General features: G+C 38.0%; 1 protein-coding gene and 2 pseudogenes across 1 annotated transcript; 2 read left to right on the top strand and 1 right to left on the bottom strand.

Annotated features, from left to right (window-relative positions):
• The first annotated feature begins 6,019 nt into the window (after positions 1-6,019).
• Positions 6,020-6,971, top strand: LOC100475021 (annotated as a pseudogene).
• Positions 6,972-28,489: 21,518 nt separating this feature from the next.
• Positions 28,490-29,431, bottom strand: LOC117800764 (olfactory receptor 14A2-like). Its single transcript, XM_034653325.1, has one exon. The coding sequence runs from the start codon at positions 29,429-29,431 to the stop codon at positions 28,490-28,492; it is 942 nt and encodes a 313-aa protein (XP_034509216.1).
• Positions 29,432-66,271: 36,840 nt separating this feature from the next.
• LOC109488416 lies at positions 66,272-67,208 on the top strand (annotated as a pseudogene).
• The last annotated feature ends 4,881 nt before the right edge of the window (positions 67,209-72,089 follow it).

The following is a 72,089-nucleotide window of genomic DNA, read 5'->3' on the forward strand; positions in this document are numbered from 1 at the left end:
AACAGGGGAGCAGCAAGATACACAAGCCAACTCTTAACCAAAATAAAGAGACATATAGATAAGAACACAGTAATAGTAGGGGACCTCAACACCCCACTATCAGAAATAGACAGAACACCCTGGCAAAAACTAAGCAAAGAATCAAAGGCTTTGAATGCCATACTCGACGAGTTGGACCTCATAGATATATATAGAACACTACACCCCAGAACCAAAGAATACTCATTCTATTCAAATGCCCATGGAACATTCTCAAGAATAGATCATGCTCTGGGACACAAAACAGGTCTCAGCCAATACCAAAAGATTGAAATTATCCCCTGCATATTCTCAGACCACAACGCTCTGAAATTGGAACTCAACCACAAGGAAAAACCTGGAAGAAACTCAAACACTTGGAGGCTAAGAACCATCCTGCTCAAGAATGACTCGATAAACCAGGAAATCAAAAAACAAATTAAACAATTTATGGAGACCAACGAGAATGAATACACAACGGTCCAAAACCTATGGGATACTGCAAAGGCAGTCCTAAGGGGGAAATACATAGCCATCCAAGCCTCACTCAAAAGAATAGAAAAATCTAAAATGCAGTTTCTATATTCTCACCTCAAGAAACTGGAACAGCAACAGAGGGACAGGCCTAACCCACTGACAAGGAAGGAGTTGACCAAGATTAGAGCAGAAATCAATGAATTAGAGACCAGAACCACAGTAGAGCAGATCAACAGGACTAGAAGCTGGTTCTTTGAGAGAATCCATAAAATTGATAGACCACTGGCAAAACTTGTCCAAAAACAAAGAGAAAGGACTGAGATTATTAAAATTATGACTGAAAAGGGAGAGGTCACGACCAGCACCATTGAAATTGCAAGGATTATTAGAAACTTTTATCAACAGCTATATGCCAAAAAACTAAACAATCTGGAAGAGATGGAGGCCTTCCTGGAAACCTATAAACTACCAAGACTGAAACAGGAAGAAATAGATTTCTTAAATAGGCCAATTAACTATGAAGAAATTGAGTCAGTGATAAACAACCTTCCAAATAATAAAACTCCAGGCCCAGACGGTTTTCCTGGGGAATTCTACCAAACATTCAAAGAAGAAATAATACCTATTCTCCTAAAGCTATTTCAAAAAATAGAAACAGAAGGAAAGCTACCAAACTCATTCTATGAGGCTAATATTACCTTGATCCCCAAACCAGGCAAAGACCCCCTCAAAAAGGAGAATTACAGACCGATTTCTCTAATGAATATGGATGCCAAAATCCTCAACAAGATCCTTGCTAATAGAATCCAACAGTACATTAAAAGGATTATCCATCATGACCAAGTGGGATTCATACCTGGGATGCAAGCATGGTTCAACACTCGCAAATCAATCAATGTGATACATCATATCAACAAGAAAAGACTCAAGAACCATATGATCCTCTCAATTGATGCAGAAAAAGCATTTGACAAAATACAGCATCCTTTCCTGATTAAAACCCTTCAGAGTGTAGGAATAGAGGGTACATTTCTCAATCTCATAAAAGCCATCTATGAAAAGCCTACTGCAAGCATTATTCTCAATGGGGAAAAGCTGGAAGCCTTTCCCTTAAGATCAGGAACACGACAAGGATGCCCACTCTCGCCACTATTATTCAACATAGTACTAGAAGTCCTTGCAACAGCAATCAGAAGACAAAAAGGGATCAAAGGTATCCAAATCGGCAAAGAAGAAGTCAAACTGTCTCTCTTTGCAGATGACATGATACTCTATATGGAAAACCCAAAGGAATCCACTCCCAAACTATTAGAAGTTATAGAACAATTCAGTAAGGTGGCAGGATACAAAATCAATGCCCAGAAATCAGTTGCATTTCTATACACGAATAACGAGACTGAAGAAAGAGAAATTAGGGAATCCATCCCATTTACAATAACACCAAAAACCATGCGTTACCTTGGAATTAACTTAACCAGAGACGTAAAGGACCTATATGCTAGAAACTATAGATCACTTTTGAAAGATATTGAGGAAGACATAAAAAGATGGAAAAATATTCCATGCTCATGGATTGGAAGAATTAACATAGTTAAAATGTCCATACTACCCAGAGCAATCTACACTTTCAATGCTATCCCGATCAAAATACCGAGGACATTTTTCAAAGAACTGGAACAAATAGTCCTTAAATTTGTATGGAACCAGAAAAGGCCCCGAATCTCCAAGGAACTGTTGAAAAGGAAAAACAAAGCTGGGGGCATCACAATGCCGGATTTCGAGCTGTACTACAAAGCTGTGATCACAAAGACAGCATGGTACTGGCACAAAAACAGACACATCGACCAATGGAACAGAATAGAGAACCCAGAAATGGACCCTCGGCTCTTTGGGCAACTAATCTTTGATAAAGCAGGAAAAAACATCCGGTGGAAAAAAGACAGTCTCTTCAATAAATGGTGCTGGGAAAATTGGACAGCTACATGCAAAAGAATGAAACTTGACCACTCTCTCACACCATACACAAAAATAAACTCCAAATGGATGAAAGACCTCAATGTGAGACAGGAATCCATCAAAATTCTAGAGGAGAACATAGGCAACAACTTCTATGACATCGGCCAGAGCAACCTTTTTCACGACACATCTCCAAAGGCAAGAGAAATAAAAGATAAAATGAACTTATGGGACTTTATCAGGATAAAGAGCTTCTGCACAGCCAAGGAAACAGTCAAAAAAACTAAGAGACAGCCCACGGAATGGGAGAATATATTTGCAAAGGACACCACAGATAAAGGACTGGTATCCAAGATCTACAAAGAACTTCTCAAACTCAATACACGAGAAACAAATAAACAAATCATAAAATGGGCAGAAGATATGAACAGACACTTTTCCAATGAAGACATACAAATGGCTAACAGACACATGAAAAAATGTTCAAAATCATTAGCCATCAGGGAAATTCAAATCAAAACCACACTGAGATACCACCTTACGCCAGTTAGAATGGCAAAGATAGACAAGGCAAGAAACAACAATTGTTGGAGAGGATGTGGAGAAAGGGGATCCCTCCTACATTGTTGGTGGGAATGCAAGTTGGTACAGCCACTCTGGAAAACAGTGTGGAGGTCCCTTAAAAAGTTAAAAATTGAACTACCCTATGACCCAGCCATTGCACTACTGGGTGTTTACCCCAAAGATACAGACGTAGTAAAGAGAAGGGCCATATGCACCCCAATGTTCATAGCTGCATTGTCCACAATAGCCAAATCATGGAAGGAGCCGAGATGCCCTTCAACAGATGACTGGATTAAGAAGCTGTGGTCCATATATACAATGGAATATTACTCAGCTATCAGAAAGAACGAATTCTCAACATTTGCTGCAACATGGACGGCACTGGAGGAGATAATGCTAAGTGAAATAAGTCAAGCAGAGAAAGACAATTATCATATGATTTCTCTCATCTATGGAACATAAGAACTAGGATGATCGGTAGGGGAAGAAAGGGATAAAGAAAAGGGGGGTAATCAGAAGGGGGAATGAAACATGAGAGACTATGGACTATGAGAAACAAACTGAAGACTTCAGAGGGGAGGGGGTGGGGGAAGGGGATAGACTGGTGATGGGTAGTAAGGAGGGCACGTATTGCATGGTGCACTGGGTGTTATACGCAACTAATGAAGCATCAAACTTTACATCGGAATCTGGGGATGTACTGTGTGGTGATTAACATAATATAATAAAATAAAATAAAAAAAAACAAAAAAAAACAAGAAAAACAAAAATAAATAAATAAATAAATAAATAAATAAATATCTTCATTCCAACCTCAAATATGACAAGGATTTTATGCTTAATTGAATGTACTCTTGATAAAAAGAAGTTGCAAAAAGCTGATATTAAAAAATAAATATATACGGGTTGCAAAAAAAAAATGAATGGGTAAATTTGTTATCACAGATTTGTTACATAATATGTAGACATCATAGCATTTAATTAATACTTGAAATTTCCAGTAATTCAGAAACAATATAAATATAGTAATTTTGCCAAAAAAATGTATGTTTGTACGAAAAGCAGTTGTTTTTTATGTATTCAAAATCACTTTCCAAATGTAAGAAATTAAAATTAGCTATTAAACTCCATCAGCAAATTGTTAAAAACTCAAATGTGTACATGTTTTTATTTAAATTCCAGTTAGTTAGGAGATGGGAATTAAGGAGCGCACTTGTCATGAGCACCAGATGTTGTATGTAAGTATGGAATCACTAAACGGTACACCTGAAACTAATATTACACTCTATGTTAACTAACTGTAATTTAAAGAATTCTTTTTCAGAGAATAACTAGTTTCAAAGTGATTTTCTGCTTTTAGCCTGTTCTCAATGTAATCACTCCAAATGAGTATTAAGGTGTCTTAGATGCAGGAAGCAGTTGCCTTTTTCAAAAAAGGAAATAGTTCTTGGTTTAAAGAATGTATCGCATTAATAAGTTTAAACAAAATTTTCAAGGTAAAAGAAGACAAAAATAAGTGTACTCTAATTAAATTTTTTTTAATGTTTACTTCTGAACATTATTTTTGAGGTCAGAGCTCATAAATTAGAAGACCAATTCAAAAGCTGTTAAGTGTCAAACATGAAAGTGTCTAGATCCTACATTTGAGACACAAAGACAAAAAGAAAAAAAATACCTATTTTCATTTTAGGACCAGAAAGAAAGTCTAGTTACAAAGTAGTGAATTGTGTTAACATGAAACATCCCTTTGTGTGTTTAGATGTAATCTATGGCTGTGGTTGGGCATGCCCAGAATAAGGGGATGTAGGTCCTAAGATTGGGTTTGACTCTTCTATCTAAGTGTAACCATGGGTGCAATCTTTGCAAAAATGCTAAAATGCTTCACACATAAGTCTCTTCAACCACTAATTGGTGATTAAAGCACATATCTCTCCATAATATTAAATTGCTTGATATTAACCATATGCAGCTCCAAATACAGAGCAGGCAGTCAACATATGTTAGACTGTCAGTCTGTATTCAGTTACTGAAGCACACTCATGAAATCCTTTTCTTTTCTTTTTTCTAGGAAGGCATGATTGGATCAAAAGCCTCAGTGTGTGGCCTCTATTTACCAGGATATCTCAATACTTATTCAATGGGCACAGGCAATGCAACTCTCCCCCAGGATTTTCTCCTGCTGGGCTTTCCTGGGTCCCAGGTCCTTCAGCTCTCTCTCTTTATGCTTTTTCTGGTGATGTACATCCTCATAGTGAGTGGTAACATGGCTATCTTGATGTTGGTGAGAACCTCCCACCAGCTACATACCCCTATGTACTTCTTTTTGAGCAACCTCTCTTTCTTGGAAATTTGGTATACCAAATTTGCAACCCCTGTGCAAGAGCAGCCCAGAAAATATCAGCTCCTTATCTGTCTCCACTCCAGCCGCACTGCCAGGGGGCCCTCTGCACATAAAGCCCTGTGAACCAGCTTTTATCCACCTCTGCTTCAGCTACCATGCCTGGGTGCCTTCAGTGTGAAGACGCATGCACTTGTATGTTTCCTGTAGCATGATGTACAATAGCAAGTGTATGAAAACTACCCAGGTATCCACCAGAGATGAATGGAAAAGGACGGCTCTTCAGCCGAACCACCACCTCTCTGCTTGCCTAGCCTGGATTCTCTGCCTGCTCCCCTAGATCTCCCACTATATCTGCACCATCTTGAGGGTCCTAACCCAAACCTGGTGTCTGTGAATCCCATGTCTTCTCCAGAACCTCCATGTTCACACACTCTGCCGGCACCCCCACAAATCACCACCACCCTCAGGTCCCTGCACTCCACCTGCACCCCAGAGAGTCCTAGCCCACACCGTGGTGTCCCTGTACCCCTGGACAGAGAAGCACCCAGAAGTACCTGCAGATCCTGATCCTCCTCTTCCTTGGTAGCAGCAGGCTGGAGCCCCAGGACCAGAAAGGCAGCATGTGGGAGAAATTCTAGGTGAAAGTTAAGCACAAGACTCAGAATGTGGGTTTTCATGCACTTCATGGGATCACACAAGGACCACCACCTCTTTCCAACTCTTCAAAGCATGTTGTTGCTGATACTACATTACAAGTTAGAAAGGATTTTGTGCCTTAGCAGCCAATGGTGTTCCAGCAGTGCCACTGCGGGAGAGGACACAACAAAGTTCTATAGGAATGCCAAAAAATACAGAGTTCCTAAATACACCACAGAGATGGTATAAGTCAACCCTGGTACAGATTTATGAATTAGAGGCACATAAGATTGAAACGGGGGGAGCTTCATCCCCAAGACACACGTAAGCCTTCAGGGACTATAGCTCCAGATACAAATGTCTTCCATGCTATACTCACTGATCACAAATAAAATCCACTCATTGCCAATTATTGATCCTATCAGTGGACGGCAGTTTATACATGTACCCACAAAAGAATCCTCACATTCCTCCAGCATTTTATGTCTGGTCTTCCAAAGCCTGCCTTCATGAAGCAGAACCTGGAGGTTCTTGTATTTGGGACCCACCACAACATCCCTTCATCCACCAGGAGACTCCCATCAGTACAGCCTTGAATGTGTTTGTAGAAAGACAGTTGCTGGTCTTCCCTTTGGTGCACTAGTCAGGGGAAGTTGTGGATATTTATTCCAAGTCTGATGTAATTAAGCTTGCTGCTGAGAAAATGTTCAGTAACCTAGATATCACAGTGACCCAGGCCCTCAGCACCACTCACAGTGTCTTGAGGGTGTTGTGAAGTATGGTAAGATGGAAATCCTGGACAGATTAGTGTGGGCTGACCTCTGGGCTGCTGGTCACAAGTGAAGCAGATAGCATCATGGGTGTCATTTCCCTGTCAGACGTGTGGTAAGCCCTGATACTCATGCCTGCAGGTGCCAAACAGAAGAAGACAGAAGCAGAGTGGCCACTGTGCATGGAGAAGCCCTTGGAGAAAATGTGAACAAGGATTCTGGGTCAGGCTTTGCCTCCTGAACACTGACTGTGATAAAAGATGGTGAAATGGCTATGAATGTGTATCAGGGATTAGTGATGGGTATTTTTCCCAGTGATGTTGAAACTGAGCATAGGAAACAGATTTTATGTGTTTGAAGATTCAGGCTTGTGTTAAAATACTATTTGCAGACTTTTGAACAATTTCAGATGCTATATGTTATCAAAGTGCACCGTGCCCTGAATTTTTTAATTATTTTTCATCTCAACGAATTCACTGGTGGGTAACAGGTAATACAACATAAGTGGAAAGCATGGCCTATTCTGACCTTGTGCCTTCTCTTAACACAAGGGGTATTTCTTCATTATGACCCGTGGCAGCTGGAACCACATAGGGCTGCAGTGTGAGCACCTTTGAACCTTTCTCCAACCACTTTCTTTTCCCTAAATTTGTGGAACTGCTGTAATTTGAATATAAATAATTATTTTGCAAAACTTAACGACTTTTTATATTAAGTGTCTGTTCTGTTCTATAATGTAAGCATGACTGCTTTACAACAGCATTATATATTTTTACCCACAGCAATATTTTACACACCTTGGCAGGTAAACATCGTACCCATTAATAAACCTTTGGTTGTTATTGTCAATGGCAACTTCTTCATTTAACTTTGGATCTAGAAAGGATAAAACTTCTTTTTTAATGAAATATTTTATTTATTTATTTGAGGGAGAGACAGCCAGCGAGAGAGGGAACACAAGCAGGGGGGTGGGAGGGAGAAGCAGGCTCCTTGAGCCAGATGCAGGACTCAATTCCAGGCCCCTGGTAACTTGTCTTGAGCCGAAGGCAGACGCTTAATGGCTGAGCCACCCACGTGCCCCTGGAAAGGATAAAACTTCTAATGTAGCCACTGTTAGAGATTAAAAGCTCAGGTTTCCAAAAGCATGAGTGGAGACCTGCTCTGCTAGACTGGAAACAGACAAACATTATGAGGAAAGAAATTGCTGTGAAAATGCCAACTTTTTTCTCATGTATAGAACTGTAAAATCATAATGACTGTGTGACTGCTGATGGATTGTTGTTGTAAAGTGTTATTGTGGCATATGCAGTGTTGTCATGTAGTTGAAGAGAAACAATGATTCTTAGTGTAAGTCCTTAGGAAATGTCGATACTATGCATATGTATATGTATACTGTGATTTATTTTTTTGGCACATTGAAAAATTAAAATAAATCTTACTGTCTAAAGGGCACTTGGGTGGCTTAGTCATTTAAGTGTCTCCCTTTGGCTCAGATCATGACCTGAAGGTCCTGCGATCAAAAACAGTGTCAGGCTCCCTGCTCAGTGGGGGAACCTAAACAATCTTCCTTCTACCCCTACTCCATTCATGATCTCTCTCTCAAATAAATAAATAAATAATTTTAAAATAATCTTACAATCTATTAAAAAACAGATGAATGGATAAAGAACGGGGGGTATATATACAAGGTGGAAAATTACTCAGCCATAAAAAAAGGATGAGATCTTGTCATTTGGCACAACGTGGATAGACCCAGATGGCATAAACCTAAGCGGAATATGTCAGATAGAGAAAGACAAATAGAGTATGAATTCAGTCTTATGTGGAATCTGAACAGCAAAACAAATGAATAAACAACCAAACAAAAAGCAGAATTGGACCTATAAATACAGGAAACAAACAGATGTTTGCCAGAGTAGAGGCGAGGGGGGCATGGGAGAAATGGGTGCAGGGGAGTGGGAGACACAGGCTTCCCAATATGAGATGAATTATCACGTGGATGAAAGGCACAACAAAGGGAATATAGTCAATTGTATTGTAATAATGTCTCTGGTGACACATGGGAGCTACACTTGTGGTCAGTATAGCACAAGGTAAAAACTTGTCCAATCACTGTAATGTCCACCTGAAGCTACCATGATATTTTGTCAACTATGCTTCAATTAAAAAAGAGTCAGAAAGTATTTATGTATACATACTTATATATAACAGAATTGGGTTGCCTGAGAGTGACAAAAACCAAAAGCAATCCAGCTGGATCAGCCTCACTCACACTGTCTAGGGGCCACAGGTAACTCTGGACTCTTGGGACACCCATGCTCTTCACTTCTATGACAATTTTACTTCCAGTTCCCTTCTTTGCTCATTTCTGCTTCAGTTTCCTTTGCCAGCTTTTTCTGTGCTCCTTTGGTTGGTGTTCAGTCCTAGGCCACATGCTCTTCTTCTCTTCATGGTCCTCACGGGGAAACCCATCTATCCCCCAGCTTCAGAGAGCACCTCTCTGCTCTTACTCTTCTCCCCCCTGAGTTCCAGACCATGTGTATCTGCTCCATGATGAGATAGCTCCATCTGGCAGCTCACTCTTTCAACAAGTAATTAATGAGAACTTCATGTGTGCCAGTGGGGAACAAATACAGGAAAAAAATATAAATTAGTTTTAGGGGTAGAAGCAGACCTTTCACCTCTTACCTTCCAAATGGTGGTCGTTTTTCTACTTGTAGACTTGCAGCATTTATATTTTCAAATCTGTGATTGATTTCTTGGGTGTTCAGAACGATTTGTGACTTGAGACGTATATAGTTGTATTTGAGAGAGGAGAAAACCTAACTCCTCCCTCCAGTACTTTCTGATTGGAACCTTGGCATGAAGACTGTGAACCTGGTGACAGGCTGGAATTCATTGCCCCCCTTCTATGAGGCTGAATGTGGTTGTGGCAACAGGTAATGACACAGCTTCATACTTCCAGGTTTAGGTTTATTGTTGGAAGATGTACCAAACATAATGTCTGCCACTTTCTGGACATATTTTTGAGCATTTATGGATGAGTTGAGAGTAGAATTTTGGTCTAGCACCATGTTGTCCACTTACCCCTGAAGTGTGGCCTTTCATGGTGTCTAATGGCCCATGTCTTCGTTAACATCGGTGTCAGTGTTTTAGGGAATGGTGACTCTGAGTGACACATTTAACTTTGTACTGGTTGAGTCTTTCAGCTTCTCCATGAACTTAACTATAAATGCAAGATAAATATTAATTTTTCATCCTGATGGAAATTTAACTTGTTTTCTTTAAAACATGGTTTCCAGGGCACCTGGGTAGTGCAGTTATTAAGCGTCTGCCCTCGGCTCAGGGCATGATCCTAGCATTTGGTATCGAGTCCCACATCAGGTTCCTCCACTGGGAGCCTGCTTCTTCCTCTCCCACTCCCCTGCTGTGTGCCCTGTGTCGCTGGCTGTCTCTGTCACATAAATAAATAAAATCTTTAAAAAAAATTAAAAAAATATAAAAAAATAAAACATGGTTTCCAGGCAATGCTGTCAGGAGGGTCATTGAAAAAGCCATCAGTCATTGGCCAGCTAAACTGCCTGGTGATTGGCCACCCAAATGGGGCCAACTTAACAGTGCCCTGGTGATAGGCCAGGGCATGGTGGTGACATCACAAGAAGGCATTATGATGCCCCAAGGCTGTTATAAAGCACGGCAACAGCCCAGGCTGCACTGAGAGAGAGATGGCGCTTCAGCCACAGCTCTTCCTGCCGCTATTCCTCACCTTCTCTGCGCTGTTCTCTGCCCCTGCCCATGGCAAGCCCCCTACCCACTCCACTCACCCTGGGCCTCTCACCAACACTCTGGACTCTACTGTCATGTTTGTGCCTACTTTTGTGTTCCTCTGTGATCCTGAGAGTCCACAAACCTGCTCTTGGTGACTGATGGACATTTTCCCCACTATGAAGATGCCCCTGCTCCTCAGGTACACATTTCCATTTGGCATGTGGGAGTGGGACACTAGCAATCAGAGTGCCATGGATTCTCAGCTGGGCCCCACATCTCTGGGGTCACAACTGGGCTCAGTACAGGAAAACTCAGTCTGTGCACTGAGGGAGGACTGGGCACCCTACAACTCTGGAGCCCTCCAGCCCGGCTCAGCACAAGGGCCCTCAACATCAAGCCGCCCCAGATATACAAAATGTGTACAATGCCTCCAGACACCTGGCAGAGGGGAATTTTAGGAAACAAGTAAGTACTGGGAGAAGGAATCACCACATCATTGGACACAGTGAGAGTCCTTGCAACATAGGTCTTCAGATCACAAGCTCTCTGACCCAGGTCAGCAGTGGACAAACTAATCCCCCAGACACCTGGCCAACTAGGGGCGAAGAGACCACCATCCCTCAAACATAGCAGAACACAGAGCAATTCAGTTCCCAGAACAGAGCACCCAACAGGAGCCCTCAGACTTGGAGACTTCTGAACTCATTTGACACTGGCCAGATGAGTCACACAGACACTGGGTGGACCATCAGCCCTCATACCACAAGCTGGCCAGCCAAGTACAGCACAAGGCAAGTGAGTCCAGAGAACGCTGGGCTTGCCAAGTGCCAAGAGACCATGAGTCCTATATCCCAGGTCAGCAATGGGAAAAGGAGTCACCTGCACAGCAGGATCACCATGTGTCCTTGGACCTGGAGACCAACAACTCAGCTCTGTGCTAGTCCAAACAGGCAACTTGACAGCAGGCTCTCCATGAGCCATGGACCTAGAGACCCTAATCACAGCTCTCTGCTAGGCAAAGCAGGCACCTGCACAGATGGCTCACCATGAGCCCTTGGTCCTCCAGACCAACAACTCAACTCTGTGCTAGGCAAACCAGACACCTTGAGAGTGGGCTATCCGTGTGTCCTTGGACTTGGCATCCAAGAACTCAGCTCTGTCCTAGGCCAAGCAGGCACCTGGAAAGCAAGCTCACAATGTGCCTTTCAACCTGGAGACCAAAATACAGCTCCGCACTAGGCCAAACAGGCACCTGGACTCTGGTCTCCCCACGTGACTTTAGACGTGGAACCAGAACACAGGACCCTCAAACACTGGGCTTGCCAGTTGGTCTCATGCTGTGAGAACTCCAAACCTGCACTGCATTGCACCCATGAGTCCACTGGACCCATGGCTACCTGGGAGACTTCAAACCAGGAGCACTGCAACCCAGCTAAGCACTGGGCTAAAAAGCCAATGGAACACCAGCTTGACCCAAAAACCTCTGACTGGGTGCCTTCGAACTCTGCATGGAAGTGATCATCCAGTCCCCTTTTCCCTGGGATTGACTTCAGACTGATGAACTTATGCCCTGTTACCTGTGCAGTATTCATCTTTTGGGGAGTTCTCCTCCTCAGAAGAAAACAATGCTAAGTCCTAGAAGGTGAAACAGACAAGTGGTTTGAAGACCACATTAAAACTCAGAGCAGAAAATGAGGAAGGGGGCTGGAGGAGGAGACCCAGGTCCTGAGCACAGAGGAATCATTGACTGAGATCCTCCAGTTGAACAAGAGATCCTCTATCCTGTAGAGAGCAGTGGTGGCCTTAAAATAAGAGGCCAAGGAATGAAGTGATAGGCAGGCTCAGGTCCATGAGGTGGAGAGGTTCTTCCTTCAAATGAAGGCCTTCCTGGAAGTTTCTGCCTCCCACGCAGTGTCCAAGGGGTGACATCTGTGCACCTACCCATGATGGCATGGAAGGGGAGTTGGGAAAAATGTGGTCATCTCCAGGAGTAGGGGTGTGGTATGAATTTGAATGTTAGGTTAAGTAAACAATTTAAATGATCATTTCTGAATGAGGAATTTATGAGAAAAAACTCTTGGGTGATTGTGATGTGCAGCCTGTCTTTCAGTCACTACTGCCCTTATGAGTCATCACATTCTCCTGATGCTGGGAAGGAGTCCCCATGGCTTTGAAAAATATTGGTGAAGCCTACAAATCTGACCCTGAGCACAACCTGTCTCTCCCCATCAACGCTTTCAGACATACTGATCTCTACAAACAAAGAACAGCTGCTGAGATCAGCACCATTCTGTTTGGAAGGAAAAGAGAAGCAGTATGTCTGCATACAGGTATTTCTGCATAAAGCATTTCTGGCTGAGACCTCCCAGCAGATTGTTGCTAAACATGGGATTGGACCCTGATGTTATTATGGCTTCAGACTTTGGCAAGTGTTTCTCCATGACATGGTCTTGTGTAATGCAGTCCTTTGAAGAGCAATTGTGACAAGACCAGGAAACCATGGAGGAATGAGTCCAGATGCATGCGAAATTCCCTGTCTCTGAACGAAGAAGTGTGTGGTCAGGAAGATAGGCAGAGTGGTGTGAGGGGCAAGATGATGGGCTCTGTTCTGACCAAAGTGGCACTGCAGAAATTGGGGGAGACATGGATTCACATTGTGTACTTTAAGTGTCTGGATGTTTGCACAGAGTAAGGCACAGTGCAAGAGAGCTGGGGACAAGTGCACCTTGGAGACTGTAGTCTGGGTATGAAGGAAAGGGTCCAATTCCAGCAGACAGAGCCAAGATTCTGTGATAAACTGGACACTGGGTGTCAGAAGACAGTTGGAAAGTGAAGTTCCAGGTTCATCCCCTCCTGGGAAATGGGCCCTCTTAGCCCCAGGAAAGTGGGCTGGGGAAGCTCAGGTGAGGTACAGATTTCAGAGAGCTGGTGTCCACCTGTGGCTCCAGCTGAGGTGGTAGGGGAAGGGCCTAGAGCTGTGGCTCCTGGGCTGAGCTCAGTCAAGGCAGTATGCTAATAGCACCTTGGCATACAGAGATGGGAGCCCTGAGGATGCTTCAGCTGGGGGTGGGAAGTGAACTTCAGGGGGACTTAGGTAGTGGGAGGCTTGCATCCCTAAGATGGATGGTGTCTGAGCTGATTTGAGGGCGCAGGTTTCAGGAGCCAGTGTAGAGGTTGGTGGAGTCCAGGTCACTTAGATGTTAGGGGGATGTGTGTTGCTTATGTGATCCCAACATTTAGAACCTCCTGTGCTTAGCTGTTCAGGCCCTGCTCACCATACCCTGGGTTCCACAAACATCAGGCTCCTGGATGGGGTGGCACCCCGAGCTGCTCACCCCTTGAGTCCCCACTCCTTCATCTGTAAAATGAGGGCAACTTTGTTGGCAGGTAGTTGTGTGAGCAGGAGGCAGGAGATGGCAGGATTGGGGAGGAGTCTACAAGGGCAGGGGACAGATGTAGTCCAGAGGAGGGAGGAAGAAAGGAGGGTAGACTGTGAGCCAGGTCCTTGTCCTGACCTTTCCTCCCCAAAGGGAAAACATCAGCTCTGGGAGGACAGCAGTTGGGGCGCTGCCTCTGTCCCACATCTGGACTTCTCTGCCTCTTAGGGTTACATTTTGTCACAGACCAGCACCTGCCCACTCACGGACCAGTACCAGACCCCTCCTGCCTCCTTCACTGCTGCTTGATACCCACACCTTAGGATCCTGGGGCCTTTAGGGAAGCTTGGAGCTCCAGTGACCAGGGTGGGACTGCTAGTCTTAGGGAATATTCCTAGGTTTGCTGACAGAACACTGCTACAGATAGGCCAGGAGGTAGAGAGGTAGGTTTATAGGTTCACAGGTAGCTGCAGGCTATTCAGAAAGGTCCCTTCAGAGGGGCACCCTTTACCCATTTTGGTTGTTATCAGTATTTCAGCTATTATGAATAAACCCAGAGTGAACATTTATGTACAGTGTTTCATGGGATCTTAAGTTTTCATTCTTTGTGATAAAGGTCCAGGAGAGTGCTTGCTAGGTTGTAGGATTTATGTTTTGCTTTTGTAGAACCTATCAATCTGAATAACCAGAGGGCTGTTCCATTTACATTCCTACCAGCAATGTACGAGAGCTGGCTCTTTCCAACACTGATGTTTTTACTGTGTTTTATACTAACCAGGTGTCCTAAGATGTGGGTAGTAGTGATAACTCAGTCAGGTTTTCATAAGCATTTCCCTCATGGCTAAAGATGTTGAAATTTTTTTTTCTTGTGCTTATTTGCCATCAGCATATTCTTTTTGATATAATGTCTGTTCATGTCTTTTTGCCCATTTTCTGTTTGGATAGTTTTTTTGTTTCGTTTTGTTTTCTGTGCAGTGTTCGGAGTTCTTTGCATATTCTAGATAGAAGCTCTTTGTCAGATATGTGGATTGCAAATATCTTCACCCAGCCTACAGCTTGTCTTTTCATGTTCCTAATAGAAACAAAAGTTCTTATTACAGCAAAAGTTCTCAATTTTGGTAAAGTCCTGTTTATGAATTGTTTTCTTTAATGCAATATGCTTTTAGTTCTCCCCATTGAGAATGATATACACCCTTACATATGTGATATTTAGGATATTGAGGTATGTTCCCTCTATCCCTACATGGTGGAGGAATTTTTTCAAGAATGGATGCTGTATTTTGTCATATTTTTTTCTTCCTCTCTTGAGAGGATCATATTGTTCTTGCCCTTATATTAATGTGTTATATCACACTGATGAATTTATCATTGTTGTACCATTTCTGCAGCCCATGAATTAAGCCTGTTGGTCATGGTGAATAATCTTTTTAATGTGCTGTTGGATCATATTGGCTAGTACCTTGCTGAGAATTTTTGCATCCGTATTCATTAGGGATACTGGACTATAATTCCCATTTTTTATAATAATTTTTATTATGTTAGTCACCATACAGTACATCCCTAGATTTTGATGTAAAGTTCCATGATTCATTACTATTTTCACTGTTCTGTCCTACTGTTTTGATTTGTTTTGTTTTCTAGTTCATCAATTTCTTCTCTAATCTTTTTTATTTCTCTTCTCCTGCTGGATTTTGACATTCTTTGCTGTTCTTTTTCCAGCTCTTTAGGTTACGTTGTGTATTTCAGACTTTTCTTGTATCTTGAGGAAAGCCTGTACTGCTTTATACTTTCCTCTTAGGACTTCTTTTGTTGCAGCCCAAAGCTTTGGACTGTTGTGTTTTCCTTATCATTTGCTTCCAAGTATTTTTAATATTCTTCTTTAATTTCCTGTTTGACCCATTCATTCTAGTAAGATGTTCTTTGACCTGCACGTATTTGTGGTCCTTCCAAATGTTCCCTTGTGGCTGACTTCAAGTTTTTAAGCATTGTGGCCTGAAAAGATGCGTGATATGATCTCAATCTCTTTGTACTGGTTGAGACCTGATTTGTGACCCAGTATGTGATCTATTCAGGAAAATGTTTGATGTGCACTTGAGAAGAGTGTGTTCTTTGTTGCTTTAGGATGAAATGTTCTGAAAATATCTGTTGAGTCCATTGAGTCCAGTGTGTCATTCACAGTCCTCGTTTCCTTTTATGATCTGGTTAGATGATCTGTCCTTTCCTGTGAGAGGGGTGTTAAGGTCCCCTACTGTTATTGTTATTATGAAAGTGTATCTATAATTTTGTTATTTATCATTCTGTATATTTGGCTTCTCCCAAGTTAGGGGCATCAATATTTATAATTCTTAGATCTTCTGTTGCATACACCCCTTACTTATGATATAGTGTCCTTCTTTACCTCTTACTACACTCTTCTTCTTCTTCTTCTTCTTCTTTTTTTTTTTTTTTTTTTTTTTTTTTTTTTTGGTGTCCACTACCATGGTAAATTGTTCTCCACCCATGACACCTTATGTGTTTTGATTGGAGCATTTTGTCCATTTACATTTAGAGTAATTATTGAAAGATATGAAGTTAGTGCCATTGTATTACTTGTAAAGTCACTGTTTCTGTAGATCCTCTCTGTTCCTTTTTTGTCTCTCTCCACTCAAAGGATCTCCTTCAATATTTCTTGCAGGACTGGTTTAGTGTTCACAAATTATTTTTTCTTTGTCCTGGAAGCTCTTTATCTCTTCTTCTATTCTGAATGGCAGCCTTACTGGATACAATATTCATGGATGCATATTTTTTTCTCATTTTTCATTTAGCACGTTGACCTGCTAGGTTTCTGCGAATAGGTCTGCTGCCGACTTCATGTATTTACCCTTGGAGGCAAAGGACCTCTTGTCCTGAGCTGCTTTCAGGATTTTCTCTTTACCTTTGAAATTTGTGAGTCTCAGTATTATATGTCAAGGTGTTCACCTGCTTGTATTCATTTTGAGCCTGGTTCTCTATGCCTCCTGGACTTGAAAGCCCATCTCCTTCCCCAGATTAGGGAAGTTCTCAGCTACATTCTACCCCATCCTACAGGTCCTCATCAGAAGTGACCCGTATAATACAGATATCATTTCAATTTATGGAATCACAGAGTTCTCAAAGTCCCCCACCATGATCTAATAGTTTTCTTTCTCTCTTTTTTTCAGCTTTGTTATTTCCCATCATTTTATCTTCCATATCACTGATTTGTTCTTCTGCCTCATTCATTCACTTTGTATAGCCTCCACTTGGGCTGCATGTCAGTTATAACAGTTTTAATGTTGGTCTGAGTAGATTTTAGTTCTTTATTTCTAGTAAGGGATCCTCTAGTGCCTTCTATGCTGGTTTCAAGCCAAGCTAGTGTCTTTATAATCATTGTTTTCAATTCTAGTTCAGACATCTTACTTATATCCATATTGACTAAATCCCTGGCAGTGAGTACTACCTCCTGTTTTTTCTTTTGGGATGAATTTTTCCATCTCTTCACGTTGTCCAGAAAAGAAAATAAGACAAAAAGACAAAAAATAGCAATAACAACAACAGCATGAAAAACAACAAAAACAACAACAAAAACAAAACAGAACAAGCAAACAACAAAACAAAAAACTAGATCCTGGTTGTGTTTTGGTGTGCTTGTTTAAAGAAACTAGATATATATAAGAACAAAATTTTTTACATAGTCATATTATATATTATTATAAAATATATATTATTATAAAATATATTTTATATTATATGCATTATATATTACACATTTATGTATTTATATGTTATTATATTCATATATATGAATAAAAAGAATTGAAAAATAAGAAAATAACTAGAAAAATAAAGAAAGAAAGAATAAAAATGCAAATATTGCTATATACTGTTCTCCACAACAGCGGAAAATGTGTAGCCCTCTGTGATCAGTAAACTCGGCATCATCACAAGATTTTTGTGCTGAACTTTTGATGGGGGTGGACATTGAACTGATTTTCAGGTGGGCCTGACCTAGGGGAAGAGTTCCTCAAGGGCACAGGGAGGCAAAGTTTGGTGTAAGCTTTCCAGCCTCTGGTAGGTGTCACTGTTTCACTCCATGAATGATTTCAGAGCTGATGTGTGGGAGGAATATGGCAGGGCCCCCTTCTGTAGCCTTGGAGCTGAAAATTCATGCCCTCCACTCTCCAGAGAGTCCTAACTGAAAAGTACTCAATCAGTCTTCCCTCCCTAGTTTCTGGCAGAACACTGTGTTCACCCTGCATGTGTCTGAGGTTTGTTTTTTTGGTTTTTCGTTTGTTTTTAAAAACTCCAAATTTGACAAGCTCCTAAGGTGTGGACCCAGTCTGTTCCTTTTAGGGAAGTGAGGGGTGTCTCGCTGTGGTTCTGCCTTTTGCTGAGTCCCTGCCAAATGAATACTTGACCCTACAGAAGTTCCCAGTTTATGGCAACACAGAACAGAAAACAGACCCCTAGGTCTCTGGTTCAGCCAGCTGCCTGACTCCTGTGCTGGGAACTCTGCTGCACCAAGGCACCACCTGTTCCTCCTTCTTGTGACCCCAAGGATCCTCAGAGCATGCTGTCACACCTGAGATTGCACCTTGTTTTGCCACCTGAGCACCTTTAAGTGAGGTATGTCCCCCATGTAGCAGTCTTCTACAAGTTCTGATTTTGTGCTCTGCTGCTTATAATACTTGCAGTAGCCTCCTTGAGCAGATTCCCTCCCCTCCACCATATCCTCAGCTGTATCACACTGGATTCAAGTGTCCCCACCTCTACCTTCCAAACAATGGTTGAGTTTCTCCTTTGAGACTCGCAGCATTTGTTTTCTCAGAGCTATGATTGATTTCTCAGGTGTTCAAAATGATTTGATAACCTCCTAGTTGTATTCAAGGGAGGAGACAAGCTCAGGGATCCCTATTCCTCCACCATTTTAATATAGCACATACATTTAAACCACCGGATTTCTGATTTCTACTAGAGGGAAAGATGTTGGGCCTGGCAGCAAAGAACTCCATATTCTTAACGCAAGATCCATTACAGAGACCCTGCAGACATGCACAGGCGCCCCACAAACCCAGGGTGCTCTGCCTTCTTGAACTCAGGCCATGTCACCTGCTCCAGTACCCTGCCAGGCCCCACAGACACTGAGGTGCCTGACCCTGGAAGCCTGCCAGGAGCCAGCCTCAACAACACCCTAGGGTTTGCTCAGCATCCCTACCAGGCACTCTCTGCTTGTGGTGGGGTACAAGGTTCAGGAAAGGACAGGCCTAGATTTTCACCTCAAATTAGCTTCTAACTCACTTTTCTTATTGGTTTCAAATCTAACTGGTTTCTAGATGTAATCTGCCTAGATGTAAATACAGCCACATGAAATCTCTGAATGTTTTAATTACACTTAAACCAACCCTTGAAAACAAAAGGGAAGCAGTGCCACCAATCTATGTAACGGGCTCCTTTTGTGACAGGTGTTTCCCTGCATGGAAATGTCAGCCATAGGCTTTCTTTCCTGTGCATTTGTTGAAATACTGTTAATTTACAGTGTTATATTACATTCAGGGGTACAATACAGTGATTCCACAATTCTGTACCTTACTCAGTGCTCCTCATGATAAGTGTGCTCTTCATCCCTTTGTCTCTTTCTCTCATCCCCCACCCACCTGCCCCCTGGGAACCACCTGTGTAAATCTGATTCTTGATTTCTCTCTCTCTTTTCTCCTTTGCTTGTTTTTTTCTTAATATGCCATATATGAGTGAAATCATGGGATATGTGCCTTTCTCCTACTAGCATTATATACTCCAGCTCCATCATGTCATTGCAAATGGCTAGATTCCATCCTTGATGGCTAAGTAATATTCCATATCCCACCGCTTTTGTATTCATTCAACACTCCATGGATACAGTAGGTGCTTTCATGATTTGGCTATTGTAGTTGATGCCACTACAAATATGGGGGTGGATGTAACCATTTATTTTGGTATTTTTTAGGTAAATACCCAGTAGTTGGATTACTGGGTTGTATGGTACTTCTATTATTAACATTTTGATGAACCTCCAAACCATTTTCCAGAGTGGCTACACTGGTTTGTGATCCCAGCGGGATTGTAAGAGGATTCCCCTTCTCTGTATCCTTGCCAACATCTGTTGTTTCCTGTGTTTATTTTTGCCTTTCTGAGAATTGTGAGCTGGTTACTCATTGTGGTTCTGATATGCATTGTCCTGATGATGAATGATGGTGAGAATCTTTTCGTGTGTCTGTTGGACATCTGGATGGCTTCTTTGGAAAATGTTTGTTCATGTCCTCTGCCCAACTTTTGATGGGGTTGAATATTTGGTTTATGGGTGTTGAGTTGTATAAGCTATTTAAATATTCTGGATATTAACAAAATAATTTAAAGATGGAGAGTAAATTAAGTAATTCTCAAAATAATTTAGAAGCTATATCTATTAATTTTTGTTGTTGACTAACTGTGGTCACATAAACAACATGGAAATAACACAACCCTGAAGTCATTGGTCATCCCACAAGGGGTTGATTAAAACTTGGCATTTCTTCTCTCTGCAACACCAAGTGTTTGGAAGGGAATGTTATATAATCCAGCTGACAATGACTAGAACTGTTTGAGTGTAAGTCGGCCCTTAACTCTGTGACAGTCCATGGTCAACACCTATATATCATCCATGGAACAGAACAATAACACTCCTCAGTTATGGGATTGACTAACATATTCTCAGTCCTGCTAACTGTTAGAAGCACGGCCACTCCTTTATCAGCATAGGCACTCATATTATCATGCCTCTCTTGTCGCACCTGATGGCTCACTCAGCAGCACACACTGTACCCTCCAAGACTCATGACTAAAAGGACAGAACACACACTGCCAATGCCTGTTGTGCAACAGGTATTCAAAACTGCTGGGACAAGAAAAGATACAAGAATAAACCACTGATTTTCTCTAAAGTGATACAGGTCTGCCTTGAATTTGAATCTGCGTCCCTGATTGAAATGATCTTGTGGGCAGAACCAGCATGCCAGCATCTGGATCCTCATCCTGTCCCTTATATCCCACAGCTTAGCACATCCTCAGCCAAAGTAGACAGCATTAAACTAACACTTATGCAATGAGTGAGCATACTCTTTCTTTGCTGACTTCATAATTCCCAGCTATGCAAACATACCAATGATTGATTATCAGTCTAGAATAAACTTTGCCAAAGAGCCCAGGCTCCTTCTGCCTCCTTGATCAGACTCACAGCCTCCCCAGCAGTGGTGCTCAGTTCTCCCTCTTTCTCACAGTAAGAACTCCAGGACTTTCCAGGTGCAAATCCTCCTTCACAATTAGGGTGATCATTGTGCCAGAGCTTTTATCACCCCATGCCTCCACTCACCAGCTGCCTGCTTCAACAGGGACCCAGCCCTGCCAGTATCTTCTGACTATACCCTTCACCACTTGTCAAGGACCATGCTAGGCACCAGAGGGTCATTGTCATTGAAGATAAAAAGCTATGACCACAGGGAAAATCTATTATGAATGAAAAGAGAACCAAGGACCTGCTTCTGCCCTTAATTCTTAATTCTACCCTTATGTCCCTTAAAGACAAAGGCTAATTTATGAAAAATGGATAAATTGGTTTTATGAGGACTGCAGTTAATCGTGACTATGGTTGCTACAAAAGATATCTAAAAAGTTTTTTTTTTCACAAGAAAATGTGTAACTCTGAGCAGAGATGTTAACCAGAATTGTGGTGATTATTTCACAATATATATGTATATCACTCTGTTGTACCCCCAAATGTAATAGAATGTTATATGTTAATTTTATCTCAATTTTTAAAAATAAATGATCAGATAGGAATTGGCAAAATGTAATGTCTCTGCCACCTGAAATAACTGCTTTTACACATGCACTTGTAGGTGAACCAGGAAAAGTGGAAGTCAAAGGAAAGAACTCTGGTCATGAAAATCAGGGAGGGCTTCACAGAGGAGGAATTCTACTGAATTAAGAACAAAAGTTCTCCAGTGTGAGAGGTTAGGTCCTGGTGGGAAAGCATGTACAGCCACGTGTCTCAATGTGGACACTGCAAATAATCTTCCTTCACTTTAAATGAATCATAATCATTCCCTGAGAGGCATGAAAGCCTCTTCTCCCTCCTAACCTCCTCAATCTCTTCTTCTTTCTCCCAATCAATCTCTGCAATATCCACTCCTCAAGACTCAGCCTAAGACCCAACTCCCTGTATGTCCTCTTCTGGTCACTCCACACCCCGACCAGTGTCTGCTTCACATGGCTGGCCTTTTAATGTAGATTGCTGTATTATCCAATCCCATTTATTAGTTCCTTGTCATATCACTGTGTTCAGTTTGCTTTGTGAGTTTCATCTCCCTAATGCACTGAAACCTTAAGTTCTTAGTGGTTTGTCTAGGAAGGTATGAACATACACAGTAGATCATTTATTATACAAATGACAATTTTCTAAAAAAAAGTAAAGATGAATTGCAAGTGTAATCTAAGCTACAAATCACACAGGTATTGCAATGAAATACACAGGTGGTAGCGCTCAACTCGGATTCTTCCCATGAACTTCAAGGTACACTTATTTCTCCTGAAAGTGGAAATTGTCAGTTCCTCAACTTTCTTTCATTGTGTCTTCCCACCAATACCATTTCTCAGAGAACAGATTGAGAGGTCACTGCCAAAGTAGAACAATATTGTCCAGCAACATGTTAATATCTCCACAGTTGATGGATGCTTGCATTACAAGCTCCCCAATATACCTCAAATCTGAGAGAAAACTCAATAGCAGGGTATTTTTAAACTTTTTATTTAAAATCTATTTAATTAACATATGCTGTAATATTAATTTCAGGGGTAGAATTTAGTGACACATCAGTTTTTTTATCACACCTAGTTCTCATTACATCACATGCCCTCCTCACTGCCCATCACCCAATTACTCCATCTGCCCCACACACCTCCCATCTAGCAATCTTGTTTGTTTCCCACTGTTAAGAGTCTCTTATTGTTTTCCTCCCTCACTATATCCCTCTTGTTTTCTTTTCCTTCCTTTCCCCATGTTCATCTGTTTTATTTTCTAAATTCCACATGTGAGTGAAATCATATGGTATTTGTCTTTCTCTGACTGACTGACTTCACTTAACATAACACTGTTAGTTCCTTCCAAGTGGTTGCAAATGGCAAGATGCCATTCTTTTTGATGTCTGAGTAATATTCCATTGTGTATATATATACAAATGGCCAACTGACAGATGAAAAAATGCTCAACAACACTCAGTATCACGGAAATAAATTTAAAACCACAATGCGTTACCACCTCGCACCTGTCAGAATGGTTAAGATTTACATCTCAGGAAACAACAGATGTTGGCAAGGAAGGGGAGAAAGGGGAACCCTCTTACACTATTGGTAAGAATGAAAGCTGGTACAGCCACTCAGGAAAATTGTATGAAGGCTCCTTAAGAAGTAAAAAAAATAGAGCTACACTAGGACCCAGCAATTACACTACTATGTGTTTACCCCAAATATACAAATTTAGTGATCAAAGGGATACCTGCACCCCAATGTTCATAGAAGCAATGTCCACAAGGCCAAACTGTGGAAGGGGCCAAGATGTCCTTCAACAGATGAATGGATAAAGAATTATAATATATATAATATATAGTAATAACTCAACAACTTGAAAGGATGAATACCATTTGCACCAACATGGATGGAACTGGAGGGTATAATGTTGAGCGAAAGAAGTCCATCAGAGAAAGACTATTATCATATGGTTTCACTCATATGTGGAATATAAGGAGTAGTGCAGAGGACCATAAGGGAAGGGAGGGAAAACTGAATGGGAAGTTATCAGGGAGGGAAGAAAACCATGAGAGACTGTTAACAATAGGATACAAACTGAGGGCTGCTGGAGGGGAGGTAGTTGGGGGATGGGGTAAATGGGTGATGGTCATTGAGGAAGGCACATGATGTGATGAGTGCTGGGTGTTATTCGCAATTGATAAATTATTGAACCTTATATCTGAAAATAATGTTGTAATGTATGTTGGCTAATTGAATTTAAGAAATAAAAGAAAAGAAAATGAGGGGAGTTTGGTACATTTACCATGCAGATTGATGTGAAAAGAAAGCATGCACAGCAATACATATATCATAAAAAATATACTTCAAAAAAGGAAACTTAAAGAAATAGATTTTAAAACAGAATATAACAAGATACAAAAAGGACTGAATCTAATATCACACTGTATGTTAACTAACTGGGATTTAAATACAAACAAAAAGAAAGACATTACATAATAACAAAGGAAACAATCCATAACGAAGATAGGACAAATGTAAGTATTTATACACCCAACATGGGAGCACCCAAATATGTGAGAGTGCTAATAATGAACATAAGAAACCGTACACTTACGAGAACTAGAAAAAGTACAAACTGAACCCAAAACTAGTGGAAGGTAATAATAAAGATTAGACCAAGAATAAATAATATAGAATATAAAAAGGAAAAAATGAAATAAAAACAAAACAAAAAAAGACAGTAGACGAATTAAATGAAACCAGGAGCTTGTTCTTTGAAAAGACTGGCAAATTTGGTAAAACTCTAGCCAGATTCAATGATGACAACAACAACAACAACAAAGAACAAAGAGAGAGAAAGAGGGAGAGAAAACTCAAAGGAAAAAAATCATTGCAAATGATAGTGGAGGATTAAAATACATCACCACAGAAATATAAACAATCATAAGAGAATATTATGAAAAATTATATGCCAAAAATTGGACAATATAGACAAAAATGGATAAATTTGTAGGAACATACCAAAACTAACAAAATTCAAGCAGGAAGAAATTTTTTAAAATGAGCAGACCAATTAATAGCAAGTAATTGAATCAGTAATCAAAACAAAAGCAAAAGCAAAACAAAACAAAACAAACAACAACAACAAAACAAGCAAACTAAAAAACCTCACAAGACTCTGGATAAACAAAAGTCCCGGACCAGATAGCTTCATGGGCAAATTCTACCAAACATTTAATAAAGAATTAATGAACATCCTTTCTAAACTATTCCAAAACAAAGAGGAGAAAAGAAAACTTCCAAATTGATTCTAGGGGTCCAACATGACCTCAATATCAAAACCGGATAGACAACACAAAAAAGAGAACCACAGGGAAATAACTATAATGAACATAAATGCAAAAATCTTCAACAAAATACTAGCAATATGATTTAAAAAGATTAAAAAATCTTCACCATAATCATGGGGGATTTATTCCCATGAAGCAAGGGTGGTGAAATTTTTGCAAATCATTCAACATGATGTATAACTTCAATAAGATAAAGGATAAAAACAATATAATCATTTCAATAGATGAAGAAAAGGCATTTGCCAAGATTACTCCATTTATGATAAAAACCTTCAATAAAGTAGGCTTAAAGAAACATATCTCAATATATTAAAGGACTTACATGAAAAACCACACAGTGAACAAAATACACATACACAAATCAACAACACCACCACCAACAACATGAGAACATTCCCTAGGATCAGGAACAAGACAAAGATGTGTAATTTCACCACCTTTATTTAACATAGTACTGGAAATGCTAGCCACAGAAATAATACCAAAACAAAATAAATTCATAAGGAAGAATTAAAATTTTCACTATTTGCAGATGGCATAATATATACATAGAAAACGCTAAAGACTGCACCAAAAAGCTGTTAGAACTGATGCATGAATTAAGTAAAATCACAGGATACAAAGTCAATGTAAATAAATCTGTTGCAGTCTTATACACTAATAATGAAGGATGAGAAAGTAAAATTAAGAAAAAAATTCTAGTTTTAACTAGACTTTATGTTTTTTTTTGGGGGGTTGAATTGTTAGGTTCTTTATATATTTTGGATACTAACCCTTTATCAAAGATGTCAGTTACAAATATCTATCCCCATTATGAAGGCTGCTTTTTAGTTTTGTTGATTATTTCCATTGCTGGCTTTTCAATTTGATGAATTCCCAATAGTGTATATTTTTACAACTGCACCAAAGCAATGAAATATCTAGAAATAAACATAAGAGAAGAGGTGAAAGACATGTAATCTGAAAACTATAAAAGACTGATGAAAGAAATGGAAGAAAACACAAAGAAATGGAAAGATATTCCATGCTCATTGGTTGGAAAAACACAAATTCTTAAATTTTTACCCTACCCAAAGCAACCTACAGATGTAATGCAATCCCTGTCAAAATACTTACAGCCTTTTCTCACAGAACTAGAACAAACACTCTTAAAATGTTTATGGAACAACAACAACAAACAACAACAACAACAACAAATCTGAAGAGCCAAAGCAATCTTAAAAAGAAAAGAAAAGCTGGAAGCATCACAATTTCAGATTTCAACTTATATTACAAAGTTGCATCAATCAAAACAGTATGGTACTGGTACAAAAGAAAAAAAAAGACATATAGATCATTGGAACAGAAGAGAAAACCCAGAAATAAACCCACAGCTATATGGTCATAATAGATAAGGGAGGAAAGAAGACACAATGAGAAAAAGCCAGTCTCTTCAACAAAAGGTTATGGGAAAACTAGACAGCTATATGCAAAGGAATGAAACTGGACCACTTCTTTATGTCATACTAAAAAATAAGTTCAAATGGATTAAAAACTTAAATGCGTTACCTGAAATCATACAAGAAAAAAAATAGAAGAGAACCCTGGAAGTAATGTTTCTGACCTTGACTATAACAACATTTTTCTAGATAAGTCTCTTGAGGCAAGGGAAACAAAAGTAAAAAAAAAAAAAAACCAAAAAAAACCTACTGGGACCACATAAAAATAAAAAGCTCCTGCAAAGAAAAGGAAACAATCAACAAAAGTAAAAGTCAAACTACTGATTGGGAGAAGGTATTTGCAAATGACATATCTGATAAAAGGTTAGTGCAAAATATATAAAGAACCGATGTAACTCAACAACAAACAAAACAATTTAAAAATAAGTGGAAGACATGAACAGACTTTTTTCCAAAGAAGATATCCAGATGGTCAAGAGACCCATAAAGCGATGCTCAACTTCACTCATTACCAGGGAGATGCAAATCAAAACTATAATGACATATCACTTCACACCTATTAAAATGGCTAACCCCCCCCAAAAAAAAAAACACAAAGAAAGAATAAGTATTAGTGAGGATTTGGAGAGAAAGAACCCTCAAGCTCTGTTGGTGGGAATGCAAACTGGTGCATTGGTAAAAAGGTACAAATCAAGCAAATATAATGAACTTCAGCATATCTCTTTAATAGAAAATAGTTTAACAATTTGGAGACTTTCATATGGATCCTATGGGAAAACAATGATAAATTTATGTGTAAGAGATGCAAAGTTTTCTTTTATCACACTCATTTATTTACTTTTACAATTTGTTATTACTATGGTCAAAATCCAAAGTTGTTAAAGAATATTTGGGTACCTGATTAAACAAGATCACATGTGACTGAGAAACAATACCAGCTATTTAATCCAAGTGACAATAAAACAATATCATGGTTTAAAAAGAACAGAACATGATTGAAAATATCTAAGGAATTGTATTCTTTTCAAATAATTAAATACTAAAATAAGTCATTACAAAGACAAAAAAAGTTACTTTGATAAAACATAGCATCTCAAAGGAGATTTATATACAAAGAAACGGAAAAATATCTAGTGCTTTTTTTTTTTTTACGTGAACATTATAGGCTCCAGAGAATAAGCCAAAGACGGTTCATCCCAAAATTGGCTACTTCTTCTATAATTGTAACATATTTCAAAGCTTTTCTGAGCAAATTTTACAGAATTTCACTCTGACACAAACGGAGGTAAAAACAGGTAGACATGCAGGCACTCATGTTTTATAGTTCCAGACCTCTGTCTGATTTCTCTCTGGACATACTATTTACCCAGTTGAGCACTACTTATCTTTAGAAACTGTGCTGGGATGCATCTCCCTCCAGGATTCTGTGTCTGTTTTAGGTGTCTCTCCTGAGTATTGCTTACAGATGTAGGCACACCTCTAGAATGCCCCTTAGCCTACTCTATTATTTTTGTTCACTTTTTGTTCTGATTCAGCATTAGACAGTCTGATCCTTTGTGAAAGTATTGTGTAAAATTTATCATGGTAGCTCACATGGTCCTTATGGTACTATACCTATTGAAGTGCCTCATTTTTGTTTTAATTTCCAGGGAATAAAATAGAGAAAATGAATTATTCAATGGCCAAATTTACAAACCTGTGAAAAACAGGAGCATTTTTTTTTCAGAAAGTTATACCACAGATTTTGAGATTCTTTGTCATAGAAGATCTCTGAATGAGAAACATGACACCTATCTGTTAGCTGGGTATAATGCTATTATCCAACCTTGGAATCAGTCAATTCAGCACTTGAGCATTTATTTCCTTAGGTGTATGTGAGTACATTACCTTCTTCATCTTAAGTCTTGCAGTTAAGAATGAGGTAACTGATGAGAAAGTTTACTGCAATCAGTAAGGCACTAGAGAACTGACCTTAGTGTTAAACAGAGTGTGACTCTTGGCCACAGGTTTTGTGCAGCAATCTCATAAGAGCCCGTTTCATGTCCTTTTTCCTCAGGCTGTAGATTACAGGGTTGAGTATTGGAGGTACCACAGTGTAGATGACAGAAAGCAGCCTGTCAATAACTGTGGGTGGATTTGAAGATGGTTTGAGATAAACAAAACAAGCAGTGATAATGAAAAGAGTAAAAATAATGAGATGGGGAAAGCATGTGGAGAAAGCTTTTGACTGGCCTTTTGTGATTGAAATTTTCAGCATGGTGGAGAAAATACACACATAAGAGATAACAATGCAGATGAAACACGACATGCCTAAACACAAGCCTATGCCAATGTTTGTGTAAACTATCAGGAGTGTTTCAGAACAGGAATTCCTTAGCAATGAATAAACATCACAGAAAAACTGTGGAATCACATTGGAGCCACTGAATGGCATAAAAAATGTGCCAGCAGTGTACAGAGCTCCTAAGAGTCCCCCAACAGCCCAGGAAAAACCTGCCATCAGTACACAGGCATCACCATTCATGATGACCTCATAGTGCAGGGGACAACATATGGCTACATAGCAATCATAGGACATGGCAGGGAGGACAAATACCTCACCTTCTGAGAAGGAAGTCATTAAAAGTAGCTGGAAGGCACAACCTAAAGTGGTAATGGAATTGCTGTCATCTATGTTGTTGACAATGAAATTGGGGATTGGGGCAGACACAAGGAAGACATCCAGGAAAGACAAGTTCTTCGGGAAAAAGTACATTGTTGTTTGTTGCTGCAGGTCTAGGGTAGTGAGAATAATGATGAGATTACTCATTAGGATAGCCAGATAAATCACTAGGAAGAGCACCCCATATACTATCTGAAGCTCTTGGATGTCAGAAAACCCCACAAGGAGAAATCCTGCCACCAAGGTGACATTGGTCATGCTCGAGTCCCTTCACTGCCTGTCAGCATAAGGAAAAATACCAAATAATTAAAAATAATAATAATAATAATAATAAAATAAATTTACACATCTAAGAAGAACAGTGGTGATATACATTATTATTTTGGTTTTTTAAAAATATTTTTGTATTTGTTCTATGTACTTTATTTATTTATTTAAACTCTATTAGTCAAATTATTTAAATGGAAAAGGGCCGTGTATCTACCATAATATGTCTTCTGTAGTTCAATCTTTATTTAAGGTGAAGGGATTCTATAAGTAGTATGTGAATTCAATTAATCTTCATATAAATTACATAAGATCCTGTAACTTCAACTTTAACTTGCTATCAGATCTGTATAAATTGAAGAAGCATGGACATTTTTCCAACACGTTAGGTATTTACATCAGATTATTATTGTGTCGTGCATAATAAATTCTTCTGATTTCTGTAAAACAATGCAGATTATGTCTTCATAATATGTTAGTATTACTAATAATCTAACGAGCAAATTATCAATTCTCATTTGTTGGTGAAGATACTGACTTCACATTTACAATGTATTAAATATACCAGCAAAAGCAGCTAACTTTTTTCTAACTCATGGACATAAAAAAAGGAATAAAAATAAGGATCATTTGTTCAATGTTTGTGTTATCTTGAGGTCATGGAATTCACATATGTTGAATGTTTCATTCATGTATGAGGGAAATAAATTATTTAGCAAACTTCATTTCCATTGAATACACATATGTATAGAAAACCATGTTACTGTGTTATTGTGGGGTCTTTCTAGTAGTTGAATTTTTTATATTTTTCTCTAAAGTTTTATTTAAATTCCAGTTACTTAACATATAGTGTAATATTAGTTCCAAGTGTGCAAGATAGTGATTCAACAATTCCATACAACATCTGGTGCTCATCACAACAAATGCACTCTTTAATCCCTGTCACCTAATGAGGTATCATCTCACCCGAGTCAGAAAGACTAAAGTCACCTATACAAGAGCCAACAGGTTTTGTGGGGATGCAGAGAAAGGGGAATCCTCTGGCACTATTAGTGGGAATGCAAACTGGTGCAGCCACTTTAGAAAACAATATAGTGGTTCCTCAGAAATTTTAAAATAGAAGTACCTTATGATCCAGAAATATTACTGCTAGGTATTTACCCAAAGGATACAAAAATACTAATCCAAAGAGATGAATGCTATTCAATGTTTAGAGCAGCATTGTCTACAATAACTAAATCATGGAAACAGACCAAGTGTCCATTGACTGATGAATGGATAAAGATGTGATACATATGCATATATACTTTATGTCCATACATATTATTTACATTAGGGAAGACACCAAGACATAATATATATGTTATGTATAATATATACATATATAATATGAATATGTAACATATATTATATGAATATATATAATCTCTCTCTCTTATATTAGAGTATTATTCAGCCATCAAAAAGAATGAAATCTTACCATATACAATGATGCGGATGGAGCTAGAGGGTATTATGTTGAGCAAAATAAGCCAGTCAGAGAAAGAAAAATACCACATGATTTCACTCATATGTGGAATTTAAAAAAAATGAACGAATAGGCAAAGAGAAATAAAAAACAGTGAATTTTTAATAAAATTTACTTCAAGTCACATTAAAATGTTCTCCCCATTCTTCCTGTCTGACTAAATAGGTTTTCTTCTTCATATGATGTTGTCTATAATTTATTTGGTAACTGTCAGATATCTTCTCTCAAAGTTCAAAATATTTCCCTAGATTATTACTTACTCTTGTTTAATTATTTATTTAATGATTTGTTTTTCATTGAAAAGATCAGGAAGTGTTTCATTAATGACACCAAAGTTGATGGCAGAGATTTAAAAAAAAAAAAGATTGTTTTCCAGGAGCTTTCTGTCAATGTTAGGAGGCACACAATGAGATATAAATAAACCTTAAATGAGGGAAAGAGTCATATGCTGTTGAGTGCCATTAAAAAAAATTTTAAAGAGTATTATCTTAAAAATTATCCAGGTGTCTGCTTAAGATTGCAGGTTGGGAAGAACTTTCTTTCACAGTTTCCTAGAACCTAAAGCCTAAATGAAGAGAAGGAGATCATGCCACAAGAACCAGTGGAGGGAACACTTTAGGAAGCACAGATAACACAAGAAAGTGAAGGCAGTTGACCTCTGAATTGTATGTGCAGAAGCTGTATGTGGTGAAATTGAATAACGCATAGGAGAGCAATAAAATAATTTTGAAAACATTAATCAGCTTATTCCAATTATCAGCCTAGAGAAATACAGAAAGGCACCAAAAGAGAAGAAGCATGGGTAAATTGGCTGTTGAATTTCATTGTTTTTGGTGTCTGTCCTAAATTATTTTAATATCTGCAATATTTGGATGTTGTTTTAAAAACAATATTTATTTCCCCTTCTGATTACCCCCCCTTTCTTTATCCCTTTCTTCTCCTACCGATCTTCCTAGTTCTTATGAGAGAAACCATAATGAAGCTTGAGAGACTATGGACTCTGAGAAACAAACTGAGGGCTTCAGAGGGGAGGGGAATGCGGGAATGGGATAGGCTGGTGATTGGTAGTAAGGAGGGCATGTATTGCATGGTGCACCGTGTGTTATATGCAACTAATGAATCATCAAACTTTACATCAAAAAAATTAAAATTAAAATTAAAAATAAAAAAATAAAAACAATATTTAATATTTTACCAATAGAAACTTAACATAATTCCAGTTCCTCAACAGCTTGGACAAAGGATTACTTATCAGATAATTCTCACAAGTACTCATCAGACTGGGAATCCCCCCCAATAAAGAAAACTTTAGCTTACCAGTTTCTATGCCTGAAATTAATACAAAATTATATTCCTTTGGTAAGTCTCTGTCATTATAACATAACAGTTTTTCTAGTCTTCTGCTGAAGGACTAAAATTTTTCTGAGATGTGACACTTTCTTAATGTGGAAGGATGAATATTAAACACAACCAGGAAAGTCATTTGCCCTTTATTTCATATTTGACGTCATTTGATCATTCTGTAGTCAGTCTCCACAGCAAATTATTTTTAAGGTGTGTGACTAATAACTTTGAATTCCCAAAAGAAGAGACTCTTAAATGTTTTCTGAAAAGCCTTATTGAGTATCTCTTAAGGACTTTTGTATTGTAATCACTGGTATTCACTATAGACAGAATTGTTCATTTCCCAGAAAACTTTGGGTAATACCTCATAGAGAATGTGATTCAGAGTCCTACTGGAATAAAAATAAAGTACTTAAATATATCCTTAATTCCCTTAGTAATAAACTATAAGCTTCTGGTTATCACTTTACAATTGCTCTTAATAATTTGAGCACTTGGCTGAACATGAAGAGTTCTGTCAAATATTGTTAATTACTGACTCAATGGGTCTCTGACTGTAGTTCAAGGATGTTCATTTAGTCAATTCACTTGGTGAATCAGATGTGCATTATGCGTTGAGAATCCTTGCTGTAGGCTTGCCATCTAACATAGAAAGCAAAATAAACTTTTTGATCATCTGTTAAGCACCATCATTGTAAAGTTACCAAACAAATCATTTTTAAAGATGTAGTTATAAGAATTTGGAAGTGACACTGTTTTTGTTTGTGTGTTTGCTTTGTCATGTAATGGTCTTACTAGCATTAGTTAAACACTTTTAGCTGGTTCCGTTCAAAGTAATTTTGGCTACAAGAGATATAATAACCAAAATTTCATTTGGCTACTATGCTTTTTTCAAAAAAAAAATCATTAATAAAACTTAGTATATCTAACATGGAGATTTAATTGGATAAATTTTAACATAGAAAATTAAATAATCCTTTTAAGCAATCAATTTACACATCTAGACATATACATTGGCATTTCGGAAATATTGACTTTTTCATGAATATGATCCAAATTTGTTTTTGCCTGAGGGAAGCAAATTTCAGAATAAAAATTAGATGAGTAGTTTGTGTTAGGAGATACAGAATTTTAGTATGTTGGATAAATAGGTCTCAAAACTTTCCATTAAAATTTTACTTACTTCATTAAATTATGAGCATTTTAATTTGAATTTAAATTTAATTGAATTTGAATTTTAAATTGAATTTAAATTTAAATTTAATTTACATTTTAATTTAAATATGACTTGAAAATATATTTTGTAACTATTGCAAAATGTACCTGGTTTCTTTGTTATAAGCTTGTTTTTACTCTAATATATCCTAATTTTTAAAAAAATAAATCCAATTATCATAATTTCACTCATTTATGGAACATAAGTAGTAGGAAGATCAGTAGGAGAAGAAAGGGAAGAAGAAGGGGGGGTAAAGAGAAGGGGGAATGAACCATGAGAGACTATGGACTCTGGGAAACAAACTGAGGGTTTCAGAGGGGAGGAGGGTGGGGAAATGGGATAGGCCAGTGATGGGTATTGAGGAGGGAATGTATTGCATGGTGCACTGGGTGTTATACACAAGTAATGAATCCTGGAACTTTACATTAAAAACTAGGTTAGTACTGTATGGTGACTAACATAACATAATAAAAAGTTATTATAAAAAAATAAAATAAATCCAAGCTTAAAAACAGTTGCAAGGATATTACAAAGAACTCTCAAATAACCTTCACTCTGGTTCTTCAATTTTTAATACTTTGTCACAGCTTATTCATCAGAAAAAAATGCATACAGTTGAAAATTTTTATTTCATTTATTTAACATCATTCTTTTTCATCACTTTTCTTTAAAAAATATACTGTTCAAGATGATGTATTGTGTTCAGTGACAGCATTCCTTTTGTCTTCTATAAACTGAAACAGTTCTTCAGTCTTCCTTTTCTTTCATGACTTTGATACTTTTGAAAATTACATAACCATTTCTAAAGGAAAGTGCTTTCATTGCTGATGGACTTGTGTCCACATAGTCACAATTAGGTTAGCGCCTTTGACGAGAATATTATGTGCATACTCATAGGCATACAATATCAGTTTACCTTTATTTTGTTAAATGGATTATGAGCCCTTATTGTTTTTATTTACTTGTGTGTCAAGTTGTGGTCTCTGGGAAAGGATGGCGTAGTACTGCAATATGTTTCCTGCGAAATTAAAACCTGTGAATGGAAAGCAAAGGAAGCACAATTTGTTTTGAGAATCCCTCCATTTGGTCATCAACTGAGGCTTCATTGCTTCCACATCATTTTAGCAGAAATTATATCATGAATTTATACTAGTGATTCCTGATTTCCCACTGGATTCATATTTTGATTCACTTTTCCCAATCCTCCATCCTGGAAGCCCTAGATCCTAGCAATATTAAATTATGAATACATTTGCACAAAATGGCATCTTATTTTGTACACATAATTAAACAAAATAAGAGCTCAGAGTATATGCTGTCATCTAAATTGCTAGTTGCTTATCTAAGAGGTGACTGAAATAAAAACAATATGCCCAGGACTCCCTGGAATCTGACAGTAGTCAGATAACTCAACACTTTCAAGTTTAGAGTAACTAGAATTTTTAAAACTGCTCTAAGAAGGGCTTTTTAAGTGGCTCAACCCTGCTTGCTTCCCCCCACCCCACTCTTTCTAGGCATCAGGACCCTCATGCAATGATTCAGAACTACGTGTATGGGTGGTTGGATGGAGCTGCCATGCTCCTTTGGTCCCTTTAGACTTATATACATAGAAAGCTAAAGAGAAGCCTAAGGGAGCCCAGGTTCATGGGGATGTTGGAGATAGGATTTGATGTCTGCATTTCTTTCATGTGGAAAGAAAAATAAAATTAAAAAGTGTGATTTTGCTTAAGCAACATTTTTGAGGAGGTTTTCTTGATTCAGGAAATCACAGTTTCCAATAAATACAATAATCATTCGCTTTGCAAAACTAGAAGCTGGTTTTTTGAAAGAATGAATAAGATCGATGAGCCACTGGCCAGGCTTATTCAAAAGAATAGAGAAAATAACCAGATTGATAAAATTAGGAAGGAAAGGGGAAAGATCACACACCAACACCAATGAAGAAGGAAGGATCATTAGAACTTTTATCAACAACTTTATGCAAATAAATTTAAAAAATTGGAAGAAATGGATGCCTTCCTAGAAACCTTTAAACTACCAAGACTGAAAAAGGAAGAAATTGATTATTTAAACAGACTGATTATTATTAAGAGATTGAAGAAGTGATCATAAACCTCCCCAAAAACAAGAGTGCAGGGCCTGACAGATTCCCTGGGGAATTCTACCAAACATTCAAAGAAGAAATAATACCTTTTCTACTGAAGCTATTTCAAAAAATAGAAACAGAAGGAAAACTACTAAACTCATTCTACAAGGCCAGTATTACCTTGATCCCCAAACCAGGCAAAGACCCTATCAAAACGGAGAGTTACAGACTGATAACCCTGATGAATATGGATGCCAAAATTGTTAACAAGATCCTAGCTAATAGGATCCAACAGTACATTAAAAGGATTATCCATCAAGACCAAGTGGGATTCATCCCTGGGATGCAAGTGGTTCAACTTCTGCAAATCATTCAGTGTGATAGATCACATCAACAAGAAGAGAGTCAAGAACCATATGATCCTCTCAATAGATGCAGAAAAAGCATTTGACAAAATACAGCATTGTTTCCTGATTAAAACCCTTCAGAGTGTAGGGATAGAGGGTGCATTCCTCAATTTCATAAAAACCGGTCTATGAAAAGCCTACAGCGAATATCATTCACAATGGGAAATACCTGAAAGCCTTTCCCTTAAGATCAGGAACACAACAAGGATGTGCACTCTCACCATTATTATTCAATATAGTACTAGAAGTCCTTGCAACAGCAATCAGAAAACAAAAAGGGATAAAAGGTATTCACATGAGCAAAGAAGAAAAAATGTCTCTCATCACAGATGACAAGATACTTTATATGCAAAACTGAAAAGACTCCACCCCCAAATTATTAGAACACATACAACAGTTCAGTAATGTGGCAGAATACAAATTCAATGCTCAGAAATCAGTTGCATTTCTATATACGAACAATGAACCTGAAGAAAGAAAAATTAGGGAATGAATTCCATTTACAATAATACCCAAAATCATATGATATCTCGGAATTAACTTAACCAGAGAGGTAAAAGATCTATATTCTAGAAACTACAGATCACTCTTGAAAGATATTGAAAAAGACAAGAAGACGGAAAAACATTCCATGCTCATGGATCGAAAGAATACACATAGGTAAAATGTCCATGCTACCCAGAGCGATCTACACTTTCAATGCCATCCCGATCAAAATACCAATGACTTTTTTCAAAGAGTTGGAACAAACAGCCCTTAAATTTGTGTGGAACCAGAAAAGGGACTGAATGGCCAAGGAATTGTTGAAAAGGAAAAAAGAAACCTGGGGGCATCACATTGCCTGATTTTAAGCTATAGTACAAAGCTGTAATAAAAAAGACAGCATGGTCCTGGCTCAAAAAAGAAAAAAAAAAAAGAGACCAATGGAACAGAATAGAGAAACCAGAAATGGACACTAAGGTCTATGGGCAACTAATCTTTGACAAAGCAGGGAAGACCATCCAGTGGAAAAAAGACAGTCTCTTCAATAAATGTTGCTGGGAAATTGGACAGCTACATGCAAAAGATTGAACCTTGACTCCTCCCTCACACCATACACAAAGAAAAACTCCAAATGGATGAAAAACCTCGATGTGAGACAGGAAACCATCAAAATTATAGAGGAGAACATAGGCTGTAACCACTTTGACATCGGCCACAGCGACGTTTTTCATGACACATCTCCAAAGGCAAGTGAAACAAAAGAAAAAAATTAACTTGTGGGACTTCATCAAGAGAAAAAGCCTCAGCACAGCCAAGGAAATGATCAAAAAAACTAAGAGGCAGCCTACAGAATGGGAGAAGATATTTGCAAATGACACTACAGATAAAAGACTGGTATCCAAGATCTACAAAGAACTTCTCAAACTCAAAACACGAGAAACAAATAATCAGATCAAAAAATGGGGAGAAGGTATGAATAGACACTTTTCCAATGAAGACATATGAATGGTAACAGACTCATGAAAAATTGTTCAACATCATTAGCCATCAGGGAAATTCAAATCAAAACCACATTGAGATACCAACTTATGCCAGTTAGAATGGCAAAAATGACAGGGCAAGAAACAACGAATGTTGGAAAGAATGTGAAGAAAGGGGAACCCTCTTCCGCTGTTGGTTGGAATGCAAGTTGCTACAGCCACTTTGGAAAACAGTGTAGAGGTGCCTCAAAAAGTTAAATAAAAGCTGCCCTATGACCCTGCAATGCACTACTGGGTATTTATACAACAGATGCAGATGTACTGAAGAGAATGGCCATATGCACCCCGATGCTCATAGCAGCATTGTCCACAATAGCTAAATTGTGGAAGGAGACTAGATGCCCTTCAACAGATGAATGGATTAAGAAGATGTGGTCCATATATACAATGGGATATTACTCAATTATCAGAAAGGACGATTACCCATCATTTGCAGCAACATGGATGGGACTGGAAGAGATTATTCTAAGTGAAATAAGTCAAGCAGTGAATGACAATTATCGTTTGGTTTCACTCATTTATGGAACATAAGGAATAGCAGGGAGATCACTAGGAGAAGGAAGTGAAGAATGAAGGGGGAGTAAACAGAAGGGGGAATTAACCATGAGAGACTATGGACTCTGAGAAACAAATTAACATGTAGCTGTGTTATAGCATGGTGCATGAAGGAGGTTATAGAGCCTAGTGGGCCTGAGTTCACATCATAGCTCCATCTCCTCCTAGCTCTGTGACATTGAGAAAATTCCTGAACCTCTTGTTTCCACTTCACCTCATCTACAGCATGGAGACAGCAATACCTGCCTCACTTACTGTGTTTGAAGATTGAAATGACATTATAAACCTAAGACCCTAACCAGTGTTTCTTGTACACGGTAAACACTCAAGAAATATTGTCTGTTCTTAATTTTACTATTATTCATGTTATTGCCAAAACCCCTGACCTGAAAACGAGGGTGTTCTGATTCAAGCCCAACTCCTTCTGGATCCAAAATGAAAAGAAATAGAACCATATGCATGTTTAGAAACAAAACAGAACTGTCATACTCTTTCCTTCAAGCTTCCTGGCATCATTTACTAATGCCAGGCATGGTACTGGGCACTGGAAACAGAATGAAGAAGATCATTCTGTTGAGGGGAACATATGCCAGGAAAGCAAAGTAAATTGTATTATTTATCCTTGTTCGTTCTTCTTCCCTTCCTGGCCATAGCCCTCCCAATGGACCACGTTTACTTTTTTTATGAATGGCCTTGGCTGTACGACTAGCTTTGGCCAATGGAATATGAATATGCTTGTTGTAAACAGAGAATTTAAATGGCCAAAATTTGGAGACAAGGTTACCACAAAGGCTATGAGGTCTGGGGTCAGAAATGGTCTATGCCGAAATAGCTGTGTGTAGACACTCTGCTTCCCTTTTCCTTTCTATCAGAGAGGCACCCACCTCAGCAGCTGGCCTTGAGTTCTAGAGCAGTCAGTGTGTGTGAACGATGTTGAGTAGGATGGGCAGGTCATGCTGACTCTCAGCTCCTTATGGTTCACCACCACTTTCTCAGAACCTTGGAGACCCCTCCCCACCTTCTGGAGAATGCAGTGTCTAGTGTGGTGCTGTGGTGACTATGATGCTGAGCTGTGCATTAAAAGCATCCTGAAACTCTTCCTTGTATTCCAATAAAAATTTTTATTTAAAGCTGACAAATATCCTGAACCTTACGTAAGTGATGAATCAGCAAATTATACTCCTGAAACCAATACTATACTATATGTTAACTAACTTGAATTTAAATTAAAAAAAAAAAGGAACCTGCGTTTTAAAAAGAAGTAGTTGAGTTAAAATTAAAGTATATGGGGGACTCTCAAAATATATGGGGAATCCTTATAAGAAGAGATTAGGACATGGATACAGAAAACAAAATATGATGAGAACACTCAATGAGAAGGTGACCACATACAAATCAAAGAGAGAGACCTCAGGAGAAATCAACCCTATAGAAGGCTTCATCCCAGTTTTCTAACTTTCAGAATTGTGAGAAAATAAATGTTTGTGTTTTAAAAATAAACAAACAAATAAATAATACATAGTATTATAACAGCAAATTCTATAGCAATTATACAGACAATAGCCAGAAATCCACTGTGTATTTATTGTCCCAAACTTGCATGGTCCAGCCATGAAACTAAGCCAGTGATCACGGGGGTCCTGAAGTTCTGCTTAAAGAGCTGAGTAATATTGCAGTGTATTTTCACAGCTTGGGCCACCTGGTGCAAATAAGTTTGACCCTGTCCTGCATTGATAGATTGTTTCATAATTTCATCAAGCCAGGTTTTAGACTGGAGAAGAAGACGTCAGGGCAGGTACCTGTGTCTCATTTCAGGTGGTGGGAAGTTGTGGTGTAAATATTTGCATCAGGTTGTTAAGAGGTTTTTCTATGAAAACAAAATAAAAACAAAAGGTTAATGATTGGAACAGACTGTAATCCCAGTTTCTGAATTCTGAAGGCAGCCAGTCTAAATTTCTACATCTTGGACATGAAGCCTCAAGTTATCTCATGTTCGCTAGCTTGCATGGCTTTGGGAAAGGGCAGTTTTAGTTCTCAATGATTCCAAGTCACAGAGGCGGGGAAAAATTGGAAAGCTACATGCAAAAGAATGAAACTTGACAACTCTCTCAAAGCATACAAAAAGATAACACCAAATGGATGAAAGACCTGGACGTGAGAGAGGAATCCATCAAAATCCCAGAGGAGAGCATAGGCAGCAACCTCTACAACATCAGACAAAGCAACTTCTTTCATGACATATCTCCAAAGGCAAGAGAAGAAAAAGAAAAAAAAAATGAATGTGTCGGACTTCATCAAGATAAAAAGTTCTGCAGAGCCAAGGAAACAGTAAAAAAAAAAAAAAAACAAAAAACTAAGAGGCAGCCCACGGAATGGGAGAAGATACTAGCAAATGACACTACAGATAAGACTGGTATCCAAGATCTACAAAGAACTTCTCAAACTCAATACACTAGAAACAAAAAAACAAATCAAAAATGGACAGAAGATATGAACAGACACTTTTCCAATGATGACATGCAAATGGCTAACAGACACATGAAAAAATGTTCACCATCATTAGCCATCAGGGAAATTCAAATCAAAACCACACTGAGATACCACCTTATGCCAGTTAGAATGGCAAAAATGGACAAGGCACGGATCAACAATTGCTGGAGAGGATGTGGAGGAAGGGGATCCCTCATACACTGTTGGTGTGAATGCAAGTTGGTACAGCCACTCTGGAAAACAGTGTGGAGGTCCCTTAAAAAGCTAAAATTGAGTTACTGTATGACGCAGCCATTGCACTACTGGGTATTTATCCCAGAGATACAGACATAGTGAAGAGAAGGGCCATATGCACCCCAATGTTCATAGCAGCATTGTCCACAATAGCTAAATAGTGGAAGGAGCCAAGATGCCCTTCAACAGATGACTAGATTAAGATGTGGTCCATATACACAATGGAATATTGCTCAGCCATCAGAAAGAATAATCACCTAACATTTGCAGCAACATGGTAGGGACTGTAAAGAGATAATGCTAAGTGAAATAAACCAAGCAGAGAAAGACAATTATCATATGGTTTCACCAATTTTTTTAAATATAAGAAATAGCAGGAAGTTTGGTAGGAGAAGGAAGGGAAGAATGAAAGGGGGTAAGGAGAAGGGAGAAAGAACCATGAGAGACTATGGATTCTGTGAAACAAACTGAGGGCTTCAGAGGGGTGGCGGGTGGTGGTTTGGGATAGGCTGGTGATAGGTATTAATGAGGGCACATATTGCATGGTGCACTGGCTGTTATATGCAAATAATGAATCATGGAATACTACATCAACAACTGAGGATATACTGCATGGTGACTAACAAAACATAATAAAAAAATTATTTAAAAAAATAAAGTTCAGCTAGAATTCATCTTGTAAACAACAACAAAAAAAATGTAAGTGTGACCATTGATTTAAGAGCTGGGTTATTTTAGAAATAATTCAACTGAACATAGAAATTAAATGCAAACAGATTAGGATCCTCTTATCTTATTTTCTTTTCTTTTATTTCTTAGGATAAACCAAATGCCATGGCTCCACAACATGGTTGGTTTTGTGTTATCTCCTGGGGAGATCTGTAGCACTCAGTCCTCATCTCCTTTTGATGCATTTTTAGTGTATATGGAGGTAGTCCAAGTATACATCACTCTTTGAGTTTGCCAAGGCATGGTAGGGCTGTGAGTGTCTCACTCAGTACTTCTATGACTGAACACAGAGTTATCTTGACCTCTCTGCACATGGTGATTGAGTCAGGATGAAGCAAGTCTAGGAGGTTCTGGCCCAGATCTCTTCACAGAAACTGGGATATAAATAACTATCCATCCACCGACATACCATTTTGAGAGTTCTGGATTCCACATAAAAGCACAGAAATGGGAAAAGGCAAATTGAAGATGATAGAAAGGACAGTTTCACTCCCTCCATAGGGAAGAGAGAGTAAAGTGAGCATCCAAGGTCACTGTGGGCACAAATGTCAAGCCCACTTACCCATGGACCCTGTGAGTCAGGCCATTTGTGTTATGTTCTTGCTGACCTGCCCAAATATCTGGCTAAATTGACTGGTAAAAAATTTTCTCTGTCAAATTCCAAATGTGACCCCTTCTTCAAATAAGCAAACACCAATGCAATGGTACAAGGTTTGCAAAGCATCAGAGAAACATGACACTCACAAAATAAAATGAAACACAAGCAAATGACCATAAGGAAATGAAGAGCTAAAAACTACCTGGGAAGGAATTCAGAATATTTACCTAAATGAGAACATAAAAAACAGCTAAACATAATCAGTAAAACAATATTTGAGCAAAATGATAATTTTAACAGAGATTGAAACCATCAAAAAGAGCCAAATGGAAATTCTAGAACTGAAGAACTCAATGACTGACCTGAAAAAATATCAATACATCAAAAACTAAGGATGTACCGTATGGTGAATAACATAAAATAATAAAAATTTAAAAAAAAAAATCAGTGGAGTCTGAACAGACTTGATCTAGCACAGGAAAGAATCAGTGAACTCAAAGATAGATTATGTGAAATTATCCAGTCAGAAGAATGAAAGGAAAATAGACTAAAAAGAAGAGTTAAAAAAAAAAGCCTACAGAAATTATGGGATCCCATTAGAAAACCTATACATGCTTCATGAAAGCCCCAGAAAAAGTGTGAAAAGGGAAGGGGGCAGAAAACTTACTTAAGGAGAAACAAAAACCAAAACCAAAAATAATTTTGTTTCCTATAGTTTAGGGTCTCTTATGGTTTATCTTCCTCTGTGATTTCGTCTTCTTTTATTTTTTCCTCCCTTCCCCTATGATCTTCTGTCTTTTTTCTTAAATTCCATTATGAGTGAAATCATACGATAATTGTCTTTCTCTGAATAATTTATTTTGCTTCACTTAGGAGGGGAAGTAGATGGGAGGATGAGGTGTCTGGATGATGGGCACTAAGGAGGACACTTGATATAAAGACCACTGGGTGTTGTATGCAATAGAGGAATCAGTGAATTCTACCTCAGACACTAAAAAAAAAAAAAGAAAAGAAAAGAAATAAAAATAGATAAAGAACACAAAATAAAACAACAAAAATAAACCTTCTGAAATCTGAGGAGGGAAAGAAGGGAAATAATCATGGAGAATTCATAAAGTTTAAGGGAGTCGTAATGAATATAAAGGTGGTACTGAGACACACTGTAATTAGGAATTGAAATACCTTAAAAATATTTTTAAAATTTTAATCCTTGACTTTTATTACCTTTTCCCAAATAAAACGTGTAATTTTAAAAAATTATTACTATTATTATTATTATGTTACGTTAGTCACCATATAGTACATCATTAGTTTTTGATGTAGTGTTCCATGATTCATTGTTTGTGTATAACACCCAGTGCTCCTTGCAATACGTGCCCTCCTTAATTGTAATTTATTCAGTTCCCAGAAGTCAGGAAAAATACAAGAATATTTAAGCTTTTATCTGTAATGAAATTGCATTGGTAACATTTTTCTTAAATATTACTTCAAAGTGAGAAATATAGTTATTTTCAGTATTTAGTCTAATGAATAAAAATTGTTTCATAGTTTATTTTTTCCAACACAATGGAAAATTTGAAAATATGTCATAACAAAAATAAATTAAAAACATCTCTCATACTTGTGATATTTTAGGATTCTTATATTTTTTAATTAAACTCACTACAGGCCATTTAATTATTAGATTTGTTGGCAAGTATAATCAAAAGTGGGAAATAAATTCATATCTGCAGATATTTAATTAGCATGAACTTAGCAACAGTATATAACATATATGATCTATAAAACTTCGGAGATACAATGATACTAGAACAGACTGAATAAATACATTTGTTTCTTTAACCACTGAGTTGACCCTTAATACACCTGTGAAAGTATCTAAAGAAATTAGTTGAACTCCTTCCCCAACCCTGGCTTAGGTCTACCTTGGGTTATCAGTAACTTAACCTGTATTGTCCAAGTCTCAGTGGACATTCCCAAGTGAATAAAAAAGAGAAAAAACCTACCAAACAAGCAAAACAAAACAAAACAAAAGTGATAGATGAAATCTCCAGATAAAGAAGGCATACAATCAGTGTCGCTGCTGCATTTCTTTGAGATATCTAAAATGCCAAGTGTAGAGATGAAAGTAATATGTACATTTGTTTAGAAAATATCCAAGGCCATTTACTCATAAAATGAGTGTTCATATGATGATGATTGGAAAACTGTCAGTTACGGAAGCCAGTGTGTTTGTGAAAGTGCAAAGATAATACAAGGTACTGCAGTAATCTTGTTTCCTTATTTTTAATAATCATACAAGAAGTGAAGCTCCTTAGCAAGTACTTAAGAGACTTTTTTAATAATTTATTAATTTTGTGCATAATAAGCAATAGGTACATCTCACTAACCAGAGCACTCTATTTTTTTATTTGACTGAAGTAGGTTTAAGCAACATATAAATAATTTACATTAGATTATATATTCTTAAAAATTAAAGGAATGAATTGGATGCTTGAAAACTTGTTCATTTGTTAAAGATATTAACTTTTTTTAAACTTAAAATGAGTTATACGATCAGAATCTGATTGTTAATGACTGTACAATGATATTGAAAAACAGTAAAATCTATAATAAGGGCTATTACTAATATTGTCTATGAACTACTGCTCTGGGTTTACTATGAATACTACATGAGCCTGCTGTAACTAAACCATATTCTGGAATATAATTGATTATAATTATGATACTTTATGATAAAATATATGACATGTTCATATAAAATAAAGTGGTACTAAAATGCATGAATAATTTTTGTAGTACTTGAACAAAGACATTTCCAGGAAAAAAATTAAAGGGCAAAGAATATTCATTAAAGAATGGAGGTTTCATTTTATGCACAGCCAATGACGCATCTTCTGGAAACGTAAATTGTACTGGAATTTTAAAATTACAATATTAAAAAACAACCTTGGTAACATGGATTATATTCTTCAGAAGTGAAGATGTTTTATGCAAGTGGTCACATAGGCACTGATCACATTGCATTAACTCCTTTGGTCGTGTTTATTACAGTTGAATTGAAATTATTCAGAATTTAAGGTGTCAGTTTAGCAAATAAGTGATATAATCTATTAAGTATAGATGATTTGAAATGGAGTTTGAAGTTGAGCGAGTGGTTACCCTTTTTACAATATTGTTCAGCAGAAATTGTAGAATGTAAAATAGACAACAAAACATGGTTTTCAAACTGATTTACAAACGTGCTGTCTGCATGGTAAATGAGATGAGGATCCCAATGGAATATGCTTTGGATTGTGCTCAGGTGATAATGAAAGAAAACTAATGCTTAAGGGACCAAATCCTACATAAGTTTGTGGGGGACAAATGTCTTTACTAACTGTTTCTTCTTTTTCCATGAAAGAAGAGTGCTTACGTGACCCCATGGCAATCTTAAAGGTGCTTCCTACTCGCTTTTTACCCTACATAGATTCACTCTTTCTAATTAAAACCTAGAAATTGCTTGTCTAGGTTGTGTATAAAAATACACATCAGAATGCAGGAACCCCTTGTTTTCTAAGTTTCTGTTATGCCGATTTGATTTTTAAAAGACCTACTTCAATATTGTTCATGTTAACCCAAAGAAATCTGAAAAGATTTCCACTTAAAAAAATGTAAAATGTGAAATTGACACTCAGTGTGTGCTTGGCAGTAAGCCATCAGGGAGGCCGCAGGAGCACAGAGCAGTGAACGTGGCACTGACAAGCCGCTTCCCCAGGAACTACATTAAAAATCTCAGCATCCATCCTGCATAGCTTTAACTGTGTGTGTGAGCCCCTGTTTATGTGATTTATTTTGTATACCCATCAGCAAGATGTCTTCTGTGGTATCAGAAAAGACTAGGACTGGTTATTTTTTGAGTTGGGTAATGATGAAAATTTTTTATAAAAATTAATGGTAACTGTTTCTTCACTTCATGCACTTTCACCTTATGGAAGCTTCTAGAGGAGTGCTCTGCTTTCAGAGAGCAAGGGACCCTGGATGTAGTGAAGATTAAAAAAAAAAAACTGGAAAATTAAAATGGTGTGTGGGTGTGTAAAATGTGAAGGCCAACTTCTGGAAATAATCCAGGTTACTGTATGTTTAGTTATGGCAATCCATTGTTTTTGTTTGTTTTAAACACAAACTATGTAAAATTGATGGGTTTATGCTTCTAACGTTTGCATTTATTTTTCAATTCCCATACACATGAACACATTTCCAGTGAAAAAATCAATAATACTTGAAGTAAGTACCTTACAGACTTTTTGTGAAGATCAGGGAGCAGAACATATAGAAAGAATTTGAAAATACTATCATACAAGCATAGTGGATGAAATTGAAGTGAAAATAAATCATTGTGATGACAATGATAAAGATGCTGAAATTTACAGCTACACTTCAGTGACAATTTATAGCCAAATATTCACTACATTTTCATTATATCCTATCTCACAGATAACTTCTCATATCCCATGTTTCTTTATATCCGTTCTACATAAAATGTAAAAGCTCTAATAGTTAAATTCTTTATTTCAATCTCACATTTCTCATAATTAAGTGAGCTAGAATTACATCTAGCATGAAACCTAAGTTTTCTCCAGGTGCTGGTACAATGAACCAAAATAAACCCATTCTCACTGCAAAACAGAATTTGCAGGACAGATCTTCAAATTAGTTTCTGTCTTTGAAAATATCTCCCTACAGAATTACCTATTTATCTACTAATGCTGATTCACCATTGTGGAATTTTAAGGAACTATATGGATGGGAGTCACACAAACATGTACCTACACAAATATTCATTGTGCATTAGGTATCCTTATACTTCAAAAAAATTATAGTTTTTTTTAAATATGAAAGTACACATTGTTTGAATACTAAATATTATCATTAAACTTCCTCATTCAGGAAAGGAATGCCAACTACAAATTCGTCCTTTCTTTAGTAGAATCTGTTATGGAAACACTTGAAAGGATGTGAAATCTCATGCAGAATACCAGGAAAGGGATCTGTGGAGATTTACACTCATCTAGAACCCAGATGACCCTCTTCTGGATCATCTCAGTCTGATTCTATAAAAGCCATCTTACAATGATGTAAACTTTATGTAACTGGTGACTGTGCAAAACCATTATTTTTTATATATATTTTTTAAAATAATTCACATTGAAGTATGATCAGCCAGTTTTTAGGAACCAGGATTGACTTTATGTAGCTAAATTATTCCAAAGTCCTCCTGGGAAAATTGTTCTGGTAACTTGTTTACTGGATTGCCAGACCTCCAGGTCAATCACAAAAGTCACTTTGGGGAAGGTTCAGCATTTTAGGCTATTTCACGGATTTTGAGAAAACACTTCAAACTCCTATGAAACCTGGTAGAGAGTGTCTTGGGCTTGACAGGCTCTTAAAATTCTGATCTGTAATTTCTTATAACTCTTCCACCAAAAACACATTTAAGAGGCTTCTTAGGTAAATTGATACTTTTTTGGGCCTATGTAAATGATCAGAATTACTGTGTGATCATGAATTATTTATTTTTTGGAGACTAGCTTTGGTCAAAAGTGTAGAGACTATAGGTTATAAAAATCTGTGTGTCAGTGGAAACTTCTGTATTAAGTAGGTTCTAGAGGACATTTCCCAACTCTATCACTGGATTACCACACAGGCTTGAAAAACTCACTACCTATCTCTGTGATCATGTTTATCTTTTAAATAATGAGAAATCATTTTATTTATTTTAAAGATTTTATTTATTTGTCAGAGAGAGCATGAGCAGGAGAAGGGGCAGGGAGAGGGGGAAGCAGATTCCTTGCTGAGCAAGGAGCCCAAGGCGGGACTCGGTCCCAGGACCCTGGGATCATGACCTGAGCCAAAAGCAGATGATTAACTGACTGAGTCACCATGACGTCCCGAAGAATCATTTAAAAAAGAATTTATGTTCTATAAATATGTGAACCAGTAAGTGGTTTTTTCATATTTAATTTTCTTTTTGAAAATTTTTTATTTTTTAAATTTAATTTAATTTTTTGATATAAAGTTTGATGACTCATTAGTTGCATATAACACCCAGTGCACCATGCAATATGTGCCCTCCTTACTACCCATCACGAGTCTACCCCATTCCCTCACCCCCTCCCGTCTGAAGCCCTCAGTTTGTTTCTCAGAGTCCATAGTCTCCCATGCTTCATTCCCCCTTCTGATTACCCCCCCTTTCCTTATCCCTTGCTTCCCCTACTGATCTTCCTAGTTCTTATGTTCCATAGATGAAAGAAATCATATGATAATTGTCTTTCTCTGCTTCACTTATTTCACTTAATATTATCTCCTCCAGTGCCATCCAGGTTGCAGCAAATGTTGAAGACGCGTTCTTAATGATAGCTGAGTAATATTCCATTGTATATATGGACCACAGCTTCTTAATCCAGTCATCTGTTGAAGGGCATCTCGGTTCCTACCACAATTAAGCTATTGTGGACAATGCTGCTATGAACCTTGGTGTGCACATGACTCTTCTCTTCACTACGTCTATATCATGGCGTAAATACCCAGTATTGCAATGGGTGGGACATAGGGTAGCTCAATTTTTAACTTTTAAAGGGACCTCCACACTGTTTTCCAGAGTGGCTGCCCCACCTGCATTTCCACCAACAATGTAGGAGGGATTCCCTTTCCACATCCTCTCCAACATTTGTTGTTTCCTGCCTTGTTAATTTTTGCCATTCTAATTGACATAAGGTGGTATCTCAGTGTGGTTTTGATTTGAATTTCCCTGATGGCTAATGATGTTGAACATTTTTTCATTTGTCTATTGGCCATTTGTATGTCCTCATTGGAAAAGTGACTGTTCATATCTTCTGCACATTTTATGATTTGTTTATTTGTTTCTCATGTATTGAGTTTGAGAAGTTCTTGTAGATCTTGGATACCAGTCTTTTATCTGTTGTGTCATTTGCAAATATATTCTCGCATTCCGTGGGCTGCCTCTTAATTTTTTTTTTTTTTTTGAGTGTTTCCTTGGCTGTGCAGAAGCTTTTTATCTTGATGAAGTTCCACATGTTATTTTATCTTTTGTGTCTCTTGCCTTTGGAGATGTGTCATGAAACAGGTTGCTTTGGCTAATGTCATAGAGGTTGTTGCCTATGTTTTCCTCTAGGAGTTTAATGGATTCCTGTCTTACATCGAGGTCTTTCATCCATTTGGAGTATACCTTTGTGTATGGTGTGGGAGAGTGGTCAAGTTTCATTCTTTTGCATGTAGCTGTCCAGTTTTCCCAGCACCATTTATTGAGGAGACTGTCTTTTTTCCACCAGGTGCATCCCAGGGATGAATCCCACTTGGTCATAATGGATAATACTTTTAATATACTGTTGGATTCTATTAGCCAGGATCTTGTTGAGGATTTTGGTGTCCATATTCATTAGAGAGATTGGTCTGTAGTTCTGCTTTTTTATGGAATCTTTGCCTGGTTTGGGGATCAAGGTAATATTTGCCTCATAGAATGAGTTTGGTAGCTTTCCTCTGTTTCTATTTTTTGAAATAGCTTTTGGAGAATAGGTATAATTTCTTCTTTGAATGTTTGGAAGAATTCCCCAGGAAAAACGTCTGGGCCTGGAGTTTCATTTTTTTGAAGATTGCTTATCACCATTTCAATCTCTTCATAATTAATTGGCCTGTATAAAAATCAATTTCTTCCAGTTTCAGTCTTGGTATATTTTGGGTTTCCAGGAAGGCCTCCATCTCTTCCAGATTGCTTACTTTATTGGCATAAAGCTGTTGATAAAAGTTTCTAATAATCCTTCCAATTTCATTGGTGTTGTTTGTGACCTCTCCTTTTTCATTCATAATTTTATTAATTTGCATCCTTTCTCTATTCTTTTGGATAAGTCTTGCCAGAGGTCTGTCAATTTTATGGATTCTCTCAACGAACCAGTTCTGTTGCTCTGCTCTACTGTACTCCTGGTTTCTAATTCGTTTATTTCTGCTCTAATCTAGGTCAACGGCTTCCTCGTGCATGGATTAGGCCCATCCCTCTGTTGCTGTTCCAGCTTCTTGAGATGAGGAATATAAAAACTGCATTTTAGATTTTTCTATTCTTTTTAGTGTGGCTTGGATGGCTATGTATTTCCCCTTAGGACTGCCTTTCCAGTGTCCCATTAGTTTTGGAGCATTGTGTTTTCATTCTCGTTGGTCTTCATAAATTGTTTAATTTGATTTTTGATTTCCTGGTTTATTGAATCATTCCTGAGCTGGATGATTCTTAGTCTCCAAGTGTTTGAGTTTCTTCCAATATTTTCCTTGTGGTTGAGTTCCACTTTCAACGCGTTGTGGTCTGAGAATATGCAGGGAATAATTTCATCTTTTGGTATCAGTTGAGACCTGTTTTGCATCCCAGAACATGGTCTATTCTTGAGAATGTTCCATAGGCATTAGAATAGAATGAGTATTCTTTGGTTCTGGGCTGTAGTGTTCTATATATATCTATGAGGTCCAACTAGTCAAGTATGGCATTCAAAGCCTTTGTTTCTTTGCTGAGTTTTTGCAAGTGTGTTCTGTCTATTTCTGATAGTAATGTGTTGAGGTCCCCTACTATTAATGTATTTTTATCTATATGTCTCTTTATTGTGATTAAGAGTTGGCTTGTGTATCTTGCTGCTCCCCTGGTGGGGGCATATATATTTATAATTGTCATAACCACTTTTTGGATACATCCTTTAAGAATAATATAGTGCCCTTCTCTGTCTCTAACCATAGTCTTTAGTTTAAGATCCAATCTGTCTGATATGAGAATTGTTCCCCAGCTTTCTTTTGAGGTCCATTTGTGTGAAAGATTGTACTCCATCCCTTTACTTTCAGCCTGAATGTATTTTTAGCTTCAAAATTAGTCTCTTGTAGACAGCAAATTAGTTGGTCATTTCTTTTTATCCAATCTGCAACCCTGTGGAGTTAAAGTGGCCAGATCATCAGTGGATAATGGCCCACGATCCCCTCTGTTCTGTGACAGAGGCTGAGATTTGGCCACTGCTGCTCTGTCTCTCAGAAGAGCACAGCAAACCACCAGGGAAAGCCGCCAGAGAACAAAAGCCTGGAAACACTGGCTCACAGGGTGCCTATCTTCATCCCCCCTCGCAGGAGACAGAGAGACCCTACCCAAACAGGGTTACCTGAGTATTGGCACAGCAGGCCCCTCCCCCAGAAGGAGGGCTGAAAAATCAAGAAGACAACATCCCTAAGATTCCTATAAAACAAGGGAATGCAGCCTGGGTCCCGGTCAATATTTTGGGCTCTGGAAAACCCCGCAACCTCTCCTCATCAGAATGATGGGAAGGAGAAATCCACCCCCCAGCAAAAAAAAGACAATGAGTCTTTGGCCTCTGCCACATGACTAATGGATATGAATCTAACCAAATTATAAAAAAATGGAATTCAGTGTAACAATGGTCAAGATGATGTGTAGACATGAAAAAAGCATTAATGAAAATATTACTGAGAATATAGAATCTCTAAGGGCAGAAATGAGAGCGAATCTAGCAGAAATTAAAAGCTCTATGAACCAAATGCAGTCAAAACTAGAGGCTCTGATGGCCACGGTTAATGAGGCAGAGGAACGTATTAGCGAACAGGAGGACGGGTTAGTAGAAGAAAAAGCTAAAATAGAATCTGGACTTAAAAAAATCCACATCCATGAATGTAGGTTACAGGAGATTACTGACTCAATGAAACAATCCAATGTCAGAATCATCGGCATCCCCAAGGCGGTGGAGAAAAACAGAGGTCTAGAAGAAATATTTGAACAAGTTGTAGCTGAAAACTTCCCTAATGTAGCGAGGGAAACAAACATTCATGTCCAAGAGGCATAGAGGACCCCTCCCAAGCTCAACCACAATGAACCTACACCACATCACATCATAGTGCAATTTGCAAATATTAGATCCAAGGATACAGTATTGAAAGTGGCCAGGGCAAAGAAATTTCTCATGTACCAAGGTAAAGTTATCAGAATTATGTCAGACCTGTCTACGCAGACCTGGAATGAGAGAAAGGGTTGGGGTGGGCATTTTAAAAACTCTTTCAGAGAAAAACATGCAGCCAATGATCCTTTATCCAGCAAGACTGTCATTCAGAATTGATGGAGAAATAAAGACCTTCCAGAATCACTAGTCATTGACCAATTTTGTAACCACGAAACCAGCCTTTAAGGAGATATTAAGAAGGGTTTTATAAAGGTAAAATGGCCCCAGGAGTGACACAGAACAGAAAGTCACAACCGATAGAAACAAAGACTTTACTGGCAACATTGCATCATTAAAATCATAGCTCTCAGTATTCAGTCTCAATGTGAATGGCCTAAATGCTCCCATAAAATGCCAAGAGGCATATTTTAAGCTGGAAAATTTTGTTCTCCTTCAATGGCATCATTGAACTCCCTCTTACTGACATTCCTACAAAGGCAAGATTAATTCCACTTTTTATGCCTACAACCCTGGAAATGGAGATCAAGACATCATAACCAAATACTGGGAAATCCAGGCTATCAGAATGATCTTCTGGGCATCCTTTGTCTCAGCAGCCTTCTGGCTCAGAAAAGCAGTTATCTAACTCCCACCTATTGTGTCTGCACCTACAGGTCATTCCTTCCACCATAAGAACTTGACCTCAGAAAGCGCCACAAAGGGAGGAAATACATTATTCAAGTCTTCTGCCATTTTTTTCCCAATGTTTATGAGAATCTACTCCAGATAACTTGGAAAGCTGAGCAATGAGGCCTCTCAGATGTAGAATTATTCAGCTGTCTTCCACCTACATGGTCCCATACTCAGAGTTAATCATGTCTCCTCTAAATCATTTTTATTTTCATCCAGTTTTTAATGATTATTATGCACTGCTTCTCATTCATTATTTGTTTTTTTTTTCATGTTTCAGGCTAGAAGATGCCATTTTAAAAGAAAACGATGTATAATTGAATGATTTCATAATGCACACCTGCATGTCTTGAGAGTTTTGTATGTATTAAATTAATAAAGTTTAGTTTATAGAAACAAAAATGAGTATTCCTTCTTTCCTTCACTTTTGAGGGATGAATTTCTTTTTAATGGAATAAAGTGAAAGTTAGTTTTGTGAGAATATCCAATTAAATAGTAATTGCCTTCTTGCTGTAAGATTTACTTTAACCCTCACTACTTATTGTACTTCCCTTCAAAAGCTGGAGGGGAAAAAGAAAGACAACTACTGTTTAAACCAAATAATTTTTTAAACATCAAATATTTAGTGAACACTTACCACATAGTAGGGGACACAAAGGTGTATGAGTCACACAATTTGGGGACTGTTAAAAAAAGACACCAGACCAGAGAGACTCAATTGTGCTAAGCCCAACATCAGCAAAACAACTAACCAAAATGTAGTTTCAGTGTCTTCCAGGAAGGCTATCTTAAACTAGTCAATCTGCAATTTTTGGTCAGTTGTGAGACAATCTATCTGTCAGACCTCTTAAGACCGAAGGGAATATAAGTTGATTGGTCTTTCCTCACCCTTGCTCTCTTCTGCCTATAGAAGTCTCCCATTTTGTACAGTTCCTCAGTCTTCCTTTATGTTTGTCAGAAGGGATGCTGCCTTATTCATGAATCATTAAAGAAAGCCAACTTCATCTTTAAATTGACTTAGTTGTATTTTGTGTTTTTTTTTATTTTATTATTTTATTATGTTAGTCACCATACAGTACATCCCCAGATTCCGATGCAAAGTTTGATGCTTCATTAGTTGTGTATTTTGTCTTAAACAGGTTTAGAGGCAGTGGTGAGATTGAAGGGACTTTGGATGGATTTTTGGACAACCTGAAACACAGGCATGGTACCTAAGAGCCCTTTTGAGTTCTTGGTCTTTCTCACCAGTTTGGAGGGTACTAACCAGTGTCTTCTCAGTTCTGTGTTTTGTTCTCTTTGTGTCAAGATCTCAATTTAATTGGCTTTCTAGTCTGGAATTATTCTTTTTGAAAGTCCAGTCCTGTATAAAGTCCTCATTCTCACTGGTTCAGCCATTTTCCCACTTTTCCTTGTCCCCACTTCAGCTCACAATCTGCACATTTTGGGTTTGTTGAATCCACCCTTTTCCCAGTCCTGAGTTCCATTGGAACTGTCATTGGAGCATGCAGGGCCTTTGCTAGGCCAGTGTGCAGTAACACTTATTGGTTACTGCTGGTGTGTTAAGGTGCACCACTTTGTCTTGTTTTGTATGGATGAAGCTATTACTAATGGAATCTGGAAGCAAGGATGGAACAAATATTGGTGGGCATGGGTTGACCATCTTAAAGCTGTTATAGCACTTGCTGCTTAACCCAAGGACTCCTCGGCTAAAATAAATTGGTCATGAAATGGGTTATCTTGACTCTAGGTCACCTGTCTACCTCAAAAAAATTCTATGCAACGAGGTACACTTTAATAAAAATATTATTATGAAAAAAAAAGAATGGAAGAAACAAGTTAGAACTGGAAAAAAAAAATCATGACTCAATCCCAAACACAGATGCATATCTTTCTTAGATAAGATTTTATCCCAGTGAGACCTAAACACTTAGATAAATAGAGAAACAAATAAGTTAAATGGAATAGTTAAATTCTAAAATGTTAAGCATACCACCTTTTGGTGCAACCACTTATGTTATGTCTAAGAACTATGGTCCCAGAAGCCTTAACTACCTACAGATATAACAAAATCTTATAAAACATCCTGCATTTGGACAAGATAAGTGTTTTTTGCCCCAAAAACTTATCTTGGTAATCATCAGATTTGGGCTCAAAAATATTGCCAGAAAGAAATGTGGACTGCACCCATTTACTGCTAGTTATGGGTAGAGAGAAATGTGGGTATTATGGCTAATGGCAGTACCAAAGTCCTGCCAGCCCTCAGGGAGATTACTGTGGCCTTTATCGGAAATGTTCCAATTAGGTCATTGTAACACCTGCACTTGAAGGTCAGGGTTACCAAATTAAGTAAACAGGGTGGGATACCTATTTTTATTGGCATGCAAAAGCCTCCAACATGTTTCAAGGTTCCAAATTAGATTTATTTTGAAGACTTGTTGCAAAAGGTTCATGAAAAATTAGAGACAGAAGACTACCTAAAATGAAAGACTATAAGACCAAGGCAACTCCTAACATTCTCCTCTGTCCTTCATTTGGTTACTTATTCTATAGGCCTTTGTCTAAATTGACTTTCCTCTCTAAAGAAATTACATGACTGTAAAAAAAACTTCAGCAAGTAAGTGGCCTTACAGACACCCCCTTATCTACATTTGCGGATGTCCTCCTGGCAGAGTTTATGAGACTCTCAGGAATTCTCTGATAAACTGCCTCATTGTTCCATTCAATAGCTTATAGAAACTAACAGGTAAATTAATAAAAAGCCTTTCCAAATTCTAGTAGTTCCTGGAGGTCCATTCTTTACTTAGACTCAACTCAGAGCCTGCAGATGGAATCCCGGAAAACTGGCAGAACCCAACAAAGGGCCAGAATTTTTACCAGAGTCAGCTCTCCCAGATCTCTGTCTGCACTACCCAGTTGAGAATAGAAAATGAAATGTGTCTTGTACCCTCTTTGGGAATGTCTCTTCAGTCCATGGATTTGTTCCATAGTGACAGAATACTTCCTGTTTGCATGGCTGAAAACTGACAAGACATTTAAAAGGATTTGTAAGGAGCTATGTAATCAGAACATTTCCATAACAAAAGCTGATATTCAAAACCTAAAATAAGGTTTCTTGGCCTTCCTTCCAATCTAAGGGGGAGTAAACAGAAGGGGGAATGAACCACAAGAGACTATGGACCCTGGGAAACAAACTGAGGGCTTGGGGGGGATGGGATAGGCTGGTGATGGGTATTAAGGAGGGCATGTATTGCATGGTGCACTGGGTGTTATACTCAAATAATGAATCATGGAACACTACACCAAAAACTAGGGATGTACTGTATGGTGACCAACATAATATAATTTAAAAATTATTTTTAAAAATTTAAAAAAGAATAAGATGGGGAGACTCATAGTTTCTGTTTTGAAAATTAAACATAAAACAATAATAATCAAAATGGAGTGGTACCCCAACAGCCAAGGTCATCTTGAGAAAAAAAAAAAAAAAGAAGAATGCTGGAGGTATCACAATCCCAAATTTCAAGCTACTACAAAGCTAAATTAATAAAACAACAACAACAACAAACATATGGTTCTGTTACAGAAACTGACACATTGATCAATACAACAAAATAGCTCAGAAATAAACCCAAACATATGTGGTCAATTAATCTACAAAGAAGGGATAAGAATATCCAAAGGGGGAAAGGACAGTCTCTTCAGTAAATGGTGCTCCGTAAACTAGACAGTTTAATGCAAAAGAATTAAACTAAACCATTTTCTTACACCATACACAAATATAAATTCAAAGTGGATTTTCTCAAAAATTTATCAAAAAGTAAATTACTGCCTTGACATTGACCATAGAGACATATTTTTTTTATATGACTTCTCTAGCAGAAGCAGCAAAAATCCACAATAAACTCTTCGGACTGCATCAATTTCTTTTTAAGGCAGTGGAAGAAACCACCAATAAAACAAAAAGGCAATATTCTGAATGGGAGATGATATTTGGAATGATATATCACATAAGTGGTTAATATCCAAAATATATAAAGAAGTTATACATGAGAGACATAATATTCAAAAAGTCTGAATAAATATGTATATCTACTGAATAGACTTCTGACACAGCTATTAAAACATCCACAAATTATCAGAACTCATTTCTAAGCTTTGGCCTAAGGCCATGCTGAGCTATTGGTGATTTAACCTGCATTATTTATGTCTCAGTGCACATTCCCAAGTGAACACACAGGAAACACCAAGAGTTATCTTTAATCTCCAAAGATGTCCTGAAATCATGATTGGTGTTTAGTCTTTATGGAGTTACCTAAAGTGTCAAGGGCAGGGATGAGAGATAAATATAAACACTGTTTTGAAAAATATTCAGAGAAGTCTATTCAGTAATATGACTTTGTTCATGTGATGACTGTAAGACCAATGTTAGTTATTCAAGCCAGTAAGTTTGTAAATGTGCAAGATAATAAAAGATACGTGCCTTATGGCATTTTTATTTTTATTTACCACTTAAGGTTGAGACACTTCTTCAAATGCTTAAGATAATTTTAATTAGAATTAATAAAAAACTATTTCAATAATCTATTAGAAAAAAATGATTAATTCAAGCATCTAATTAACTATGGAGATTCAAAGGAACATTTTATTTGATTGAAGTCAATTTAAAAGATTTATATATAATATATAATATGTGTACTTCATATAATATATATTTTATATTTTTATGTATTTTATATTTTTATATTAGATATATAATTAAAAATGAAGAAGTAAATAGATAGCTTACATACTTGTGTCCTTAAAAAAAATTACTCTCTTTAACCCTAAAACAAAATGTTATACAATTCTTGAAAGAATTGGTGTTATACCTTATAGTCTATTGTGATGTGGTAGTAAATATGGCAGAATTGATATTATAATCAATGGCTGATATTATCTATGAGCATCTATGAACTTCTTCTCTGGATTTATTCTAAATAAAATTAAGGTCTACACTAAATGGTACTATATTCATGAAAATATGGTCACTTTAAAAATAATAATGATCCTGGGGCGCCTGGGTGGCACAGCGGTTAAGCATCTGCCTTCGGCTCAGGGCGTGATCCCGGCGTTGTGGGATCGAGCCCCACATCAGGCTCCTCTGCTATGAGCCTGCTTCTTCCTCTCCCACTCCCCCTGCTTGTGTTCCCTCTCTCACTGGCTGTCTCTATCTCTGTCAAATAAATAAATTAAAAAATCTTTAAAAAAATAATAATAATGATCCTTTCTGACAAAATATTTTACTGAATATATGAGTGCAAAGGGAACTGAAAATGTTGTCTGGACTAAGGCATTTTTAGAAAAATAATTGAATTTGCTTCATTCCCCCTTCTAATTAACCCCCCTCTTATCCCTGTCTTCTCCTACTGATCTTCCTAGTTCTTATGTTCCATAGATGAGAGAAACCATATAATATGAGAGACTATGGACTCTTAGAAACAAACTGAGGGCTTCAGAGGGGAGGGGGTGGGGGAATGGGATAGGCTGGTGATGGGTACTAAGGAGGGCACGTATTGCATGGTGCACTGGGTGTTATATGCAACTAATGAATCATCGAAATTTACATCAAAAAACCAGGGATGTACTGTATGGTGACTTACATAATATAATAAAAAAAATTATTATAATAAAAAAGAAAAAAAATTAAAAAACTCAATTACAAAAAAAGAAAAAAAGAAAAATAATTGAATTTGAAAGAAACATATTACCCATTGAGAAAAGAAAGATACATTGAGTCCAGAGCCTGTAATGGACGTCATGCAGATGGGGGAGTTTTCTGCTAAATAAAGAATGCTTTAGTATGGCATATGTACCATACATTTTATTTTACAGAAGTAGGGCTGTTTTCATGCATGCAGATGATATGATCACGTAGCTGTTGATACTACTGGGCTAATTCTTTTGGATTGCAGATTATTGACTGGATTGAAATCATTCCACTTTAAGGTTGTCAGTTAGGGAAATGGGTGATGTAATCTATGTAAAAGTTGATCAAGTTTGGAAATAGAAGATTTTAACTAGAGTTTGACTGAGCATAGCTGCACTGTTTACACTAGAAAGTGTTGTAGGAGCTAGTTCATAAATGTGCTTTCTGGGTGGGAAGGAAATGAGGGTCTTTGTAAGAGACAGGGTTGAGTCATATTGGGATAGGCTTTAGATGGGCTCACATGAAATTCAATGACTAAAGCTATCATGTAGGAGTCCAAATCATCAATAGTAATTGTAGAAAATAAGTATTTCCTATTTCTTTCCTGTATTTGGGGTGGGGGCATTTTGCTTTGTTTCCCAGGATAAATATATTATTGCTTATGCAGTGTTTTTCCTTATATGCATCTGTCATTTCTAATTAAATGATTTCTTGCCTAGATTTTATTCAAAAATATAAGATGGAATTTGCAATATTACTCAAATAGTAATAAGTATATATATATCTGTCCATAGAAGCAATATTTTCTGAATGTAAATGACATCTTCTGGAAATAAGTCAGGCATTCGTGGGAATAGTGACATGTTATGATTATATTTTAACACAAATTTTGCCCAAATGTACTACGTGTGTGTTGAACTATTGCATTTAAAAAAAAAATTTCATTGCCTGCCATTAAATTTCCAGGGCAATAATAATTATATCTGTGATAGCAATGTAGGATACTTTGTGAAAATCAATGAGTGTTCTGAAACTTTTTGGGAACAGTGTCCCTGAGAAATCCAAGGACAGATGGGTGGGTAAAAATGATATGATGGTAACTAAGTTGATTTTGGTGGCAATGGTGAAGATGGTAAAAAATGCCACAGCTACTATTCACTGGTCACTCACGCAACTCACATTTGACATATCCAGTATAAATTACCACCTTTCAGCTTATAATAAGTCTTATGTTTGGGGTTTTTTTCAGATTTATTTAAACATAATTCACAAAAATCATATATATTTAAGGTGCATAACTTCATTTAAAATACTACACTTTAGGGGCACCTGGGAGGCTCAGTTGGTTGAGTGTCTGCCTTCAGCTCAGGTCATGTTCCCTGGGTCCTGACATTGAGCCCCACATAAGGTTCTCTGCTCAGTGGGGAATCAGCTTCTCCCTCTCCCCCTTGCTCATTCTTTCTCTCTCCCTATCATTCTCAGATAAATAAATATTTTAATTTAAATTCAATTAGCCAAGGTATAGTACATCATGAGTTCTTGGTATAACGCCCAATGATTCATTAGTTGAGCTTATCACCCAATGCTCATCATATCAGATGCCCTCTTTAGTGCCCATCACCCATTTACCCAATCCTTCCTCCCACCTCCCTTTCCAGAACCCTCAGTTTGTTTCCCAGATTTGGTAGTCTCTCATGGTTTGTCTCCCTCTCTGATTTCTTCAGAACTGATTTCATTCAGTTTTCCCTCCCTTCCCCTGTGGTGCTCTGCACTATTCCTTATGTTCCACATATAAGTGAAATCATATAATTGTCTTTCTCGACTTGAACTTATTTCACTTAGCATAATACCTTCCAGTTCGAGCCATGTCTATCAGAAAGATAGGTATTTGTCATTTCTGATGGCTGAGTAATATTCCATAATATATATAAAACACATTTTCTTCATCTGTTCATCTTTTGAAGGGCATTTCATCTCCTTCCAGAGTTTGGCTATTGTGGATATTGCTGCTATGAACATTTGGGTGCATATGCTCCTTTGTTTATCTACATCTGTATCATTGGGGTGAATACCTTGTAGTGCAAGTCCTTGGATCATAGGGCAGCTCTATTTTTAATGTCTTCAGGAACCTCCACCCTGTTTTCCAGACTGGCTGTACCAGCTTCCATTCCCACCAAGAGTATAAGAGCATTCTCCTTTCTCCCCATCATCACCAGCATTTGTTGCTTCCTGTTTTCTTGCCCTTAGCCATTCTGACTGGTGTAAGGTGGTATCCCATTGTGGTTTTGATTTTAATTTCCCTGTGGCAAGTGATATGGAGCATTTTTTCATGTGTCCGTTAGCCAATTGTATGTCTTCTTTGGAGAAGTGTGTGTTCATGACTTCTGCCCGTTTCTTGACTGGACTATTTGTTTTGGGGGTACTGAGTTTGAGAAATTCTGTATGCATCTCGGATACCACCTGTTTATCTGGAATGCCATTTTCAAATATCTTCTCCAATTCTGCAGGTTGCCTTTTAGTTTTGTTGATTATTTCCTTTTCTGTTCAGAAGCTTTTTATCTTGATGAAATCCCAATAGTTCATTTTTCTTTTGTGTCCCTTGCCTTTAGAGACGTTCTTGAAGGGAGTTGCTTTTTCCAGCGTCAAAGAGGTTGCTGCCTGTGTTCTCTTCGAGGATTTTCATGGATTCTTGTCTCACATGTAGATCCTTCATCCATTTTGAGTTTATATTTGTGTATGGTGTGAGAGAATGGTCCAGTTTCATTTTCTGCATGTGGCTGTCCAATTTTCCCAGCATTGTTTATTGAAGGAACTGTCTTTATTCCATTGGATATTCTTTCCTGCTCTGACAAACATTATTTGACCATAGAGTTGAGGGTCCATATCTGGGCTGCCTTCTGTTCCATTGATCTATGTGTCTGTTTTTATGCCAGTATCATGCTGTCTTGATGACCACTGCTTTGTAATATAGCTTGAAGTCAGGCATTGTGATGCCCCTAGCTTTGGTTTTCTACTTCAACATTCTCTTGGCAATTTGGGGCCTTTTCTGGTGCCATACAAACTTTAAGATTGTTTGTTTCAGCTCTGTGAAAAATGTCAAAGGCATTTTGATAGGCTTCACAATGAATGTGCAGATTGCTCTAGGCAGCATAATCATTTTAACAATGTTTATTCTTCCAATTCATGAGCATGATATGTTTTCCCCTTTCTTTGTGTCTTCCTCAATTTCTTTCATCAGTATTCTCTAGTTTCTAGAGTACAGATCATTTACCTCTCTGGTTAGGTTTACTCCAAGGTATCTTATGGTTTTTGATACAATTGTAAATGGGATCAATTCCTTAATTTCTCTTTCTTCAGTCACTTTGTTAGTTTATAGAAATGCAACGGATTTCTGTGCATTGATTTTGAATCCTGCCGTGTTGCTGAATTGATGTATGAGTTCCAGCAATTTTGGGTGGATTCTTTTGGGTTTGCATGTAAAGTATCATGTCATCTGTGAAGAAAAAAAGTTGGACTTCTTTGCCAATTTGAATTCCTTTTATATCTTTTTGTTGTCTGATAGCTGAGGCTTGGATTTCTAGTACTATGTTGAACAAAAGTGGTGAAAGTGGGCATCCCTGTGGTGTCCTTGACCTTAAGGAAAAAGCTCTCAGTTTTTCCCCATTGAGAATGATATTCACTGTGGGCTTTCCATAGATGGCTTTTATGATGTTGAGGTATGTTCCCTCTATTCCAATTCTTTGTCCACCCTCAAAAATTATAGTCTCTACCCCCTTTATTTTTTTGGATCATCTTGGCTTTGTTTGCATCTCTGTGGCAGCTTCTGACAACTTCAGATTTCTTCTAGGGTTCATTTTTCTTGATTTGTGGTTCATATTTTGGACTCTATTCACTTGCTAAACCGTCCTTCAGCAGAATGACTAGGAGGAGGAACTCAGGACAAAGAAATGAAGCAGAGGCAATGTTCTCTGCCACAGAACAAATGAATATGAGTCTAAGCAAGATGCCAGAGATAGAATTCAGGATACCAATTATAACGCTAATAGCTAGGCTTGAAGAAAGCATACAGGACAATACAGAATCTCTAAGGGCAGAAATGAGATCTAATCAACAGAACTTAAAAATGCTACTAATGAGATGCAGTCTAAATGGGATGCTCTAACAGCCAGGGTAAATGAGGCAGAAGAGAGAATAAGTGATCTAGAAGACACGCTGATGGGAAGGAAGGAATTTGAAAAAAAGAAAAACAACCATACCACATGAAGAGAGACTGAGAGAATTTAATGATACATTGAAAAGATCCAATATCAGGACCACTGGGATCCAAGAGGTGCTGGAGAGAGAAACTAAAGGCATATTTGAGCAAATCATGGCTGAGAACTTCCCTATTTCTGGGAAGGAAACAAGCATTCACATCCAAGAATCAGAGATGACTCCTCCCCAAATCAATAAAAATTGTTCAATACCGTAACATATAATAGTGAAGCTTGCAAATCTTAGAGCCAAGGATGCTATCCTGAGTGCAGCTAGGGGGAAGAGATTTCTTTTGTATGGAGGGACGAATATCAGAATAACATCTGACCTATCCACAGAAACCTGGCAGGCCAGAAAGGGCTGGCAAGACATATTCAGGGTACCAAATGAGAAGAATATGCAGCCAAGAATACTTTATCCAGCAAGGGTGTCATTCAGAATGGAAGGGGAAACCAAGAGTTTCCAGGAGAGACAGAAATTGGAAGACTATGTGACCACCAGCCCTGCAAGAAATATTTAGGGGGTTTCTGTAAGCAAAGAGAGAACCCAAGAGTAACAGAGACCATCTACAGAAACAGGGACTTTACAGGCAATACAATGGCCCTAAATTCATATCTTTCAATGTTTACTCAAAATGTAAATGGGATAAATAAAATCTTCAAAAAATATAAACTACACTTTAAAATAATTACTAAGGGGCTCCTGGATGGCACAGCGGTTAAGCATCTGCCTTCGGCTCAGGGTGTGATCCCGGCGTTATGGGATCGAGCCCCACATCAGGCTCCTGCTATGAGCCTACTTCTTCCTCTCCCACTCCACCTGCTTGTGTTCCCTCTCTTGCTGGCTGTCTCTATCTCTGTCAAATAAATAAATAAAATCTAAAAAAAAAATAAAAGTAAAATAAAGTAATCACTACAATCAAACTAATTAGCATGTCCACTAACTCACTTAGCATTTCTTTTTTTTCTTTTTTTCCCTTTTTTTCTTTCTTTCTTTCTTTCTTTTTTACTTGTGAGAATACTACCAACTGGGGAGATATATTCTAACAGAAAATTTCAAATATACAATGTTGTTAATTATATTTAAACTGATGTACAATAGATTTTGTTCAGCATGTGTACTGGAAACTACCATTTGACCACATCTTCCCATTTTTCCCTCCCTTTAGTCAGTGAAATTCTCCATTCCAGTCTGTACTTCTAAGTGTTGATTATTAGATTTCATATACAGTTGTAATTATAAAGTGTTTATCTTTCTTGTCTGGCTATTTCACTTAGCTTAATGTCCTCCAGTTTGATCCAGGTTGCTGCTGTTGTGCAATATGTATTACACATTTCATTTATCCATTTATTTGTCATTGGATATTTAAGATTACTTTCCATATTCTATTTATTATGAATAAGATTGCAATAATTATTATAGGAGTACAAGACTCTCTTTGAATACCTGATTTCATTTCATTTTATTTCCTTTGGGTACATACCAAGAAGTGGGATTTTTGGATCATATGGTAGTTTTACTTTTAACTTTTTGAAGAACACTTATACTATTTTCCATAATGCCTGTACTAATTTATATTCCCATTAATAGGGCTCAAGTGTTTTGTTTTCTCCACATTCTCTCCTACACTTTATTATTGTTTTTATTATTATTAGTCACTCTAAGATATGTGAGATTGTATGTCATGATTTTGATTTCTCTACTTATGAGGTTCAGGTTCAGAGAGTTGAATTCACTAAAAAAGTTTACATTTCTAGTAGGTGACAGAACTAGAATTAGCTCTAGCATTGGCTACAAACAATCTGTATCTGTTTTTGCAATAAACAAAACAAAACAAAAAAGCAAAAACAAAAACAAACAAAAACAACACACAAAACAAAACAAAATAGTATGTCTTCAATCTGCATTGAAACTCAAAGTATGTACTGATAAATCAAGTATCTCTCAAAATATATGTCTATGTACTTTCCTGTTTATCTAAAAATGCTGATTCAGCACTGTGATATTTCATGAAGGTTTTTATAGAAGCACACAGATATATGCACATACAAACACTGTTCATTTTAGATCTCTTTATTCAATAAAATTATTATGGATCACAAGTTCTGTAATCATCTAAACAAATAAAATATACATTGCTTAAATATTTAATAAGCATATTAATTCCTAAGTCACTAAAGACTCTGAACTCTATACTTTCTGTCCTTTTTAATACAATCTGTTGTGGAAACATTAGAAGGCATGAAATTTTCATGTATGACACATTGAGAGACACTGTAGGGAACTGTGCTTGGCCAGACTCCAGAGGATTCTCCTCTCAGTAATCTGATTCATTCTAGGAAAGCCGTTTCACGATGCTGTAAACTCTAGGTAACTGGGAACAATGAACATATCTATGAACATATAGATACAACTATGAACAAACTTTTCAAAGAACTAAGGTAGACTTTGTGGAGCCAATAGTTTCAAGGAAATCCAGAAAACATTTCTGGTAGGTGTTTTATAGAACTCTTCCCCTACAGGTGAGTAAAGGAATTTCCTTTGGTAAAATTCACTCAAAAGTATGAAAGTGTTCTTGAAAAGAGAGGAAGTAACCCAAATTTATATGAAAACTGGTTAAGATATTTTTAATTTACATTCAGAGCTCTTAAAAGTTTAGTCTGATATTCCTTATAAAATTTTAGACAAAACTTCTTTGGTAAATGCATAATCTTTTTGCAAATATGCAAATAAATCAGACCAAATCTAATGTGACCAGAATTATTTAGGGATCTGAAAGATCTTTCTTTGAGATTTGTTTGCTTCAGAAGAAAATTCTACATTGTCTAGTATCTAGAGGACACATTTCCAGATTTGCCGTTGGATCACTATATAGTTTTAAGTAGTTTATTTTTCATCACTTGGAATCCAGTTTTCATCTTTAAAAATAACTATTCATTGTAGATTTCTGGGGAAAAGGAAGCAGATGGTAATGCTTGGCTCATAAAAGCTTGATTTGGCAAACTTTTTAAAGAAAACAAACAAATGGACAAAGAAAAAGGCTATATATCTACAGCATGACCTGATAGACTACTATAGTTTCAGAAATATTACAGCTTAATTATAAAAGAAAAAAACCTCATTGCCTAAGGGTTATAAAATGTATGCGAGTATGGGTCTGTAATTTATGCTTTTACATGACTTGTAATACATACTTTAAAAGTGTGCATTGTGATGTTGATAACTAAATTTACATAGAATAATAAAATACATGCATGTTAATAAAGTTATAGAAATATATTATTCTTACAAATTTAAACATTTCCATGAAATATTTTGGAGGCAGTTGTATGTGTCATCAAGATCATCAATTTTTTATCTATGAGGTAAAAATTGTTTTTCAAACTAATCTGTTATATTTTTTTAGAGCTGCAATGTGTTCTGAATAAATCACAGTGGAACCAAAATAATGAATTAATAAGAGATTATTTTTCTATACTCAGTATGTGTCTCTCTTTAGGGAAAACTAAATTAGTGTCCCATGGAAAATATTAATGAAACATCTACTGATTTCTTCTTATTGGGGTTTTTCCCAACATCAAGAATTGGCCTGTTTTTCTTCATTCTCAGTTTTCTCATTTTCCTAATGGCTCTGTTTGGCAACCTGTACATGATCATTCTCATCTTCCTGGACACCCATCTTCACACACCCATGTATTTTCTACTTACTCAGCTCTCCCTCATGGACCTGAAGTACATCTCCACCATTTTCCCAAGATGGCTTCTGATCATCTCCTTGGAAACAAGTCTATATCTTCCATCGGGTGTGGAGTTCAGTGCTTCTTTTCCGTTGCTTTAGCTGGTGCAGAAGGATTAATATTGGTCTCAATGGCCTGTGATCATTATGTGGCTATTTGCTTTCCTCTCCATTATCCCATTCATATGAGCAAAAAAATATGTGTGTTGCTAATAACAGGATCTTGGATCATGGGCTCAATCAACTCCTGTGCCCACACTGCATATGTCCTCCATATACATTACTGTCGAGCCAGGACCATCAACCATTTCTTCTGTGATATTGCAGCTATGTTGACTCTGGCCTGCATGGACACTTTGGTCTATGAGAACACGGTGTTTTGAGCATCACCCTCTTCCTTGTGTTTCCTTTCATTGGCACTGCATGTTCCTATGGCCGGGTCCTCCTTGCCATCTGCCGCATGCAGTCTGCAGAAGGGAGGAGGAAGGCCTATTCAATTTGCAGCACCCACCTCACTGTGGTGACTTTCTACTATGCACCCTTCACTTACACTTATTTATGCCCAAGATCCTTCCGATCTCCCACAGAGGACAAGGTCCTGGCTGTCTTCTACACCATTCTGCCCCCAATGCTCAACCCCATCATCTACAGCCTGAGAAACAAGGAGGTGATGGGGGCGCTGAGAAGAATGATTCAGAGGTTCTGCTCTGTAAAAATGTAACAAAGTTCTCACTAGTCCTGCTGCTTAGATGTACATTAATTTCACCTTGTACATTCCTTAAGAACAATGTCATTCCAGGATTGAAGGCAAGGATTACATTAATCTAGAAAATTAAAATAATGGAGATTTAACAAAATCATTATGTATTCCTGATCACTTTTATTTTGTGATAATTTTTTTTTATTTCTGTTTTGTTACAAATAATATACTAACTGCAATTTGAAGTCTAAAGGCTATAGATACTCTCAATACAAGTACCTGAGCAATACAATAAATAGGACCACAATAGCCGAAATATGGAAAGAGCCTAGGTGTCCATTGAGGAATGAATAAGGAGGATGTGGTATAAATACCATTATCTAAATCTATACATATATATTAATATATAATATTATTCTGCCATAAAGATGGAAGTAATTCTTACCATTTGCAATGACATGAATGAAGCTAGAGAGTATTATGCTAAATGAAATAAGGCAGTCAGAGACAGAAAAATATCATATGATGTCCCTCATATGTGAATTCAAGAAACAAAGGAGCATAGGGGAAAAATGATAGAGAGGCAAACCAATAAACAGACCCTTAACTCTAGAGAACAAGCTGGTGGTCACCAGAGGGGAGGGTGTGGGGGATGGGTTAAATAGGGGATGGGGATAAGGAGTGCACCTGTGATGAGCACTTGGTGTTGTCAGCAAGCATTGAATCAACACATTATATACCTGAAACTAATATTATGCTGTCCATTATCTAACTGGAATTAAAATAAAATCTTAAAAAAACGTAAGTGGTGACAAATTATGTAATTTTAGCTGCAATGGACAATTTGTGTAGCCAGCATAGAATGCTGTTAAGATAACTCCCTTCAATGACATTAAAGTATGTAAAAGAATTCACTTTGCATTTAATTGCTGCAAATAGTTATCAGTGTATAGGCTTAGAAATTGGAGTGTTTTTTTCCTTTAATCTATATCAAATACCAATCCTGCTATTGATCAATTAATAAAGCAATATAACTTAATTCTTCTTGGAAAAATGAGCATATATATCCATAAATATAATATAATATCATATATATATAAACATAAAATACAAAACACTTAACCATAAAGAAACAAATAAATTTAGCACATTCTAAAGTGGGGAATTCCTGGTTAATGCCGATCTCTACCTTAGCTGTGGTTCTGTGAGATTTCATTTTCACCCAGAGTAGACAGACCCATGATAGAACTGTCATGGCTGTTACATTTTGATGACCTTCAGAAAGGGGTTCTTCTCCGTTCTCCCTGCCACCAGTGGTTCCTATCCTAAAAATAATCATCCTTATTTGTCTGGTCAACACCAACTTTGATGCTTAGACCTTTTCTGATTTAACTGAATTATAAATAGAAAATGCCTGGTAACCCTCAGAGTTCTAAAGCCCATGGTTCATAAATTACCATTGGTAACATTATGATACTCACCAGTGTGGCTACTTCATTGTAATCCATTCACATAAAGGAGATTTAGTACAACAGTATTTCTAACAACTTTTAGTAAATGTACCAATGCTTGGACTCCCTAGTTGGCTCAGTCAGTTAAGCGTCTGACTCTTGTCTTTCACTCAGGTGATGTGAAATTGAGCCCCACGTTGGGCTCTGAGCCTGGTGTGGAGCCTGCTTAAGAATCTCTCTCCTCCCTCTGCTGCTCTGCCCACTCTTCTAAAAAAATAAATGAAATAAAAAAGTGTACAGATGCTTATATTCCCATATATAATGCAAAAAAATCAGTATAATTTAAAAGTGATGCCAGCTTTTTTATGTATAATCATATGTTGTTGTCAGCACTGGGCACCCATAACTTTCCATTTAATCGAGGATGAGGTTCTCAGGCCAGGTCACCTGTTTTATTGGTACAAAACTTCCCTTATCTAAGCTTATCCCAGGAAATCAGTGCTTCTGTTTTCATAAATGTAAGTCAAATATATTCAATAACCATGTTATGATAATTCTTTTATTTAAAGGGGGAAGACAAGGTGATATAAATTTAATCTATTTGGCTTGCAATCCAGAATTCTTTGATTTTGAATCCTATTAATAATGATTTTTTAAGGGGCCTGGTAAAACCAGAAACGCCATTCACTCTTTCTGTGCTGGGAACACTTTGAAGGTTGGATCACTGAGACTGAGAGTCTCTCATGATAAGCACCACTGCACAGGACTGGGGTTACAGGGCAGTGACTGAAGCATTTGTCCTTCACCAGAAATGCTTTCTGTGCTGAGGGAAGTACAGAGAGGGGAATTCTCATCCACCCACTGGATCCCACTTGAATCTCATAACTTCAGGAAGCAGGTATGCCAAGGGGTCCCCTGAGGTGTGCTGTTGTCACAGAAACACCACAAGGCTGTGGTTTGGGCATAAATATGTGAAAAGAGGATGAAACTAAGTGCACCACTTCCTTCCATGTGCTTAAATGTCTCCTCTGTGCAGATGCCTCATGCTTCCCTTACTTTTTCTCTTTACCCCATATCTCTCTTCTTTTCTGATTAGAGCATCTGACACAGGTTGTGTGTGTTGGTTTTATATGTTTCTATGATCACTGTTCTTATCTGAAAAACTGCTTCAGCAAAGTGTTTTCTATTTGTCTCTCTGATAGAAACACCAAATTATGCTTCTGCCAAAGAACCAGTCTAAAGTGAAAACCAAAACTGATCCACTTCTTGGTTTAGGCAGACTTGGAATTATACCTAAGACACCTCCATGAATGGAAATTCAATTGAAAATTCACAAAATACAGCCTTCAATTACCAGCTACTTTTAATTGTAAACCAAACTAAGAGACTTCATAAGTGGGTCTGCGACCTCAGGACAAAGCTTTGCTAAAGTCTGACATGAACCAGGCAGACTGGGAGTTCTGTGAGGGCAGGAGCTCAGTAGTTGCTGCTTCCCACTCAATCTCCAGCAGCTGGAGCAGGTCAGTAGATACTGGTTCTCCCTGCTGGGAAAGAGTTAGCACATATCTTATTTGTCAGCTTGTCTTTATTTTGAGGTCATAACTCAAGGACGGGCAGGTAGTGAAGTCAGGAACCAGGAAAGTGCATCACAGGGGAGGCTGCAGAACCAGAAGGGGAAGAAGACAAAGAGGATGCAGAGAGAGAACAGCAGTTGGAAGGAGACCCCTCAGCTGGGACAACACTTTGGGGATGGGGAGGGGTCGGGCAAGATTCAGTCAAGACTAATTCCCAGGAAACAAGTAAGGAGAGATGCACTTAGAAAGAGAGTTACAGCCACCTCACTCCCACATGCAAGCCCAACAGCCCTGCTGGTAATCAGCACAGAGGACACAGAAGGCGTGTGAGCTCTGGGGTGGCGGGAAAGCAGGGGTACTGCAGGAGCTCCATATCTGTGGTGGCCAAAGTAACAGCTCTAGTTTGTTAGGAGCACAGCCAGTGCCACAGAGCATGAGTTTTGGGACGGTTGGGAAGGTACCCATGCACCCACAACCCGCGTACCCTGTGTCCCTCCTTCAGGGACCTGGGACCCGTGACTTTCCAGACTGGACTTCAGAGCCTCCCCACCCAGTTTTAGCCCCACTGGGCCTGTGACCTTCAGGGGTTGGGCTAGCATGAGGAGGACACTATGGCTGGGTAGGTAAATGTGGAATGCCTTGAGCTCCCATGCCCAGCACCAGGGATGGATGGGCCTTGCCAGCCAACTGGCTTGGGTATCATCTTTGGGGGTCCCAAGGGACTGGGAATGGGGTCTGGGGATGGGGTCAGTCCTGTTCACTCTTTTCCACAGGTGTGCCTGGCTCCCCGGAGCCAGCTCTGCCTTGCTTATAGCTCCCTCAGGTAAGGTGCAACCTGCACAGTTCCTCTCCAACCATGGATTCCACCTGGGCAGGGAGGAGCCCAGTCAGCCCTGGTGTGGGGTGGGGTTGAGAGGTGGGCTTCTGGGGGACACGAATGACCCTGAGGACACCAGCACTGATGGCGAGCATTTGGCTTTTGTTTCCTGTTGGGGCAGGTGTCCCCCATCTGCTTGCCTTTCCCTGTGGGGATTCTGTCTTGTGTGCCAGGACAGGGCTCCTGACAATACCCTCAGGAGCACTTTATCACCCCACGCCCTCTTCCTCCCTGGTCCAGCTTCCCAAGTTCTGACTAGTGCCTGGGCCTGAGCAGAGGAAGTGCTCAATGGGTGGGAGGATCTCCCCAGTATCTGAGGGTAGTTAACCAGCTCATCCCCCACACCATGAACTAGACCAGGGATGCACTAGCTGAAGCCTCCCTTCCTGTCCTCTGGGGAGATGGGCAGGGCAGGAGGCCAGACGACCTGGGTACACCTGGGTCAGCACCACAGTTACCTGCCTGGTTGGTGTGTTTTCTAGGAGTGGGAAAACTCTGGTAGGGGTCATCCTCTGCCTTTTACAGCCCCTAGTCATTGCTTAAAGTTCAGGGAATGTGCTTTCCCTTATCTATGCCTTTATCCACTTGCAGACATTCTTACTCTGATCATGACTTCAGGTGGAAACTGAATAAAAGGAAGGTCTGGTCATTGCTACTGCTGAGACTGCTGCCTGTCAGCCAGATGCAGTCAGTCTGCTCAGTGCAGGGGACAGGGCCACCTCCATGCCCAAGAATCAGACTTTGGGGTTGTTTGGGGTCTACTAGGTTTACCATTCTGGTTGGAGCTGTTGTAGAAAGTGCTGGGTGAGGCTCCAAGTTCAGTCCTTAGCTGAAATAAATTGTGTGGGGTTTCTGCTGTTGTTTTCTCTCCCCATGCTTAACTTTAAAAAGGGTATGGTGGCAAACAGGCGGAGGTGGTTGAAGTGTGTTCTTGGGTATTCTAATACAGATTATGAATGCATTTATCCCTTCACCAAATGCTAAAAATGCCAACTTCACT

Source organism: Ailuropoda melanoleuca, unplaced genomic scaffold (assembly GCF_002007445.2).
Source record: "Ailuropoda melanoleuca isolate Jingjing unplaced genomic scaffold, ASM200744v2 unplaced-scaffold7743, whole genome shotgun sequence".
In the NCBI taxonomy this organism is placed as follows: domain Eukaryota; kingdom Metazoa; phylum Chordata; class Mammalia; order Carnivora; family Ursidae; genus Ailuropoda; species Ailuropoda melanoleuca.

Bases quoted from the DNA above. Each gene is read 5' to 3' on its own strand.
- LOC117800764 (XM_034653325.1), bottom strand. From the start codon at position 29,431: ATGACCAATGTCACCTTGGTGGCAGGATTTCTCCTTGTGGGGTTTTCT.